The sequence below is a fragment of the Symphalangus syndactylus genome, chromosome 22, assembly GCF_028878055.3.
Source record: "Symphalangus syndactylus isolate Jambi chromosome 22, NHGRI_mSymSyn1-v2.1_pri, whole genome shotgun sequence".
Taxonomy (NCBI): Eukaryota; Metazoa; Chordata; class Mammalia; order Primates; family Hylobatidae; genus Symphalangus; species Symphalangus syndactylus.
In genome coordinates this window covers 14,939,522-15,006,756 of record NC_072444.2, presented here as the reverse complement: position 1 = coordinate 15,006,756, position 67,235 = coordinate 14,939,522, and the positions used below count along the sequence as shown (strand labels likewise).

Genomic DNA, 67,235 nt, shown 5'->3' with positions numbered 1-67,235 from the left:
CGAGGAGGGGCACAGTGCCTTCCAGAAAGCTTGGGGAGGGGGAGGCGGGGACTGGAGAGGTGGTAGGGGCCAGACCCCGCCCCTCTCTCCCTGCACTTGCAGGTGTGATAAAGATTTGGGTCTTTATCCAGAGAGAGTGATGGAAAGCTCTGGAAAAGCTCCAATCAGGTCAGAGGAGGGGAGGGCAGGGGCAGGGCTGATCATGACCTTGTGCACTGAATGCCTTCCTGGCTGCAGTGTGGCTAGCGGCTGGAAGGGGCCAGAGGGTGTGCACAGAGGCCAGGGATGTGGCCACCAGGAATGCGGCCACTGTAGCTGTCCCCGTGAGAGGTGAGGGAGGCTTAGAGCAGGCTGATGGCGGTGGAGATGGAGAAGCATGGACACACTCCAGACACGTCCAGGTGGTATCAGCAACAGGACTCTGCTGTCCTGGCCACGTGGCTGCTGGAGAAGGAGGCTCAGGGACAAAGCGCAGTTTCCTGACTTGTGCAACCGGGTGGCCCGTGGTGCTGGGAGAGGCCCAGGGCGTCATCAGGGGCAGGGGCAGGTGGTGTTTGAAGGGCTGTGGAGGTGACAATGGGCTGTGCAGGGACTGTGATGGAGGTGACAATGGGCTATGCAGGGACTGGGAGATGAGCGGAGTGGAGCGGAGACCAGGAGAGAAGGAAATGGGAGGCCGTGAGAACAGCAGTTTGCTGGAAGGGGAGGAGAGAGGGAGAAGGCAGGGGAGTGAGGGAGGCTTTCATTCTGGTTTGTTAGGACAGGACAGACTTGAACATGAAGGATGGAGCAGCCCAGACCTCTGAGGCCCCTCCCCATCCTGTCATCTTTCCACTCCACTCTGCTGCTTGCTTAGTGGTTCCAAACTGTGGACGTGATTGATTATGTGTAAACAGCAGGAAGCAATTAGTCTGTGCATGCCTGGCCATTAATAAGCCTCTTATGTATTTAGAACAACACCTCCCTTACCCTTCAACCCGAGAACAAATGTCTGGAGAACCGCCAGGAATAAGCAGAAGAGACTTCTGGGCAGCCACACCATCCGCCCTAACCTCACACTCTACCCATGGGGCAGTTGCTCGCTTACAGCCCATTGACTCTTACTCTGCAAACAATTCTAACAAACATTCCTTTTTATTTTCAAAGTCCACAAGAGATTACAAACCACAATGCAGGAGGCAGTTAGAAACTGTCAGAGGCAGGAGACCTGGGGCAGACAGAAAAGGTAGCTGACAGCCTGAGGGAGAAGGAAGAGACAGAAACTCGTTCAAGCCTGGGCGTTTCATGCCAGGGCAAATAAGTCCACCCAGCCCTGTGGCCCTGAAGGCACCTCTGTCTCATACTCCACAAGCAGGGGCTTGGACGAACTCATCTCTAGGTCTTTTTCCACATCAAGATTCAGTGATTCTTGGTTCATAATGATGACTCTCAACCGCTAAGAATAGGCTAAATCACATTCAGTACTTGACACTTAAAAAGGACTTTTTTGGGCCGGGCACGGTGGCTCACGCCTGTAATCCCAGCACTTTGGGAGGCCAAGGCAGGTGGATCACTTGCAGTCAGGAGTTCGAGACCAGCCTGGCCAACGTGGTGAAGCCCCATCTCTGCCAAAAATATAAAAAGGTAGCCGGGTATGGTGGCACACACCTATAATCCCAACTACTCAGGAGGCTGAGGCAGGAGAATTGTTTAAACCCGGGGGGGGGTGGGGGTGGAGGTTGCAGTGAGCCCAGATCGTGCCACTGCACTTCAGCCTGGGTGACAAGAACAAAACTCTGTCTCAAAAAAAAAAAAAGGACTTTTTTGGAGATAATATTTTAAATTGTACATTTTAAGTTTTGGTGCCTTACAGTTTCTGAAGCATTCCCTTATGTGGAAGGGGGTTTTGTAATTGCCTATTTAATTATTCTGTTAGATGGAAACACTGTGAGAACAAGGCCTGTGTCTGTTTGGCTCGCTGTCTTCTTCCAGCACCTGGCACGGTGCTACAGGGGGTGCCCAGTGCACATTTGTTGAATGAATGAATTTAGTAATAAATTAATATTACATACCAGGCACCACTCAATCAACAAATGTATTCTTACATCTAATTTCACCTATTTCTTTTTACTTTTTTTTTTTTTTGTGATGGAGTCTCACTCTTATCACCCAGGCTGGAGTGCGGTGGCACGATCTTGGCTCTCTGCAACCTCTGTCTCCTGGGTTCAAGTGATTCTCCTGCCTCAGCCTCCCGAGTAGCTGGGATTACAGATGCCCATTACCACGCCTGGCTAATTTTTGTATTTTTAGTAGAGATGGGGTTTCACCATGTTGGCCAGGCTGATCTTGAACTCCTGACCCCAGGTGATCCGCCTGCCTCGGCCTCCCAAAGTGCTGGGATTACAGGTGTGAGCCACCGTGCCCGGCCTTCTTTTTACTTTTTAAGGTGATGCTAAACACATTTTAAATTACATATGTGGCACACACCACTGTCTTTCCATCAGACGGGGCAGTCTTAGACCCTTCTGCTCTGACTCTAGAGGCAAAGTACAAAGTTTAAACACATTCCCCGTGGTCTGCGTGAAACTCTCCCACGCAACATAAGCTACTTCCTCACTTGTTTCTGGCTGGGACACTTCAAGGGCAAGGTCAGCTCTTACTACCAGGGAACCCCAGCAGCAGCCCGGTGGAGTGCCAGCGCCAAGCTCCATTCCCCTTGTAACTCCGGAAAACAGCTGGAGGAGGCACCTTACAGGTGGAAAAACAGAGGCCCTAAGTGGGAAAGCAACATGGGCCTCGTGTTAGGAATAGGACTCTTCCAAGATCGCCAGTGATTCCACCTTCCAGCCAGAGGAGAGGGAGAGATTTAGATGCAAGTGTCCGGAAAGCCCTGTCCCCTTTGAGACCCCTCACAAAGTGAACCAAGCCTGCTCTGAGATGTGGGGTGGGAGTTTTGAGACAGCGTGGGTGGGCAATAAGAGATCCAGGCCGGGGGCAGGGTGGCTCAGGATGGGTGAAGATTTAACCACTCGCCACTGCCCCGACTTGACCCCTCACACTCCTACACATCTGTGTTCTGCCAGAACATCTTTTCTACCTGGGCCTAAAATGGCACCCGGCCTAGTTCGCCTGCAGAGCGCAGAGCCTCTGGGCTTCAGTCCCCTCCTCTAGCATGTAACCGTGCCTTCCAATCTTAGATCTCGTTATAGGTTTCCAAGCACGTTTGCATCTGTGAACTCACTTACGCTCCACAGCAACCCTGTGAGTTGTTGGCATTATCCTCATTTTGTAACTGGAGAAACTGAGGCTCAGAAAGGTGAAGTGAGGAGAGATACATCTGGGAGGGTCCACGCATAGGCGAGGCTTGTCTGATATTCTTTGCAATTACTCTTCCCCCTCCCAGAAGGAAAAGACATGGGTCAGGGAGGAGTCTGAAAGTGGGGAAGGACTGATTCAGAGACTGCCCAGCTCTGCCAAGCCCAGCTCTGCCCGCTGCTGCCCCCAGCTTGCCTGTTTTGTAGAACGAGGTCCCGATGTGCTGATGGGAGAGGGAGTGCACTGTTCAGATTCACCTCTAGGGTCCAGGCCAAGCCCACTTGGCAGGTACAGCTAGCACACCTGAACAGCTATCCAACTGTCCTGTAACTCTAGCCACGCTCACCTGGCATACTTGGCCTGCGGAGTGTGGCCCTCTTGGACACCTGCCCATTCAGTCATTCAGCAAACGCTCCCGGTGCATCTACAGTGCACCAGGAGGACCCAGCAGGACCCAGCCGGGACCCTGCCATGGACTCTGCCCTCAAGCAGTTCAGAATCCAGTTGGGGAGAGGAGACAAAAGAAGCCACAAGCATCAGGGATTCCGCCCATGCACCTCACAAGGCTCCCTGTCCGTCAGTCCTCTCAAATCTCATTGCGCTTCTCTTTAAAATGGGTGAAATCTCTGCATTGTGGGGATTCAATGAGAAAAGGCATGCTGAGTCCAGCCTGGATGGTGTTCGCAGTGCTGTGGCGGAGCTGGGGAAGATTTGCCCCAGCAGGGAGCCTGCCCCAGTCCCCCTCTGAGGCTCTCCCCACAGCCCTGTACTGCTTGACCCTTCAGGGAGGATGGAAGGTCAAGTCAACAGATGCAAGGTCAACTGTCTTCCTATGGAACTGTCATGTCCCCAAGAGCCTGGTGAGATCACCTGCCCCTCTAGGAGTTTCTTCTTTCCCATTGGCAGATGGGCAAGTTGCCCCTTTGAAACCCAGAACAGCAAAGGGGAGGGGTGGGAGGGAGAGATCCCCGGGGAGAGGGCACACCTGGGCTGGGGCATCCTGGGAGTTTCACAGGGGGCAGGGAGACAGCTGAAAGCATGCTGCTCTTAGCATTCCACGGAACATTGGCAAAATGAATTCCTTATTTTGCTAAAGAGCTTTGGAATGTAGAGCAGACTCCTGACTCAGAACCATCCCTCATGCCCACCAAGTCCTTCAAGGACTCCCCACGTCTAGAAAACTTGGCTTTCTTCAGTTTCCTCACCTACAAAATGGGCAAAACCCAGGTTTGGTTGGCTTCACATACACGTAGGGATGCAGATCCCCAACCCCCAGCAAAACCTCTCTCCACCAACAAATCTTTCTGTGAGCCTGGGTTGGAGTAGGGGATGCCCAGGAGTGCTTGTGACTGTGTTCTGCATACTGTCTGCATTTCTTTTTTCTTTCTCTTTTCTTTTTCGAGATAGGGTCTTGCTCTGTCTCCCCAGTGGGAATACAATGGCACAATCACAGCTTACTAATGATTCGCTGCAGCCTCAGCCTACCAAGCAATCCTTCTGCTTCAGCCTCCTGAGTAGTTGGGGCCACAGGTGTGTACCACCACACCCAGCTAATTTTTTAAAAATTTTTTGTTGAGAGGAGGTCTTGCCACGTTGCTCAGATTGGTCTCAAATTCCTAGGCTCAAGCGATCCTCCTGCTTCTGCCTCCCAAAGTGCTGGGATTATAGGCATGAGCCACCGTGTCTCACCTTGTCTGCGTTTTTCTGCCTCCCATCTGCCCACTTCTCTGACACCCCAGGAGTGAGTTCCCAGCCATGGATTCTTCCATCTGATGAACCTTGAAGCACAGCCCGGAGGCCTATGGGCTACGGCCACTCTACTCACAGGTCTGCCTACCCTGTGGTGTTATTAAAATGTTTACATTAGCTGCCAACCTTAAAAATCAAGAGGTATCACATATAAGTTCCAGATAGACAACTTTTTCTTGAAAATGCAGAAAACTGGGCATACATCTCCACCAGCAATGTTGGCTGGATCTGGGTACACGCTCCTAGCAGGATCTATAAGGGTGCTGGCCTATCTCATGTAGGTATTTGAGTTTGCCACTCTGGTTCTAGTCCAATCTACTTTGTACTCACCTCCCCTCTTACAGCATCTCTGAACAATTTCTAGCTAGTATCTGCTTAAATGCCTCTGGTCACAGGTGGCTCACTACATGAGTGAGGCAGTCCACCTGAGCTGTGAGGAAGGGGCTCCTATGGAACTGTCTTCCCCCTTTCTGTAAGAAAAAAAAGACACAGATGAAAGAAATGGGTGTTGGAGTCAAGCAGCTGTGGATCTGAGTACCTCTCTAGCATTCAACCAGCTGTGTGATCTAAGGCAAATGACGGCCTTTCTGAGCTTCTGTTTCCTTAGGTGTGCCACCCCTGCAGGGCTGTGTGAGGCTTAAACTGGAGCGAGTTTATAAAGCCCCTAGAGCAGGGTCTGACTCAGGACACATGTTCCCCAAATGGCCTTTCTCATCCTATGTAACTTGCAGCCATGGCTCCAACTCCCCCCACCACCGCCCCCTCCCCGCCAGGGACCATGGGAGCTGGGAGCGAAGGAAGAGGGGACTGGACGATGGTCTGTGCCAGACGGCAGTGGGAAGTGATTAGGCACTTGCTCCTGTGGGCATCCACCCTCTCAGGAGGCTGCAGGTCTCTTGCATTCTTCCCGGACTGCTTGGCCCACCAGATGTGTGAGGGACTTGAGGGTGGCAGAGCAGGCCCCAGGATGCAGCCCTATATCCCTGTCCTCCCCTCACAGCCCAAAGCCATCCCTGGATGAGACACCTAGTCCTGGGGGATGGAACTGGAGACAGGGAAGGTCAGGGGAGGGAAAAGCAGGGAATGATAGTCCCCCTCACTGGAGAACAGCTGCCATGACCGACCACCTGGCTGTGTGCCCGGCCGGCTGCCAGGAGTTCCACCTGGGCCCTTTCACGCCACCCTAGGATATCGATACTGGTATTCTTGTTTTACAGACATGAAGTTTTAGACTCAGAGAGGTTAAGAAACTTGCCTAAGGCCACACAGCAGGACACTTGTCTTCCTGGTCCCTGAGCCTGCCCTTCTGACCACTGCAATCTAAGGCCTCCCTAAAATCCCGTGGTCCCTAAATGCCAAGTTGTTGGGGTGGGGAAAAGGAGAGAGTTTTGGTTTTGGTGTTTTTTTGTTTTTTCACCTAAAAGTGCCTCTGAGTTTGCCGCTGAGCCTACCTCTGAGCCTCTGCCCATGAACTAGTGTGCATCCATCGGAGTGTGTCACCACGCGAAGCACTCGGTGTTGGGGTCATGCATGCAGGAGCGAGCGTGCGGTGGATGTGCGGCCCGCGCGTGTGTCCACAGAGGGAATCCCTGGGTGGGTCTGGTCCTGGTGTCGCCGGGACGTCCCGATGGTGGCTTCGCACACTGGGGCCCTGAGTCCAAGTGCGCAGCGCGGGGCGCGCCCCCGAAGGTGCCCGCCGGGGGAGTGTGGGCGTGCGCACGTGCGGCGGCGGTGGCCGCGGGCCGGGTGGCCGCGGTGCGGGCTCCGTGTCCACCACCCCCCCGCCTCGGTGCTGATTGGCTCGGCGCCGTGACGGGCCGGCCCCCGCCCGGGGCGGCGGCGGCGGCGGCGGGCGCGGGTGCCCGCGTGTGCGCTGGGAGCCGCGTGTGCGCCGGGAGCCGCGTGTGCGCCGGGGTGTGCGCCCGGCCGGGTGTGCGGAGAGCGAGGGAGCGCGCTCCCTCCCGACGCGCGGGCCGCCGCGGCCGAGCCCGAGGGTGCGCGGCGCCCCCGCCCGCCCGACCCGGCCATGGCCCCCGCCCGGGGCCTCCTGCCCCCTGCGCTCTGGGTCGTCACGGCCGCGGCGGCGGCGGCCACCTGCGTGTCCGCGGCGCGCGGCGAAGGTGAGCGGCGGCAGCAGCGGCGGCGGCGGCGGGGCGGGGGCGGCCGAGGGGCGCTGGGCGCGGCGCGCGCTGCCTGCGGCTCAACTTCCTTTGCATCGACCCTGAGCTCCAAGGCGGCCGGGATCCCTCGGCCCGGGGGGCGGGGTGGCACCGCGGAAGAGACCCGGGATTAAGGGACAGAGCGGTGGAGATGGGAACCCGCGAGCTTGAGGAAGACGGACAGGTACCGGGGACTGGGGGACAGTGGGAAAGGACAGGAGACAGGACTGAGGGATGTGCAGCTGGGGACAGAAAACTGAGGGTCGGACGCCAGGGACAAGGGGACAGGACTGGACAGAAGAGAAGAGGTAAGGAGGAGAGGGTACAGTGAGGTAGGGCAAGGAACAAGGTTGGGGACAGAGGACAGGGGGGTAGGCACTGGGGATGGAGGGACAGGAGAATGGGGGAGGAGGTTCAGAGGGCAGAAGGAAAAGGGGGTGGGGACGGCATTGAGAGATAGAAGCCAGGCGCTGAGAAACGGGACCCCGGAGAGCAGGACTGGCTTTGAGGGGAGGCAGGAAGGAGGGGTGCGGAATGAAAGTCTGGGAGAGGTGTCAGGGCCCGAGGGCCACAGTCTGGCGACGGAATGGGGAGAAGCGAGGGCAGGGGAGTTCCAGCTGGAGGAGAGGCAGCTTCGTGGGCAGCGGGAACGGCTTGGGGAGGAGAGGGCTGGGGGATGGGGAGGCCACAGAGAGATTGAGGCAGGCAGGCCCCGGAGGGCAAAGTCTTGCCAGAGAAGGCTGGGATGGCAGGGTCACTCTGGGGCCCCGTGTGGGAGGAAGGATTGGGGTGGGGAGGTGCACTGAGTCGTTGGGACCAAAAAGGTCTGGGAAATGACTTCTGGTGGTGGGGGCACAAGAAGAGCTGAGAGGGAGCACCGAAGCCTCCTATCCACACACCCCTTAGCTCACACACCCCTTAGCTCCCTGGAGACCCCAGCTCCATCCAGCTCAGGAGGTTTCCCTGGGTCCCACTCCCCACACCCCAACCCCTGCCCTGACCCTCCTCTGTTCCTACAGCTCTGCCCCAAGGAAGCCAGAGCGTCTCCATGCAGGTTCCCCGGCTGATGTCCAGGGACCAGAGCTGGGTCCTCACCCTGCCAGGATGAACTTCCAGGTGTGAGCGAACTCCAGAGCCGGTCCTGCTCTTCCACACCCAGACAGACCACACATCTGCCCTTCACACGCAGCTCACCGAGGTCCCACCCTACACACAAGCACACACACAGGCTACTTGGGATTCACACTTGTGACCCAGGCCTGTAGAGACTGACGTGTGGTCAGTCTCCCCACCCCACATAACCCACAGCCACACGCACAGAAATGAAGCCAGTACACATGAGCACAAACACACATGTACATGCATGTACAGATGCATGCACATGAAAATACGCAACTCTGTGTCTACATATATATACATCACACCGCATATGTAAGGAGCCTGTCGTTTGCATCCATGCCCACGGAAATGCATGTGCACCAAGAAACACACACAGACACAGATAAAATCAGTCTCCCATGAGCCCAGGGCCCAGCATGGAGGAGGGGCACGGCAGGGTGACCGAGAGGTGAGGTACCAGCAGAGCAGGGCTGGGTGGGTATAACAAGGCACAGGTTCCCGGGGCACTGGGAGAGGTCTGGGGTTGGGGAGTGCTGGGGAGTAGGAAAGGGGGCAGGATTGGAATCTAAGAGGCCTTGGGGCCCTGGGAGCTGCACCTGAGAAGACGGCTTTCCGAGGGTGGGTGGAGGGAAGGGGACAGTTCGTTTGCCCAGCAGTCTCCGAGGACCCCTCCATTGAGGCACTGGGAGTCAGGTGGTGCACCCCCAACCCCCTGCCTCAACTCTCTTCTCTGGGAAGGAGCCAGCACTCTCTGGAATCACAGGCTGGTAGCCCCAGAGACCCTCGAAGAGGGGGCTTGGACCAGGCTCATGTGCTGAGGACAAACCATGGGTCTGGGGAGGGGACCTGTGCAGTGGGTGGGGGCCAGCAGCTGAGGAAGAGGCAGGGTCTAGAGAGAGAGGCAGGTGGGGAAGTCTGTGTCCAGGGTGAAGGGAGCCATGGCCCAAGAGCGAGAGTCCACCCCCTCTCCGATCAATGCAGCAGGGTACCCACAGCCAGGCACAGGTTATCCACGCGAGTCAGACAGCCATGGGGTGGAGACCTGGGACCTGAGTTCCATGTGGCGCATCTGGGAGTCCTCTACAGCACTGTCCCTGGGCTGGTCTAGAACAACCAGAGCCAGCCGAGGAGACTGTTAGAACTCAGGGAGGGGGCTCTGCTCCCAGCTGGGTCTAGCAAAGGTGACAGGACCTTAGCCTGGCCAAATACCCCTACACCAGGCTACTCTCAGAGCCTTTGCTGGGGCGCCCGTGGGCCCAGGAAGGGCCCTGCACCTGCAGAGACACCCTCCGACCCCTGCCAGGCCCACGGCCCCTTATTGCTCTCTGGTGTGGCTTATCCTCCACTTTGAGGTGATGTCCAAGGCATTCAGAATCCTGGCTGACGTCCCCTGGCCACCCCGAATTCTCCAGCCTCACCATCATGCGCTGAGTCCTCAGGGAATGTAAATCAATTTAAGTATTAGTCTCAGCGAAATGGAATGGGGGAAGGCGACGGTGCTGGAGAAAAAAAGAAATCGCATAATGCCTTCCACAGTCGAACAGAAACGGCTTAGGAGTTATCTGTGCTTCCCAGAGCAGGAGAGGGACCCGTTTGATCCCCCCAGAACAGCCCAGGCAGATGGGCCTAGGAGGGATGCCTATGGACATCTTTCAGATAAGGAAACTGAGGCGGGGGTTAAGTGCTTCGCTTCACTGAAGGGCCCTGGGAGACCATGGAGTCCAATCCCCGCGTTTTGTAAGCGGCGAGATGGGCCCACAGAGGAGAATTGGATTCACAGTCCGGCAGCGCAAGAGGCAGCAGAGAGGCCAGCTGCGGTGACCAGAGGGTCTGAACTCCCAAGGGGACCCAGGCCCAGGCTGGGTGGGCCTAATGCTGGCGTTCTCTTCAGTGCTGATCAAACCTCCTATGGACTTGGGGCTTCCTTCAAGGGACACTCTGCGTTCTCACCCATTCAAGGGGACATGGATGGGGAAGGTGGAGATGGGGACAGAGGAAGGGGGGGGGAGGGACAGAGAAGGGTCTGGAATGAATTGGAACAAACAGCCCTGGAATCCTGTAGCCCTTCCTGAGTCCGACAGAATCGACTTTTGACTTATCTTTGGATTATCTGATCCCCTGGCTGGTTGATCAAGAATCAGCTGCAGATAAGGTGGGGCTTCCCCCAGGAGGGCAGGGCCTGGAGAGTGGTGTCTGCAGGCCCTGAAGCCCGCACGCTCCAGGGGGAGAATCCTAAGCGGTGCACATCCACTCGGGTGGCTCTGGGGTAGGCACAGGTCTGGGCTGCCTCCAGGCCAGGTCACAGAAGGGGTCCCGTCACCCCGAGACCTGTGTCTGGGACGTGGGGTGGGGCGGGGGGACCCATACGTGTCCTTCCCTCACCATCTCACCAAACTCGCCTTTACTGGTCTGGGGGAAACTGCAGTGCGGCCCCCTCCCCCTCCCACCAGCCAGCAGGAGGAGAGAGCTTGCCTGACCCAGTTTTCTCTACATTGCCTGAGAGGGAGGGACGGAGGGAGGCGGGAAGCCTTCTCTCTGCCTCTGCCCCTGGTGTGGGGCCGGCTTGGGGAGGGGGAGGTCCCTCTGCAGACATTCGCTGTGTCCCCTGATCCCAGGTGGCCCCTGGGGACCCGGGGAGGAATGCAGGGAGGAGCATGGAGACTCCCTCCCTAGTTCTGCCAGCCCCACTCCAGCCAGCCTCCTCCAGGGTCCCTGACGGTGGGGTGGGGAGGGTGAAAGGCAGGAGAAAATCAGCAAATAAGAGCATCCTCACTCCAGTACTTCCTGAGGACACTTGTCTCCATCTTTGAGGGGCAGGCTTAGAGCTATGCAAATCTCAGGCAGAAGGACACCCATCCTCCCCGCGGGAAAGTTCCAGGAGAGCCCCTACCTTTAACCCCTGTCACCTGCCCAAGCCCACTGATTGGGGTGGTTAAAAGCCCATGGCTGTTGGCTGGTAGAGGAGGTTCATGGCAGGCAGAGTGAAAGGGAAAGCTGTGGGACTCTGGAGCCAAAAGCCCTCTCATACAGCGATCACCAGCTAGATCAAAAGGGAGCAGAGAGGTGAAGGGACTTAACCAAGGACACACAGCAGTTAGAGACGGCTGAAGCCGGAGCCCTGATTTCTAAACAGTGTAATGCATCTGTATCACCTTAAGTGAGGGCGTGACCACAAGGGACATGGAGAGAGGTGGGGGGCGGGGGACTTAGAGAAGGGGAACTAGTGTTGGTAAGGACCAGCCCTGGCTCCAGGCTTCACATACCTTCCTGACCCTCATCCCACCCTTAGGTACTATGAACCCATTTTACAGATGAGAAAATTGAGGGTCACCTGCTAATAAGTAGCTGCCTTGAGACATGGGCCCAGGAATGTCTGACCCCCAAGATGGGCTCTTTTCCCTACCATGTTGAGCCTGCAGGGTCCCCTTTGCAGAGGGCCTGACTTAGAGTGACTTGCCCTTTGGACCAGTGCTCCTTCCCCGCCGTGGAGACTACCCAGAGGTTCTGCTTCTCGGGCCTGAGCATCCAGGGATGGTGGATGGCCTGCAGTTGCTACAGCAAGTGCTCTGAATGCCAGCCCCGCCAGCTACACCTGTGGGGCTCTTGGCACATTCCCAGACCTCCCTGAGGCTCGGTTCTTTTATCTGTAAAATGGAGGTAATAATGCCCGCCTCTTAGGTTTTTGTGCGGGGCCCAGATGAGGCATCTCAAGCTCCCCTTGCAGATATTGGCACATAGTAGGTGCTCACTAAGAGGCAGCTCTTACCCCCCTAAGCCCCTCCACACCAGATGTGCACAGAGGACATGCTAGATGCCAGGCACCGTGCTGGGGGAACAGGGTAATTATGAAGCTGGGGCCAGTCCTCAGATGGGAGGTATGACTTTGCAGCATACCTTGAATGCCATCATGGCTCTTACAGGAGACAAGGGTGGGGTCATCGTCACAAAAGCCCTGTGGGACCGGAATCGTTATCACCCCATTTTACAGAGGAGGAAGCTGAGCCTCAGGGAGGCGAGGGGGCTGGCCCAGGGACACACAGCTCCTAAGTGGCACAACTGGGATTCTGAGGCCTGCCAGCTTCGAGCCCACCTCTTAACTATCCCACTGTACCACCAACCAAGGATGTCTAGCACTTGGAACAGCTTGTGTTCTGGGAGTTCAGAATATTACTTTTTGGCCAAGAGGGTGAGGGGAAGGCTTCGGGGAAGAGAAAGAACTTAAACTGGGCCTTCAAGGAGAGAGGAAGAGAGAAAGGGCATTCAGGCAGAGGGACCCGTGTGAGCTGTGTGCTGGGGGCTGAGTGTGGACCAGTGTAGCTGGGTCAGGCTGCTCTTGAGGAGCTGGGGAGAAGTCACAGGGGCCTGATGCCCTCTTGTCTCCTGTTTTACAGTGAATTTGCTGGACACATCAACCATCCACGGGGACTGGGGCTGGCTCACCTATCCGGCTCATGGGGTGAGTGATGGGCACTGGGGATAACGTCATCCCTCTGTGAGCAGAGAGAGGCTGCCACTCACAGAGTCTGCATGAGATAGATCAAAAGGAAGCAGAGGCCCAGAGAGGTCAAGGGACTTACCCAAGGGCACACAGCAGTTAGTGCTGCTGATCTCTTAACAATTTAGTGCATGCAGACCCTTGAGATTACAGAACCAACCCTGACACCAGATCCCTGATTCTTCAAGTCTGAAGCCCTAGGTCCGGGAATCCCCATGGCTGCATCCTACAGATTCATGAGGTGCCAGGCCAGGACTAAAGAAGGCCATTCAGGCTTTCCTGCCTTCTGGGTTGCTCCCTCCCTCCCAGCTGCCCTGGCCTCACCAGTCCTCTGACCTCTGGAGTCTCTGCTTGTCTCTCTCCCAGTGTGGCCAAGCTCCTGGGCCTGGCCACAGACTCTGGGCTCAGCCTTCAGGCTGCTGTGGGTCATGTGCTCACAGGCCGTGCCCCCATCCTCCTGGGGAGGGGCTACAGTGAGCAGGCTGCACTGCCCCATCCCTCTGCTTCTCTTCTCTTAATCCTGCGGGGGCAGGGCAGTAGAGTAGGAGTGAGCCCGCGAGCCTGGTGAGATCCCGGCTCTGCCCTTGACAAGCGGGTGGCCTTGGGTCGCCATTTCACCTCTCTGAGTCTCAGTTTCCCCATCTATAGAAAGGGACAAGTCTGTGATGACCTCCCAGGTCTGCACCAGGGTGAGAGCAGATGACACAGTCTTGGCACCGAGTCTGGCACAGGGTGAGCCGTCGATGAACGTAGGCTTAAATGATCATTAACATTGTTATGTGTATTATCTCACATGGTTACTGTCACACGAACTTCCTCTCACCAGCGTGCTCAGAAACACACACATGCACACACACACGCACGCGTGTGTACACACACATGCACACATCCCTGCCACAGGCACGAGCATATCATCCATACCTGAGTTCTTTCATGTACACGTTCAGCTTCTATGGCTCTGAGGACAGAGGACTAATAATATTAATAATGATGATGATAATGACACCAAAAGTTACCATTTATGAAGGGCCTTTCTTGACTTCGGGTAGAGTTTTCATCTGGGCCTTTTGTTGGGGGCCTGTGGTTGGAAGTCTCGACATGGCCCCGCTCCCCTGTCTCTGGGGGTCTGATCACCAGGCAGCAGTGAGCTGAGCCTGTTATCAGCCCTCATGCACCGGGCTCCCGGGAGCTGGGGGCAGGCCATATGGCCCTGGCTCTCCAGGTCCCCGAGCCTGGAGGAAGCCCTCGTCACCTGACCCAGCACCACTGCCTGAGGACGGACGCCGGGTTCTTGAGGTGTCCCTTTACCTCCTGGCGCGTCCGTTCCCCACTCTGTAAAACACTCCTTGGTGTGGCTGTCTTCCCCGCATGAGCGTGGTGTGGAAGGGCTTTGGTGCAGTGAGCTGCCCCCCACCCCCCGTGGCAGGGTTCCACCCATGAAGAGGTGGGTCCTGGTCCCTCCCTCGCTGCATGGCGGTTGGCTGAGATGGCATTCCCCTGAGTCGCAGCAGCTAGGAGGGCACGCCTGGGCCCTGGCTGGCTCCGGGGTGTCTTTATCCCACTCAGAGCATTGGACTTGGTGTTTAGGGCAGCGAGGAATTGTCAGAGTTTTCAGCAGGTGGGGAGCGTGGCTGGCCTCGTGTTTTGGACGCTCACAATGGCAGTCTCAGGTGGGTTTCCGTGCAGGGCGCTATAAAGCATAGCTCAGCGTTCTGGCATTGCATTCGCGAGTTAGAACAAATCAGGCAACTTAGATTCGCTGAGTTCTGAGCAGGTCACAGGCATGATCTCATCACTCCCCACAACCAATCCTTGAGGTGGGTGCAGCCACCGCACTTCACAGGTGAGGAAGCTGAGGCTCAGGGCAGTGAGGACTAATTTGCCCATCATCAAGCAGGTTCCAGCTGATGGCAAGCTGGGACTCAAACTTGGGTCTCTCTGGGCCCAGAGCCTGCAGTGAGTCCCTTACGCCACCTTCGAACTGCAGGCAGTAAGGCCCACTCTGTGACCGTTTCATGAGATGGGGAGGCAAGCCTGCACTCTCTGCTGAGGCAGGGTCCACCTGCCATCTTCAGGGAACCTGGAGACTGGGGTTTCTCGGAGAGGAGGAAAGGCCGGAATGAGATGCCTGATTCCCAAACTCTAGACCTTGAACCTGTGCCAGGCTAGCAGGTGAAGCATGCAGAGTCCCACATCCAGGAGGTCCGCAGAGAGGCCTGGGAATCTTCTGTTTAATTAGCTTTCCAGGGAGCCAGGCATGGTGGCTCACACCTGTAATCGTAGCATTTTAGGAGGCTTGCTTGCGACCAGGAGTTCGAGACCAGCCTGGGCAACATAGTGAGACCCTTTCTCTACAAAAAAAAATAAAATTAGCTGGGCGTGGTGGTGCATGCTTGTGGTCCCAGCTACTCAGGAGGCTGAGGTAGGAGGATCGCTTGAGCCTGGGAGGTCAAGGCTGCAGTGAGCCACTATACTCCAGCCTGGGTGACAGAGATCTTGTCTCAGAAAATAAAAATAAAAAATAATAAGCCTTCCAGGTGATTCTCCTGCCCATCTGGGAGGGGGAACCTCTGGAGATGGTCCACCCCTCTGACTCTGGAGTCCATTCAGTAGCTTGAGGACAAGGGTCACCCAGGGCAGTCTCCAGTCTCAGAAACGTTACCCGATTATCAGACAGGTGCACAGCCTGAAGGGCCAGGGCACTGGGTCCTGATGAACGGGGGCTCCGCCTCCTGTGATCAGTGTGATTCAGGCAGATCACTTACCTCGCCTCCACCTCCTCATTTATAACGTGGGGACAATCTTAGAACTGCTCCGTGCAGTGCCATCAATGGGCTTATACATGAAAAGGCCATTTTACCAACGAGAAACCGAAAGCTCTCAGAGGCGAAGCAATTCTACCAAGACTGGGGGAGGTCTGGCCCAGACCCCCTGCTCTTCATCAGGCTGCGTCCTTCCTTCTGCTCCCAGGAACTTCCGCACGCTGGGACGTGCTCCCTGCCTGCTCTGGCTAATTAACATGGACTAACAAATGCTGCTTTAGGTAAGTGGGCAGGTTAATTTTCATTGTCTCACTGGATTCTCACCACCTCCTGGAGTAGATGGAAGGAGCAGGCGTTCGCTACCCCATTTTACAGAAGAGAAGCCCAAGCCCCAGAGAAGGGATGTGCCTTGCCAAGCGCTGCACAGCTGGTTCGCTGCGTTCTGATCTGGGAGGACAGAGTTGGGGGAGCAGCATGCCAGAGTCAGTTTTTGGGCTTGAGAAGCAGCGGAGATGAGAGTGGCACCCATCGTGGGGTGGGGGTGCCCTAGGCAGAGAACAGGGCTGATTCTGCCCTTGCACCAGACCTCCAGGAGTCTGTGCCACTCTGGGCATCAGCAGCTCCTGGGGCTGGCAGGGCCAGGCCAGACCATTGGCCCCGACGGGGCAGCTGGAGTAGACTCGGATTGAGCTGATTAATTTATCCGGGTCCCTGGCAGGAAACAGACAGGGAGCAGCTGGCTGGCTCTTTGGTGCTCCATTAATTGTGACAATGACTTTAACCCCAGATGTGATGCTGCGCTGCTTGGAGCCTCTGACAGCAAAGCGGGGTGTGGAGCAGGGGTCCTTCTTGGGTCAGGGAGACTCGGAAGCCTAAACTCTTTCAGGTGAGGCTGGCACTCCCTGGGGCCCCTTTGGAAGCAGGAAATCTTCCCACATGGTCCCTGGAAGCAGGCGCGGTGGGTTGTGAAGACGCTGCCAGTTCAGTATCATATTAGGGCCATTCGTCAAGGGCCTTCCTGTGCCAGGCCTGAGCTAAGCATTTTGCAGAAATTTTCGCACTGCATCCTCTCAGATCTCGCTGAAGTGGGGCCTGTTTGAGTCTCATTTTACAGATGTGGGCACTGAGGATCAAGACGAGATTAGATGGAGGGACTTGGGATGGGCAGAAAAAGACTTGAGATGCCCATGACCTTCTCTCTAGCACTTGTGGAATAAGCCCAGAACTCCACAGGTTCTCAGAGCATCTGGTCATGAAGCCCCCCTCCCCCTTTAAGCAATAGGATCTCTAGTTCAAGGACAATTGAAGAAGGTCAAGGTGTTGCATGTGTGGAGGAACCAGGACAGGGGCCCAGAGACCAACCCCTCCCTCTGCCCTCGTCCGCCAGCTCCTCCTCAGAGCCCTCATGAGTCCCTGAAGTCAGCTCAACAAGGACTGCTCCTGGCCAGCCGGTGCTCAGCAGCCGAGGAAGCTGGGGCTGTCCCCTCCCCTGTCTTCTGCAGACCTCCACCCTTGCAAGAGGGTCCTGCTTCATTGCAGTGCCAGGTTGACAGGTAAACTACAGATGCCCACACCCAGGAGGGCTGGGGAGGGGCCTGGGAGTCTTGCCCACCTGGATTCCCTCAGCTCATCACCCCGCACTGCCTAGTCTGGTGGGCCCGGGGCACTTGAAGACAGGGAGTGTTTTTGGCATCTTTCGTTTTTTGAGACGGAGTCTCACTCTGTCGCCCAGGCTGGAGTGCAGTGGCAGGAACTCGGCTCACTGCAAGCTCCGTCTCCCGAGTTCATGACATTCTCCAGCCTCAGCCTCCTGAGTAGCTGGGACTACAGGCGCCCCCCCCCCCCCCACCACACCCGGCTAATTTTTTTGTATTTTTAGTAGAGACGGGGTTTCACCATGTTAGCCAGGATGGTCTCGATCTCCTGACCTTGTGATCCGCCCGCCTTGGCCTCCCAAAGTGCTGGGATTACAGGCGTGAGCCACCGCGCCCGACCAGGCATCTTTCTTTCTTTCTTGTTTATTCTGGTGAAATACACATAATGTAAAGTTTACCGTCTTAACCCTTTTTAAGTGCACATCTCAGTGACATGTAGTGCATTCACACTGCTGTGTGGCCATAACCACCACCACTGCCAGAATTCCATTCATCCTGCAAAACGGAAACTCCATACCCTTAAACAGTAACTGCCCTCTCCCTGCCAGCCCCTGGCAGCCAGCATTCTACTTTCTGTCTCTAAATCTGACTACTCTAGGTACTGCGTATACGTGGAATCCTAACAATATTTGTTTTTTGTTTCTAGCTTATTTCATTTGGCATGTCTTTAAGGTGTATCAGAATTTCCTTCCCTTTTAAGGCTAATACTCCATTGTAGGAATATGCTACATTTTGCTTATCTACTGGTTCATTGACGTACAGTTAGGTTCCTTCTACATTGTGGCCATTGTGAATAATGCTGCTATGAATAGGGGTGTACAAATATCTTTTTGAGACCCTGCTTTCAATTCTTTGGGATAGATACCTAGAAATGGGATTGCTAGATCATATGGTAATTCTATTTTAAACACTTTGAGAAGCTGCCATACTGTTTTCCACAGCAGCTGCACTATTTTACAATCCCACCCATAATGCACAGGGTTCTAACTTCTCCACATCCTTGCCAACACTTATTATTATCATTTTTTTTTTTTTTTGAGAGGGAGTCTCGCTCTGTTGCCCAAGCTGGAGTACAGTAGCGCGATCTTGGCCCACTGCAACCCCTGCCTCCCAGGTTCAACTGATTCTCCTGCTGTAGCCTCCCGAGTAGCTGGGATTGTAGGCACACGCCACTGCATCTGGCTAATTTTTGTATTTTTAGTAGAGACAGGGTTTTGCCATGTTGGCCAGGCTGGTCTTGAACTCCTGACTTCAGGTGATCCACCTGCTTCGGCCTCTCAAAGTGCTGGGAATACAGGCATGAGCCACCACATCCGGCCTTATTATTATTATTTTTAATAACAGCCATCCTATTGGGTATGAAGTGGTATCTCATTGTGGTTTTGATTTGTATTTCCCTAATGATTAGGGATGTCGAGCATCTTTTCATGTACCATTTGGCCATCTGAATATTTTCTTTAGAGAAATGTCTGTTCAGGTCCTTTGCCCATTTTCTAATCAGACTGTTTCTTTTCTATTGTTGTTGAGTTGTGGGAATTCTTTATGTATTCTGAATATTAATCCCTTATCAGCTACATGATTTGCACATAGCTTCCCCCATTTCATGGGTTACCTTTTCACTCTGTTGAGAGTGTCTGGTTTATTTCGGAATCACTGATGCCCAGCCAGCAGGCAGCACAGAAGCAATTAACACTCAACTTTCTCACATCCTGGGATTCCCTTGAGTGGGACCCAGGCCAGGCCAGGGGAACAGCAAGAAGAGCAGGGTGGAGGGAGTCTGTGGATCAGGCAGTCACTCAACAAGCAGCAGTGCAGGAGAGGCTGCTGAAGGATTTGAGGTGGAGGCAAGGCATAGTCTGGTTCATATATTAGAAAGATTCCTCTGGCAGCTGATACGGAAACTGGACTTGCTGACTTCCCCAGGCAAGTCCTCCTACTCTAAGAAAGATAGGAGGAGCCATAGAGAAATGAGGGCAGAGCTTTGGCATTAGACAGGCCCGATTCCCGTCCAGCCATTGCTTGATAACGACATGACCTCAGACGTGTGGCTCACAGGTCAGAGCCTCTACTTCCTCATCTCAAGAGTTAGTAAATAACACTTCCCCTGAAGATCGTGGCCCTGTGCGAGATCATGTCCGCAGGGGGCCTGGCATCTAGTAGCTATGACAGTCCACCAGGAGGCCAGCTCCTTTGTCTTTTTTTGCCAGCATCCTCGGCACAGAACACAGGGTCATTGGCAAAAGAGGGTGAGGTGCTGGCCCTGCTATAGTGGCTGTGTTCTCTCTGCCCACAGTGGGACTCCATCAACGAGGTGGACGAGTCCTTCCAGCCCATCCACACATACCAGGTGTGCAATGTCATGAGCCCCAACCAGAACAACTGGCTGCGCACAAGCTGGATCCCCCGCGACGGCGCCCGGCGCGTCTATGCTGAGATCAAGTTTACCCTGCGCGACTGCAACAGCATGCCCGGCGTGCTGGGCACCTGCAAGGAGACCTTCAACCTCTACTACCTGGAGTCGGACCGCGACCTGGGGGCCAGCACACAAGAAAGCCAGTTCCTCAAAATCGACACCATTGCGGCCGACGAGAGCTTCACAGGTGCCGACCTTGGTGTGCGGCGTCTCAAGCTCAACACAGAGGTGCGCGGTGTGGGTCCCCTCAGCAAGCGCGGCTTCTACCTGGCCTTCCAGGACATAGGTGCCTGCCTAGCCATCCTCTCTCTCCGCATCTACTATAAGAAGTGCCCCGCCATGGTGCGCAATCTGGCTGCCTTCTCCGAGGCAGTGACGGGGGCTGACTCATCCTCACTGGTGGAGGTTCGGGGCCAGTGCGTACGGCACTCAGAGGAGCGGGACACACCCAAGATGTACTGCAGCGCGGAGGGCGAGTGGCTCGTGCCCATTGGCAAATGCGTGTGCAGTGCCGGCTACGAGGAGCGGCGGGATGCCTGTGTGGGTGAGCGCGCCATGGCCTGGGCATGGGTCAGCCGGCAGCGGCACTTGGTCTGGGCAGGGCTGCCAGGGTGTAAGGGGGGACGTCAGAGCCCACAGGCACCTGGGTGGCCCACACAGCCCCTGGGAAGATGGATAAACCTCCAGGGTTCCTACATCAGCAAATAGCCAGGCCACCTGTGTCCGTGTGTTGGGGAAGGACATGGAAGCAAGATGGGGGAGGGGAGAGGGAGGGAAAGAGACTCCAGCCAGGTGGTGCCTTCTGTGGGGGGTACAGCTAAAGGCACCTGTGCAATTGGGTATGCTATGAGATTCCTACCCGGATTAGGGAATGATACCACTGGCTAACTCCTAACTCAGGTCAGACGTAGTTCTAAGCACTTTGCGAGTATTAACTCATTGAATCCTGGCCACTACACTATGACATAGGAACTACTATTCTTGTGGTTTTATAGATGAGACACAGTGAGGCAAAGCCACTTGCCCAAGGTCATGCAGCTGGGGATGGCAGAGCTGGGATTTCAACTCAGAAGTCTGGCTCCAGAGTTGGTGCTCGAAACCACTGAACTTCTAACCTGTAGGGTAGAGGGGAGTGGGACCGGGGCCCTGGGTGAATGAGCACAGTGAGGGGTATGAAGCCAGGGGCACCCAGGGAGTACAGTCTGGGTTGGATCTGTCCCTGGGGCCCTGAACAGGCTGCTTCTGTTCAGGGGGAGCTTATCAGGGACCTGTGCGAGAAGACAGGCAAGGGCCTTGTGGAGGAGGACAGTGAGCAGAGAGCCCCTGGGCCATGACTTAGGGTGGCAGCTGTACCCATAGGTGTGCTGCTGGGTTCCTGTGTCGGAGCAGGAGCAGGGCATGCAGACGAGGGAGCCTAGGCCCAGGTGGTGTGCATGAGTGTATGTGTGCATGTGTGTGTGCATGTGTGCGTGAGTGTATGTATGCATGTGTGTGCATGTGTGTGTGTATGTGTGCATGTGTACGTGAGTGTATGTGTGCATGTGTGCGTATGTATGCATATGTGTATGCTTGTGTGCATGAGTATGTGTGCACGTGTGTGTATGTATGTGTGCATGAGTGTATGTGTGCATGTGTGCACATGTGTGCGTGAGTGTATGTGTGCGTTTGTGTGCATGTGTGCATGAGTGTACCAATTGTGCATGTGGGCATGTGTGCATGTGTGTGCATGTGTGCATGTGTATGTGTGTGTGCATGTGTGCATGAGTGTATGTGTGCATGTGTGTGCGCATGTGTGCGTGAGTGTATGTGTGCGTTTGTGTGCATGTGTGCGTGAGTGTACCAATTGTGCATGTGTGCATGATTGCATGTGTGTGCATGAGTGTGTGTACGTGTGTGTGCATGTGTGCGTGAGTGTATGTATGCATGTGTGTGCATATGTGTGCATGTGTATGTATGCATGTGTATGTGCTTGAGTGTATGCATGTGTGTGCATATGTGTGTGCCTGTGTGTGAGTGTATGTGTACGTTTGTGTGCATGAGTGCATGTGTGTGTGTGCATGTGTGCGTGAGTGTATGTGTGCATGTGTATATGAGTGAATGTATGCATGTGTGTGCATGTATATGCCTGTGGCGTATGTATGCATGTGTGTGTATGCGTGTATGTGTGCATGTGTGCATGAGTGTATGTATGCATGTGTGTGCATGTGTATGCCTGTGGCATATGTATGCATGTGTATGCATGTGTGTGCATGCATGTGTGCATGTGTGCGTGAGTGCGAGTGTATGTATGCATGCCTGTGTGCATGTGTGCGTGTGTGTACATGTGTGTGCATGAGTGAGTGTACATATGCATGTATGAGTGAGTGTGTACGTGTGTGCATGTGTGCATATGTGTGCATGTGTGCGTGAGTGTATGTATACCTGTGTGCATGAGTGCATGTGTACATGTGCGAGTCTATGCCTGTGTGCATGAGTGTATGTATGCATGTGTATGCATGTGTGCATGAGTGTATGCATGTGTGTGCATGTGTGCATTCTTGAGTATATGCAAATACGCATGAGTGTGTGCATGTGTGTAGTGTGTGTATGTGTGTGTGCATGAGTGTATGTATGCATGTGTGTGCATGTGCATGAGTGTATGTGTACGTGTGTGCATGTGTGCCTGAGTGTATGCGTGTGTGTGCATGTGTGCATTAGTGTATGTGTGCATGTGTGCGTGAGTACATATGTGTGCATGTGTGCGTGAGTGCACATTTGTGTGTGCATGTGTGCGTTAGTGTGTGCATGTGTGCGTGAGTGTATGCGTGCATGTGTATATGCATGTGTGCATATGTGCAAGAGTTTATGTATGCATGTGTGTGCATGTGTGCATGAATGTATGTGTACGTGTGTACGTGTGTATGTATGCATGTGTGTGCATGTGAGTGTATACATGTGCGTGCATGTGTGTGAGTGTATATATGCATATGTGCATGCATGTGTGCGTGAGTGTATATATGCATGTGTGTGCATGAGTGTATGTGTGCATGTGTGCACATGCGTGTGCATGTGTGCATGAGTGTATGCTTGTGTGTGTGAGTGTATGTGTGCATGTGTTTGCATGTGTGCATGAGTGTATGTGTGCATGTGTGCGTGCATGTATACGTGAGTGTTTGCATGGTGTGCGTGTGTGTGTGTGCCTGTGGGGGAGTCTGTGCAACCAGGCACCCCAAGAGTGGGAAACACTAAGCAAGCTTGTGTGGACAAACAGCAGGTGCCCAGCTGTTCCTGGTCTTGGCCCGGCTACTCTCTGTTGTTTTCTTTGGTCTCACGAGTGGCTGGGCACATGGTGGCTCAGCCCCCCGGGCACAGTGAAGCCTGGCTGTTGAGATCTTTGGATCCCCTGGACAGAGGAGGTGAAAGGGAGGAGGATTTCCTGTGCAGGGATCAGAGAGACAAGAGCCTGTCCCCAGATACCCTTAGTGAAAACTGGAACGGAGCTCTTGTCAGCCGCTGGGAATATGCTCCTAGCCTTTTGCTGCTACTACACAGGCCCTGGGGCCACAGTGAGAGGGACCTTTAGTCCTGATCACCCATCCCTCTGCCCCCAGCAGGCAGGCAGGAAAGGCCCCTGAGCGCCAACAGGACTGGGCATGACATAGGCTGACAGCCTCAGGTGATAACAGGTGGGGACGGAGTCCAGCTGGCTCCACTTAGGAGCCGTCTTGCCCAGAGATCTCTGGGGCCGGGATCTTCCCCGCAGCCACTAGGCCCTTTGAAGCCCTTCCCAGAGGCTGTCTGGTTTTCTTTCTTTCTCTTTTTTTTTTTTCTTTTGGAGACGGAGTTTTCACTTTTGTTGCCCAGGCTGGAGTGCAGTGGGGTGATCTCAGCTCTCTGCAACCTCAGCCTCCTGGGTTCAAGAGGTTCTCCTGCCTCAGCCTCCCGAGTAGCTAGGATTACAGGTGCCCGCCACCATGCCCAGCTAATTTTTGTATTTTTAGTAGAGACGAGATTTCACCATGTTGGCCAGGCTGGTCTCAAACTCCTGACCTCAAGTGATCCACCTGCCTCGGCCTCCCAAAGTGCTGGAATTACAGGCGTGAGCCACCACGTCCAACCCGCTCTCTGGTTTTCTTAAGAAATCTTGTTTCACATCCCCAATTTCTGAGACTTCTCCTGTCCTGAGCTCTAAACCCCAAAGCACCTTCTGTGGCATTTGCCCATTTCTGGATTTGTTCTGCCCTCTGCAGCCTGGTTTGCCAGGCTCCCCAGGCTACAAGCCTCTCATGGTTACTATCACAGACAGCCCTGTATGTCTCAGCTTTGCACTGGGGAAGAAAAACAACCAACACCCCTATTGCCTTCACAGCTTATAGTGGGGTGCATCCCATACCAGCTCATTTGTTCATTGCAGCAAGGCACGTATCACAATTCCATATTACAGATGGGGAAGCTGAAGTGTAAGAGGTAGTGTACCTGCTTAGGTCTTACAGCTAGTGATAGCTCGGGGCCTGAAGACAGGTCTGTATTGCTCAGAGCCAGGTACAGGCTTTTAGCGTCTCTCTGGCCTGCCCCGGGCTGCTTTGTCCGCCAGAGCTGCTCCAAACCTTCCCTCATTCAGGTGGGGATAATGAAGGACCTTGGTGATGATTTTTCGTCTTTGATGTTGTAATAGTTATCCATTCTGCTGAGCATCTGCTGTGTCCCGGCATTGGGGATACAGGTACGGGGACTCCCTGCCTCTGGGGACTTAGCAGTGTCTTATCCTTACAACAGTCCTCTAAGCTAAGTATTACAGTCCCATTTTACAGATAAGAAAACTGAGGTCCCTCAACTTAAGTAGCAGAGTAGTGATCTGATCCCAGGTTGCCTGAATCCAGCACCTTCAATTGCTTTCTCTGTGCACAAAGCCCTCTGCAAAGCCCCACTTCCCTCCTCCCTGGGGTAGCATTCGGATGGACGGTTAGCAACTGGTACAGCATAAGTCATAACAATCTGGCTGGTTGGCCCCTGCACACGTACTCAGGGTCAGCCACCGTCCCCAACTCTGGATTTAGCCAGCGAGTACAAATACGCCAATCATTTGTCCCTGGTGAACTGAGCCACATTTGTCTGTAGGAAGGAGACCTGCCCTCCTGTCTTTGGGGTCAAGACCTCGCTTGGAGGTCTCAGGTAATGCTGCAGTCTCCTTGTGTGGCAGAAGAGGGAAGCGGAGCCCAGAGAGGGAATGTGTCTTGCCCAATTTTCACAGCACATCGGGGCGGGACTCTGAGTGGAAACCCCAGGGCCTGAGTGGCAGGACCTCACAGGGGCTGGAAGAGGCCAAGGCCACTCCTATTTCCTGGCACTGCTGCCACATTAATAACAAATAAAAAGAAATGCCAAAGCGGGGTTAGGGAATTGCAGCATGTTTTGAATTTTACATTTAAATCATAATACAATATAATTATGCCAGTTGCAAGATAATTACAGGTTTTATAAAAAATATTAATTCATAGTGCACTGCAGGCAGTGAGATTTGGGAATGGAAAGCCCGTTTTAAGTCGCACGAGGAAAGACATTTCTCAGCCCCGTTGGTGGCTTCTGTGGCTGTGTAAGCTCATTTGGGAAGGTCAGCACGGGTCCCAAACTAAGGGCCTTCACAAATGGGAGCCAGGTCCAAGAGCCCTGCCTTGTCCCCCTTTCTACCCCCTGGAGAAGCCCTTGACCTCTTTGGAGCTGCCCGGCTCCTTGGTGGATGGCCTGGGGCAAAGGAAGGGCTGGGAACAGAGTGGGGTACCTTTCCTGGGATACTTGAGATGTCTTCTGCAAGCTGGGGCTGCCCCTGCCCAGCCTGAGGGAGTCTTCAGGAGACCTGCTGAGGTCCATGGGGCCCCTGCCTGGTTTGAGGGCATCCTGATCCCTTTTGGGCAATTCTCTCAGCAAACAGTTAAGGAGAGGAAGGGTGTTGAGTCAGGGGGTCTCAGCTCTCCCAGTCCTGAGCCCTTGTCCTTCTAGTGACAGGAGCAGGGGTTGAAAGCCTGAGACCCACAGCAGGGGCCAGGCCTCGTTCGACAGCTGCCCTCCCTGCCTCGGGTTTTGCCCTTAGAGGTACCCTCAGAAGGTGGCCATGGCTCTTTAGAGGGCTTGCTTAGATTGCACTCAGACCTTAGAGACCCATGGAAAAATGTCAGAGCCATGTGGGGCTCGTCCAGTTTACCACTGGGGAATTGGAGGCCCAGAGAAGTGAAGTGACTAGCCCAAGGGCACACAGCGAGGGGTGGTTGATAGAATCTCACATCTCCCAACTCCTTGCCCAGAAGAAGCTCCCCACACTCCACAACTCCGGATTCAATGACCTCCCCACACCGGGCTGCACTTCCCAGCACCGCCCCCCGCACCCTGGTTCACCCCAGAAAGGAGAAGGGCCTCTCAGCGCATCACCCAACGGAGCACCAGCTCAGAGCCTGAAGTCCTGGTTGCTGTCCTTCCTGTCACCTGGACGCAGAATATAAATCACCCGTTGCGGCCCTAATCATCTTTCTATAAATATCAGAGAGTCTCATTTCGGAGGGGGAGCAGGAACAGCGAGCTCTTTTGCCTTCCTGACTGTGTTTAAAATCAGATTTAGAATTAATTTCCTTTGGTTGTCCACCAGTGGACACCTTATTTGTCAAATCTCCGGCTCTTTGCGGGGGAGAGCAGAGAGGTGGCCAGGGCCACAGGCAGCTGCTGGCCTGACAGGCGGCCTGGGCAAGGTGCCCTCGGCAGGGGCAGGAGCCCTTCCTGGCTCGCGGCCCAACACCCGGGCATGTGCGGGCTCCAGAAGCACCCTGGGTCGACAGGCAGGGCCGGGCCCCAGCCTAGAGCCGCTCCATCTGTCTCAGCCATTAATTCCCGGCACAGCCTCCAGGTCTCTGGGCTCCCTGAGGCCTGGTGATTAGTATTCTTATTAAAGATTATTTTATTTTCATTGCGTGGATTAATCTGGCCTTGACATGTTATAGCCATATGGGTATTAGCCGAGCGTGTGAGAACTGCCGACTGGTGAGCCACAGCAGCGCAGCCATCTCTCAGCTCTGGGACCGTGCTGGGAGGACAGGGTGTCGGGGGAAAGGCCATAGCTCCAGAGGCTCCCCCGCCTGGCTGCACGTTCTGGCTCTGCTGGGAACCTGGGGCAAGGCACTCAGGCTCTCTGAGCCTCTGTTTCCTCTTCTGTCGAACAATTGTAAGAATTCCAACTACATCAAACTGTTATAACAACAAGTGCCAGGCACTGCCCTGGCATGAATTTATGTGTCTTTACTCATGTCATCCTTGCCATCTCCCTCTAAGGTGGGTAGATTTACAATCTCCACCTTACAGACGAGGAAACTGACTTCCAGCAACTTGCCTGATGTCACCGAGCGCAGATAAAGGGGATTAGACGAGGACAGGAACCCAGGTGCTACACCCGAGCTTCGACTCAGGCCTGACAAGGACCAGGTGGGCCCTGGAAAGGGTCAGAGACTTGCAGGGCCAGCCGTGGTGCTGGCTTCCCTCAGGCCCTGCATCACGCCATGAGGCTTTGCCTGTCCATCTCCCAATGCCCTGGAAGCTCCCTAAGAGCAGGCCCAGCTCTTACTTCTCTTGGGTCCATAGTAGAAGCTCAGTAAATATTGGGGAAAGGAATAAATGAGGGAGGGAAGAAGCAAACGGTCTCTGAGATGCTAATCATTGTGGATTGCATCATTACAGTGAGGATTACTGTCATTCAGCTCAATAACAGGTTCAACAAATATTTGCTGACAAAACGCAAAGCCCTCTTCTGATGATGCCACCCCCAGCGGCCCCCGGGGCTCAGAAGGAGCCTGTGCCCGAGGCTGTGCCCCAGGACTGAGCCTCCCGGGGGGCTTCTGGGAAGAGGAGGCAAGATCACAGTGTGTCAATCAAGACTCCCCACGACTCCGAGCTCCTAGACCTGAGCTCAGCCCCCAGGCAGACCAGAGCCCTCTTGGGATCCTCTGGAGGGGAGGGAAAGATGTTGCAACACTGGGGAGTAGTTTCCCCCATCCTGCAACTTACAAGCTCTTTCTCTTCTAGAGTATGAAGCAACTTCAGGGCATTACCATTTCGCCTGACTCCAGGTTTTCTCTCAAGTTTGTAGAATTTTACAAATGAACCTGGTTTTAGCTTTTATAATAAAGAGATACAATCAACGTCCAGAGGAGAAATGCTCTGCCGTGGTGTGATGTCTTTGTAATTGAAGCTTCTCTCAGGCACTGAGTTTTCCAGAACAGGATTTAGTGGAGAGAGAACCACAGTGAGCTTCCCGGTGGTCCCTGTTGCAAAGGACTTCAGTTCCATGGACGGAGCCGGGAGCTGCCTGGCTGGGTGGCATTTGGTCCACCTGAACCTCTGGGGTCTCTGCCCGGAGCAGATAATGGTGGGATCCATTCAATTTGAAAACTCCTTCCTGGAGTTGAACAGCATCTGCCCAGGGCTAGCACTGGACCAGGTTCTGGGACACTGAGATGAATAAAGGAGTCCTACTCTGTTTGCAAGGATCTGCCCCCAGGGGCCTCGCAGTCTAGAAGGAGAGTCAGACACTGACAAGCGAGTACAGCCACAGCGTTGCAGGTGGTGAGGCCAAGCAGGGGCTGCAGGAGCAGGGCGGGGAATGGTCGTTTCTCTCTCTGTGTGTGTGTGTGTGTGTGTGTGTGTGTGTGTCTAGAGTTCCAGAAGGGACATTCAAAATTAATCTTAAAGAGGAGCTCAGTAGGTGGACAAAGGAGAAAAGGCATCCCAGGAAGAGGGCACAGCGCGTGCAAAGGCCCCAAGGCAGGAATCAGACTGCTGGGTGTGGGGATCGGCCAGTGCTTTAGTTTGGCCTAAGGATGGGGGTGAGGGGCAGCACTAAAGGAGGTTCCAAGTGGGTTTTGGCTAGGCAGGGAGGGATTTGAACACCAGGTTTCATTGTCTAAGCCCTGGGGAGCCTGTGAGGCATGAAACAGGCAGTGACTGAGTGAGATGTGCAATTTGGAGACTCCCTCAACCTAGGGTATCCCCCTCCCTGCACAGTGGACTCGTTCTTATTCTTTAGGCCACAACTCAAATATCATCTCCTCCTCTGGGAAGTAGCTCCTCCCACCATTTACCCTTCCATCACCTTAGCCCCCTTGTTCTCTCCCTCCGTCCTAGCAGTGATCACACTGAGAGCCAGTGGCTCTGGTTCACAGCCCTCCAAGGCCCAAACAGGCCTGGTCCAGAGTTGTGCTCATGGACAGTGGTTGACTGAATGCATGATCATGCAGGCAGCTGGGTGGGGGGAGGCAGGGCTGGAAGCCAAGTCTGAAGGCTGCTGTGGGTGAGAGATGAGGTAGGGTGTGGCAGTGGCTGGAGAGAGGGTCAGTCCCAGCCACAGTGACAGTGACAGTGACAGTGTGGGCCTGGGAGGGGAGGAGCCTGCGCTTCTTGGATAGTCACCCTCCCAGGGAGGCTTGTAAAACAGACCCCAGGTACCGGCCCTGGCTCTTCTAACTCAGCTGTCTGTGGTGGCGCCAGGAATCTGTATTTTTATGGAGGTGGCTCCATGTCTGACCGTGTTTGGGAGCGATGGGTCTTACCACGTGTCCCCCCCTTTCTAGTCGCATTCCCAGCACCCCCATCCCTGGCCTGCTTCCTCATCCCACCCAAGTCACTTCCAGGGCATTAGATCCTCAGCCCCATGGCCCTGGCCCCTAGGCTGGCGTCCCGTGTAAGGATCAGTGTCCCATAAAGGAGAGAAGGACAGCATCTCCACCCCTAAAGCTGGAGACAGGGCCTGGGGGAGGGATCAGTTAGAGGAGAGCTGGGGAATTTGGAGACGCTGAGGGATGGGGCTGACTTTGAGGCTGGGACTCCCATGTCAGGGTCTTAACCTCAGCTCTGCCCTGACTGGCTGTGGAACCCTGTGGAAGACACAGGCCCCCTCTACGCTTCAGTTTTGCCCCTTGCAAATGAGGGCAGCACTGGGCAGTGTGAAGGTCTGCACTTCCGTCCCTCTGGGGGACCCCCCAGGAAGCTGTGGGCCACAGTGAGAGCTGTCCCTGAGGCCTGCCAGGGTGGCCCTGCTGGCTGACGTGCAGCCACCTTCTCCTCCACAGCCTGTGAGCTGGGCTTCTACAAGTCAGCCCCTGGGGACCAGCTGTGTGCCCGCTGCCCTCCCCACAGCCACTCCGCAGCTCCAGCCGCCCAAGCCTGCCACTGTGACCTCAGCTACTACCGCGCAGCCCTGGACCCGCCGTCCTCAGCCTGCACCCGTGAGTACCACCCCGAGATGCTAGCACCCTTGAGCCCAAGACTGGGCCAGGCCCCTGTGTTTGGTCCTCCAGGCCTCAGAGAGCCAGTTCTCTGCTGGTGGTGCAGGGGCAGATGGCTCTCTTGAGCCAGAGGTCAGTCTGGGGTGGGGGGGGGGGGCGGTGACTCTGACCCCTCCACGGTGACCTAGACCTCTCTGGGCTCCCAGCCTCTGTCCTGTGTCACCTACACTGGAGGGCAGAATGGAGCTGGCCTCACTTCTTTCTCCACACTGGGCAGTTTTTGTCATCTTCTGATCTAGCGGCAATGCCGATGTCTTGGGGGCCAGGTGGGCAAGCCAGGGTGCTCGCCTGTGCAGAGAGGGTGCGGGTTAGGGCAGCAACCCCTCCATCACCATCATCTTTGATGAACTTGTTGGAACTGCGGAATGCTGAGAGCTGTATGTATGTATGGTGTGTGTAGTGTGTGTGTGGTGTGTGTGTGTGTGTGTGTGTGTGTGTAGAATTTTACAAATGAACCTGGTTTTAGCTTTTATAATAAAGAAATAACGATCAACATCCAGAGAAGAAATGCTGGGGAAAGGAATAAATGAGGAGTTCGCATGTCTGATTCTGTGTGTGCCCTGGGACCCCTGCAGTGATTGTGTAGTTGCATGTGTCTGTGTGGGCAGCTGCTCTTACAGACGACGCCTGTATTGTGTTTGGATGCCTGCGTGTAAATGTGTGATGTGTAGTTGAGCTCACGTATATAAAGGATTCGTCACATATATTAAGGATTCTTAGGAGGAGTTGTGTGTGTGTAGGTGTGTGTACATCTGGGTACCTGAAGGGGACTCAGAAGTCCTTGTAAAGCTTGAATGAAGGTGTCTTGTGAGCTCAGCACGTGTGTATGCTCATGTGCACACCTGGCCCTGCAAGGGTGCATGTGCCTGGAGAGGGTGTGGCTGCATGTGCACGTGCCCTGTGGACCTGAAGGTGTGGGAGGGATTCTGTGCCCATGCCTGCAGGGCCGCGTGACTGTCCTACCTTCTGCTGATGCAGCGCCTGGATTCTCTCCTCTCATCTGTCCTGACGGGCCACTCATACTCCCATTCCAGGTGTGGGGAGGGACCACAGCCTGCCCAGCCCAGCCCGGTTGCCAACCCTAGGCTCTTGTGGTAGGGCAAGAGGCACTTCAGACTGTTCTGATTTTACTCTGAATCTGCCCAAGCATCGACCCGCATCTCCCCCTCCCATACATTCATCACCACCCAGCCCCAGCCTCCTGGCACATGGCAGGCGAGGGCCCAGGTGCATTCATGCCCACATGCTTGTGCACATACACACAGACACACACGTCCACCCTCCCACCACTGCCTTGCCCAGATCTGTGCATTTTCCCCACGTGGGACCTGTTGGGGCAGAAAAGGTGGCCGGGTGACATGGTGACAACGTGGGCTCCTCGGGCAAGGCGAGTCCAGCCCCAGGTCATGGACACTTGCGCGAAGCTGGCTGGACTCTGGTTTCTTTCCAAACCCACAGTTCAGTGCCTTTAGGTTCTGGAAAACTTAAGACCATAAAGGCTGAGCTTTTAGTATTCTATACCCTTCAGATGTTAAAATTCTCTTCAGATTGTAAGATTCTGATTCCAAGATCTTACAATTCCATTTTCTGAAGATCTAAGATTCTCTGCCTGGGATTCTGAGAACTGGAATTCTGAGGCCAGGAGTCCCCACAGACCCCCATGCCCTCTTGGCTCAAACCCCCACCCCAGCCCCTCAGGCGCCCAGCCCCACGTCCTGGTCTCCTCAACCAAGGGGTCACCCCTCTCTCTCTCCAAAGTCTTTGTGCTGCCCAGACAGAGGCTCCCATGCCCGGGGTTGGGGAGTGGCTGCTTGATGCACACAGCCGTGCGGATACACGGTGGGCTGCCGGGGCCTCCACTTCATTCCACAGTGCGTGCTCAGTGGCATTTTGTATCAGATCCAGCACAGGAAGGTCAAGGAATAGATGTGGCTGCAAATGCCTGGGTCACTTACACACGGGGTGGCAGCTGTGAGCACCCCCAGGACTGTGCGGTCTCTCTCCTGCTCTGGGTGAGCACTGGGACGCCCAGACCCTGGGATCATGATGGTCCTGATGGGCGGGGGAGATGGGGTCCCAGGGTTCTGCGCCCAGACTCTGACATTGTGGTCCTAGGCTGATGGCAGAGACACAAACTCTGCCCTTAGGGAGGCTCCAGAGGATGGAGTAGATGTGACCTTATCCTTAAGGAGCCCTAAATATGATGGGGAGCCCTTCCCTTGGGGAGCCCCAGGTCTGATAAGAAGACAGGGCAGCCCAAATAAATAACCGCCGCCCCATCTGTCATCCTCTGCCCTCAGGGCCACCCTCGGCACCAGTGAACCTGATCTCCAGTGTGAATGGGACATCGGTGACTCTGGAGTGGGCCCCTCCCCTGGACCCAGGTGGCCGCAGTGACATCACCTACAACGCTGTGTGCCGCCGCTGCCCCTGGGCACTGAGCCGCTGCGAGGCATGTGGGAGCGGCACCCGCTTTGTGCCCCAGCAGACAAGCCTGGTGCAGGCCAGCCTGCTGGTGGCCAACCTGCTGGCCCACATGAACTACTCCTTCTGGATCGAGGCCGTCAATGGCGTGTCCGACCTGAGCCCGGAGCCCCGCCGGGCCGCCGTGGTCAACATCACCACGAACCAGGCAGGTAGGCGGAGAAACTCTGTCCCGCAGATTCCCGGTCCCCCAGCTTCCCCTGCTCCAGGCCCATCCAGGGGTCAGAGCTCTGCCGGGGACGTGCTGTGGGCCTTTAGGCAAATGCCTCTCTGGCCCTGCCCTTCTCACCAGGACCCAGAGCTGGAGGCTCTTCATTGCCTTTAGAAAAGTGGAACACGTTCTATAAGTAAGAGAAATCCCAAAAGCTCAGAGGCAGGCTAGTGTGGCCGTCGAAAGCCTAGGTTCCAGAACTTTCCCTTTCCCTCTCTGTGCCTCTGTTTCCTCCCTGGTGCAATGGGAATAATAGTACCTACCTGAGGTCCTCTCAGGAGGCTTAAATGAGAGGAATGAAATTGCTTTGCCCAGCACCTGGCCCGTGGTAAATGCTCAATAAATGTCATTAAAAAATAAAATCACTCTGATGATCATTTTCCAGAACAGCTGCTACAGCTGCCCCTGGGATAGACTTGGCTGCACTGGTTGGACCACAGTCGTTTATCTATCAGTTTCTGGCCAGTTGGTGGGCTGAATTCATCCCCGGAACCTCTTTCTTCCCAAACTCTGGAGGATCCTGCCTGTCAAGTGACAGCCTGACTCAAGAGCCCTCCTAGGGCAGCTTCCTATTAACAGCCACCCTCACCTGTGCCCAGGACCCTCAGGCCCCCACCCACCATCTCCTCCCCAAACCACGCAGCCCTGGCCCCGCAGACACTATGCCCACCACGTCACAGAGGAAGAAACTGAGGCCTGGAGAGCACCCAGGGCCACCTGACATGGGAAGTGGCAGAGGCAGGGCTCAAACCCAGGTCTGTGTCACTCCCAAGTGAGGCAGGTCCCCCTAACTCTGAATCCAGGGCATGCTGCTCTCTGGCGCCAGGGCCTCAGCCCTTCAGAAGATTCCCTCATTCAACAGCCCTCGTGGAACACCCACTAAATGCCAAGCGTGGTGCCAGGTGCCGGCAACACAGAGAGAGAGTGAGCTATGTGCCCCGTGGTAGAGCCCAGCCCTGACCCACCTGTCTGTAGGCACCTGAGGCCCCTGGCAGGCTGGTCCCAAGTGGAGGGGAGAGCAAGAGAAGCCCACAGCATTCAGGCAGCATCCGGGATGCCCCAACATTAAAGAGGAAACTAGACCCTGCCTTGAACCTGCCTTCCCCTCCGGCCACCAGACCGTTTCTCTTCCCATATGACCCTCTCTGTCTGTGCCTGGCGTATCTACTTCCTCCTCTCCCCTGCGGGGCTTCTCCACGTCTTTCCTCACCTCTCCACAGAAATCAGCAGCCCCCTGTGGCCACATCCATGGGCACCTCTCCCCTTTTCATTTCCTCCTCCTGGAAACACTTTTCTCTTGCTCCTGTGTCCCAGCCCATCCCCATTTTCCATCGACCTGTGTGGCCTGTCCCTCTCTGTCTTCGTAGCCCCACCTCCTTTAAATGGCCTCTAAAGGCCCTGGGTCCCCAGGCATGTCCTGGGCCCTCCTGTCTTTCCTATGTGCCCAGATCCATCTTTTCTGGGTGGCTGTTTCAGGGCCCATGACTTTGAATTCCACCTTCGTGCTAACAACCCCCAACTCACAGTCACCAGTGCAGCCCTCTCCCCTGGGACCCAGCTGCCCACTCCCGTCTCCATTCGGTTGTGTGAAAAACAAACAACCCTGCCACACCTGCACCTGCCCCGCCCTAGGACGTGGCACCCCCAAACTCAAGCTGTCATCCTTGACTCTCATGCATGTCACATCCATCCCCCCTAAAGCCCCAGGGGCCTCCCTTCAAAATGACCAACTGACTTCCACCCCCAACGAGTCCATGCCTGGACCACCACAGGAGACCCCTCTTGCCTCACCCCTACAAGATATTCTCCACACCAGTCCTGAGTGAGCTTTAAAAATAGAAGTGAGGGCTGGGCATGGTGGCTCATGCTTGTAATCCCAGCATTTTGGGAGGCCAAGACAGGAGGATCACTTGAGGCCAGGAGTTTGAGACCAGCCTGGGCAACATGGCAAGACCCTATCTCTACAAAAAACTTTTTTTGAGACAATATCTCAATCTGTCGCCCATGCTGGAGTGTAGTGGCACAATCACAGCTCACTGCATTCTTGATCTCCGGAGCCCAAGTGATCCTCCCACCTCAGCCTCCCAAGTAGCTGACCAAGGGCACACACCACCATGCCCAGGGATTTTTTTTTTTTTTTTGTAGAGATGGGGTCTCCCTATATTTTCCAGGCTGATCTGAAATTCCTGGGCTCAAGTGATCCTCCTGCCTTAGCCTCCCACAGTGCCGGGATTACAGGCATGAGCCACTGTGCCCAGTCCCCCCAAGTTTTTTAAATGAAAATAACGTGAGATCAAGCTGTCCTCAAAGCCCTTCACAGCCCAGGCTGAGCGCACATGCAATTCAGACATTCTCATGGCCTGCGGACCCACATGGCTTCGCCCCTGCCTGCCTCTCCAGAGCACCTCTTTCCCTGGTTCACTCTCTTCTGGCCACAATGGCCTCCGGTGCCCCTCCTTGAACACGCTGGGTCTTTCCCTGCTGCTAGGCCGTGGCCTGGCTTCTCCTTCAGAATGACTCGCTCTTCCCCTGACATTCCCATGCCTGGCGCCTCTGTCCTGGAAGCTCCCCCGACCACCTCAGCTGAAACGTCCCAGTGCCCTTCCGGGCCCTGCAGAGGTCTTCTCCATCACAGCACCCCTTCCTACTTTCCCAGCACCAAAAGAACCCCCATTCTCCTGTTTATTGGACTCCCTGTCTCCTTTCCTGGGACAGAAGCTCCTTGAGGGGTATCTTGGGCACTGCAGAGTTCCCGGCTCCTAGCCCCGTGCCCAGCATGTGATAGGCACTCAGGAGTCCTAGAGGATCAAGTGACAGCTCTAAGCAAATGTGGAGGCCTGTGCTCAAAGACCACCTGCCCCTCCTGCCTCACCATCGCCACTTCTCTACAACCAACTCCTCCCTGGAGCCCTCTCGGACGCGAGCCCCACTCCCCTCCCGCTCTGGGCCCTGGTCTCACTCTGTCCGCCCCCATCCCACAGCACTTCCTGCCTTGGTTTTTAAGAGACACACCCTGTGTGTCCCTTGCAAACAGTGGCCTCATCGAATCCTCCCCTCCCCCGGCAGGTGGTGCTCACTAGCTTCACTTTATAGAAGGGGACCTGGTGTCCACAGACAGCAAGTGACTCACCCAGGGTCCCAGCTAGCAAGAGAGGGAGCCGAGTCCCAAACCCATGCCTGGCTCCCAGACTGGTGGGCTTTCCCCTGGACCACACCCTTCCAGTGCAACTCTGGAGCTGCTTCTTAATTTCTCATGCCAGAATCAGCAGCAGCATTTATTGGGCACCTACTGTGTGCAGTCCCTGCCCTCAGGGAGCTCCCAGTTGTGCTGGGGATGCCCAGACATGAGGGAAGACTTAGTCACGTAGGGCAGAGAGTCAGAACTCGGGGTGAGCAGAGGTGAGGAGGAGGCCTGAGGGTTGGAGGGGCAGGGAGGACAGGGCGGTTCCCTCTGTTTGGCTGTGGCTGTAGCTGTGTCTGACACCTCCTAGCAGCCTCCAAACAGGGCTGACCGCACCTGAGCCAGGAGGGAGAGATGCATGAAGAAAGGCATGGGTGACTCCGTCAAGGAGGGAGGGGTGGGTGGGCAACCAAGTGTGACTGGGAGAATACTTGGGGCTCAGCTCACCCCCTTCCCTCAGCATCCAGAGCTGTCCCAGCTACACCCTCCAAACCCAGGCAGTGAGGAGCCAGTTCCTCCATTCTTTCTACACTTCTTTCTCCTGACCTTTTCCCCTTCCTCAAGCACTCCCAAGCAGCTGGTCCATGCCGGGCCCTGGCCTGGGGAGGGGGGCTCAGACCTCTTCTTGTCCAAGCCAACCCCAGCATCCCAGACTATGCCAGGCCACACCAACCCCAGGGGACTGACCCCAAGTGGCCACCAGCGATTTATTGGAAGAACTGGAGGGTGCTGGCTGTCCTGGGGCTGGAACAGGACCGTCAGGAAGCTGAGCAGGGCTGGAACCAGGATCCCCAGGTGCAGCTTGGGAAGGGGTGGGAGAGAGGCCACCCCTTGTCTCCCGTCCTCCCATCTGACGGGATTGGCCGCCCCAGCCCCGTCCCAGGTGGTGGTGATCCGGCAAGAGCGGGCGGGGCAGACCAGCGTCTCGCTGCTGTGGCAGGAGCCCGAGCAGCCGAACGGCATCATCCTGGAGTATGAGATCAAGTACTACGAGAAGGTACCACGGGCAGGACAGAGTGGGAGGGGCTGGGCCAGCAGGGCAGGGCCCACTGACCACCGTCCCGTGGCAGGACAAGGAGATGCAGAGCTACTCCACCCTCAAGGCTGTCACCACCAGAGCCACCGTCTCCGGCCTCAAACCGGGCACACGCTACGTGTTCCAGGTCCGAGCCCGCACCTCAGCAGGCTGTGGCCGCTTCAGCCAGGCCATGGAGGTGGAGACCGGGAAACCCCGTGAGTGCAGGGAGGGGGCGGGCGTGGGCGCGGAGCAGCCCAGGCGCCAGGACCCTGGGGTTGGGGGAGTGGGCCAGGAGAGAGCTAGTGCGGGCTGAGCTGGTGCCAATGCAGGATTTCTGCTCTCCTGGCCCTACCAAGTGGGGTTGTTGGAGTTTTTTATTTAATTGAGACAGAGTTTCACTCTGCCACCCAGGCTGGAGTGCAGTGGCGCAATCTCGGCTCATTGCAGCCTCCACCTCCCGAGTAAGTTCAAGGGATTCTTCTGCCTCAGCCTCCACAGTAGCTGGAATTACAGGTTTGAGCCACCACACCCGACTAATTTTTTTTTTTTTTTAGATGGAGTCTTGCTCTGTCGCCCAGGCTAGAGTGCAGTGGTGCGATCTCGGCTCACTGCAACCTCCACCTCCCAGGTTCAAGCAATTCTCCTGCCCGGGCCTCCCAAGTAGCTGGGAGTACAGGCGCCCACCACCACACCTGGCTAATTTTTGTATTTTTTGTAGAGACGGGGTTTCACCATCTTGGCCAGGCTGGTCTGGAACGCCTGACCTTGTGATCGGCCTCCCAAAGTGCTGGGATTACAGGCATGAGCCACCGCTGCCAGACTAATTTTTTGTGTATTTAATAGAAATGGGGTTTCACCATGTTGACCAGGCTGGTCTTGACCTCCTGAACTCAGGTGATCTGCCTGCCTTGGCCTCCCAAAGTGCTGGGATTACAGGCATGAGCCACTGCACCCGGCCTCTGTTGGCATTTGCACAGATGAAAAACAGGCTAAGAGAAGGACAATTGCTTGCCTAAGGCATCTTGCCATCAGCAGAGATGGTGACAGCCCCGCAACACACAATGGCTGGTACTGAGATGAGTGTCAGGGTCTGGGACCAGCGGCATTGGTCTCACCTGGGGACTTACCAAAAATGCGAATTCCCAGTCCTCACCCCAGGCACTGTCACATTTGGGACCCTCTGACTTTGAGGCTGTCCCTTTCACTCTCCCCGTGCCCCAATCTCCAGCCTGAGTCAGGGTCTCCTGTATGTGCACCCACCACGTGGTAGAGCTAGGACAGGGCTAGTGACCGCCCACCTGGTGCTCCCTAGTGCGTCTGAGTGCCTCCGGTGCTCGTAGGCCTGGCACTCCCTCGAGACCACCTGGATGGGAATCCTGAGCCCTCCATCCCATGTACTGTGTGGCCTCGGGTCAATTCCTCGAGTTCTCTGAGCCTCTTTCCATCTGAAAACTGAAGATAGTGCTGGGGTCACCCTGGAAGGGACATGGGGAGGGTTTACTGGGGCTTGAAGGTACAGCTCTCAGCACACTCCGTGTTGTCACTGTCGGGGTAACAGGAAGGACAGGCGTTTATTGGCTCAGAGGACATGCGACTCTTTTCCGGTCCCACAGCCCCAAGAGGCAGCGGCACCAGCATTAGGAAGCCGGGCATCCAGGTCTCAGGAGCTTGAAGAGGAAGCTTAGTAGAGGGTGGGGTGGGAACAGAGGAAGAGCTGGCCTGCGCCCTGACTCTGAGCTGGCTCATGGCTAAGGAGGCTCCCCACTGGCTCCAGGGTCCCAGCCAGGCAGGCTCAGAGGACTGCCAGACCCCTGGGCCCAAGGCCAGGGCTGAGAGCCTGGTCCCCCAACCCTGGCTTTCCCCTGCAGGGCCCCGCTATGACACCAGGACCATTGTCTGGATCTGCCTGACGCTCATCACGGGCCTGGTGGTTCTTCTGCTCCTGCTCATCTGCAAGAAGAGGTGGGTGGTCTGGCCCAGCCACACTCAGCCCCTCCTCTCAAGCGCTGTACCTCCTGCCTGCCCCCAGCCCCACCGAGCCGGTGGTCCCCGTGTGCCTGGGGCTGGCTTACTTACAAATACACCACCTCATTTAACCTAATGACATGCCAGTGATGTAGAGATTCTGACCTCACTTTGCAGGTGAGTAAATTGGGGATCAGAGAGGTTAGGCTTCTTGCCAGAATCACACAGTTGATAAATGCCAGAGCTAGGACATGAGCCTAGATCTGTCAAACTCAAGCCCATACTCTCGGTTACTTTGTCCTCTCCCGCTCCATTTTGGGGAGAGGTGGAGAGAGGATAGTGTGTGGGCTTGGGGTCCCAGACAATGAGAACTGTAAGGGTCATCTAACTGATGGAGAAATGCTGACCCAGGGAAGGGAAGGGGCTGGCCAAGGTCACCCAGTGTAGTTGGCCACAGAAGCCTCATCTCCCAATGCCCCCACCAAGGGTGGTTTCATATAACATGGGGCTAACAGCATCGTAGACTTTGCCAAGAGGGTCAGGTGGACTGGAGGACATGTTGAGGATCCCACAGTGCTTGTGACCATCATGGCTGTCACGGTTTAGCTGGGTTGAGAGCCTGGAGTCAGGGACTCTCCCCTGCAGACTTTGTAAGGAGCAGGAGCTGACCTGTCAGGGGAAGGGGCATGAAGAGAGAAGCCATGAACTCGTCCCCTGGTTGGGGTCAGCTCCTGGGCTAGGGATGGCCTGGCCTCAGGCAGGGCGGTGCCCTCCTCTGCAGGCACTGTGGCTACAGCAAGGCCTTCCAGGACTCAGACGAGGAGAAGATGCACTATCAGAATGGACAGGGTGAGTGCAGAGGCCCAGAGGTCTGGGGCAGAGGGAAGGCCACAGGGGACCCAGTGCTGGACTGGGGATGGCACAGATGGGAAGGAGGAAGGTGCCCAGTGAAAAAACCAGAGCCCAAGAGACAGATTCCAGGGTGTCACAGAGACCTGGTGCCCCAGAGGGCAGCACCGTTCATGCCTCCTGGACTCTCAGATTCCATTCGGGATGCTAGAGATCCTCTCCCCAGGGAAGGGCACGCATTTGTATATGATTTCGGGGTGGGAGTGCATATACTCTTGGACAAGAACCCCTACTACGGAGAGATTTTCAGGATCCTGTAGAGATCCCAGACAACAAGGTTGAATCTGGAGATCCCTCCCTCCACGCCTTGCTCCTGTGCCCATGGCAGACATTAGCATCAAGCATGGTGCTGATTCCCACTGGGCCTGGGTGCAGCCTCAGACTCCTCCTTAACTACTTTTTATTTTTATTTTATTTTATTTATTTTATTTTTTTCTGAGACGGAGTCTCTCTCTGTTGCCAAGGCTGGAGTGCAATGGCTCAATCTCACCTCACTGCAACCTCTGCCTCCAGAGGTGAAGCGATTCTCCTGCCTCAGCCTCCCAAGTAGCTCAGATTACAAGCATTCACCATACACTGCTAATTTTTGTATTTTTAGTAGAAACAAGGTTTCACCATGTTGTCCAGGCTGGTCTCGAACTCTTGACCTCAAGTGATCCGCCCGCCTTGGCCTCCTAAAAAGCTGGGATTACAGGCATGAGCCATCACGCCCGGCCAGAAACTATTTTCAATGAATCAAAGTTGACCCTTGTGGCAAAAACTTATTTTTGCTACATTCTACTCCAGAACAATTTAGAAAGATCTCAAGGACTGTAAAAGTGACCCCAGAAAATGACAGACATGCCCAGAACTCACCGGAGACTCCACAGCCCCATAGAAACCCCAGAGCGACTCCAGAGACCCCACTTTCACTTGGAAAGTACTTATGGGGTGCGTGTTGTTTGCTACCACATCCAGAGATTCCCAGAGACACCCCTCACCCCACCCCAGACCCATCCCAGGCCCAGGGAATGCCGGGAGAGAGCAATCCCTCCTGGGCCCCCCTGAAGGCCCTCCTCCTGCCCCTCAGCACCCCCACCTGTCTTCCTGCCTCTGCACCACCCCCCGGGAAAGCTCCCAGAGCCCCAGTTCTATGCGGAACCCCACACCTACGAGGAGCCGGGCCGGGCGGGCCGCAGTTTCACTCGGGAGATCGAGGCCTCTAGGATCCACATAGAGAAAATCATCGGCTCTGGTGAGTCTCAGGGGTTGTGAGGGCGGGGCCAGCACGGGGCAAGGTAGGGGCACCCAGGGCAGAGGGAGCGTGTGACCTAGGCCTCTGGCAGGCCCAGGGGGTACAAGGGCCTGGGAGGCTGGGGGAGTCTGAGGGTCCCACTGCCCTCCCTCCCCACCTGCCCCTCTCGGGGCTTGCAGGAGAGTCCGGGGAAGTCTGCTACGGGAGGCTGCGGGTGCCAGGGCAGCGGGATGTGCCCGTGGCCATCAAGGCCCTCAAAGCCGGCTACACAGAGAGACAGAGGCGGGACTTCCTGAGTGAGGCGTCCATCATGGGGCAGTTCGACCATCCCAACATCATCCGCCTCGAGGGTGTCGTCACCCGTGGTAGGTGCCAGGCAAGGACAGCCTCCCCCTGCAGTGCCCCTCCTTCCTGGAGAGGCCTCTGGGTCCATCCCTTCATCCATCCTGCTCTGCCCCACCTGACCCTGTCTTCTTGGTTCAGGTCCCCGAATGACTCGGGGTGCCCAGAGCGTGGGACCCCAGTGGAAACCCAAGGCACCCTGGGGCTTCCATTGCTGGCACAGGTCCTGGGATGGTGGTGTGCTCCTGGGGTCTCTGATCAGCAGTCCTGAGCCCCAAACCAAGAGCCACCCTCTCCCCACTGCCCGCCCAGGCCGCCTGGCAATGATCGTGACCGAGTACATGGAGAACGGCTCTCTGGACACCTTCCTGAGGGTGCGTGTCCCACCCCTGCCTCTCGCATGGGCTTGGGGAGGGAGGTTCAGTCTGGGTGTTGGGAGATAGTGCAAAGCCCTCTAAGCCCCCTCCCTGGCTTGGACACCACAGGCCGGGGGGCGGGAGGCAGGTATAGGGAGGAGGTCTTCGAGGTCATCCAGTCGAACTGCCTTTCGGCCCCCATTGCATGAAAATGCTTCTGCTCCATGGGATCCTGCTGCCCTGCACACAGGCTGAGGGGGGTGCCTCTGTGGGAATCCAGGCCCCACCCAGCTGGGGGGCATGCTGGCTGTGGTGGAGATGGCTGGATTCCCAGCTCCTGCCCACAGTTTCTTTGCTGGATGCTCTTAGGCACAGAGCTTAACCTTTCTGGGCCTCCATCTCTCGTTACACAAAATGGGTAAGCAGTCATTGCTGCCCCACCTACCTCGCAGGGTTGCTGTGAGGGTAAAGGAGACCAGGAGAATAACCCTTAACTGCAAGATGCTTCAGAAGTAGTGACGCACTTGGTAAATTGCAAAGCGCCGTCTCAACTCGAGAGCATCCTGCAGATGGGAGGGGTTCCTGTTCACGGACCAGGCGCCTCACTGGGCTTTCCTGAAGCCCAAGCCGTGTCCCCCTGCAGACCCACGACGGGCAGTTCACCATCATGCAGCTGCTGGGCATGCTGAGAGGAGTGGGTGCCGGCATGCGCTACCTCTCAGACCTGGGCTACGTCCACCGAGACCTGGCTGCCCGCAACGTCCTGGTTGACAGCAACCTGGTCTGCAAAGTGTCTGACTTCGGGCTCTCACGGGTGCTGGAGGACGACCCGGATGCTGCCTACACCACCACGGTGCGTCGCCCACACTCCTTCCGGCTAGACTGGGGAGTGGGGAGGTGGCGCCGGTGGCACCCAGGGCCCAACAATTCTTCTGCAAGTAGCTGAATGAAGTTGGCAGTTTCGGGGTGGCCCTCAACCTGGGGCACATCCTGCTTCTCCTCTTCACGCCAGTGCCTTCCTCTGGGAAATGGGAACAGCCTTGCCTGCCTTTCCTCTGTCACCAGGTGGCCAGGGGAGACCCCAGGGCTGGTCCCCACGGTCACTCACTCACTCACTCACCAGGAGACTTCAGGAGGGTTGGAATCTCCCCGAATTGTACCCAGACTCCATATCTGTCTCTAAAGTTTGCCTAAAACCCAGCTGTTTTCAAACACGTTCCATGGGGATTTGGACCTCTCTAGAGGTGCCTTAGGGGCAGCCTTAAAGGCAGGAGCTGAGTGCACAGGGGCCAGTTTCCACCCTGGCCCCAATAGGAGCCCTCCCTTAGCCTCTGTCCCACAGCCTCTGAGTAAGGTTTCGCGTGGAGAAAGGATCCTGTGACAACAAAAGAAAGAAGGAAGGAAAGGAAGGAGGGAGTGGAGAGAGGGAGGGAGGGAGGGAGGGAGGGAGGAGGGAAGGAAGGAAGGGAGGGAGGAAGGGAAGGAAGGAAGGGAGGGAGGAAGGGAAGGAAGGAAAGGAGGGAGGGAGGGAGGAGGGAAAGTGGGAGGGAAGGAGGGAAAGAAGGGAGAGAGGAAGGGAGGAAGGGGGAGGGAAAAGAAAGGAGGGAAGGAAGGAAGGAGAAAAAGAAGAAAGGAAGGGAAGGGGAGGGAAGAGGAGGGGAGGGGAGGGAAAGGATGAAGGGAAGGAAGGATGGAGGGAAGGAGGGAGGGAGGGAAGGAAGGAGGGAGGAAGGGAGGGAAGGAGAGATGGAGTAGGGGAGGAAGGAAGGAAGGAGGGAAGGAGGAAGAAAGGAGGGAAGGAAAGGAGAGAGGGAGGGAGGAAAGAGGAGGGAAATGAGGGAAGGAAGGAAGGTGGAAAGGAAGGAAGAAGGGAAGGGGAGAGAAGGGGAGAGGGAAGGGAGGAAGGGAGGGAAGGAGAGAAGGAATGAGGGAGGGAGTGGGGGAGGAAGGAAGGGAAGGAGGAAGGGAGGAAGGAAGGACAAGAAGGAGAGAAGGAGGAAAGGAGGGATGGAGGGAAGGAAGGAGGGGAGGGAGAGAAAGAGGGAGGGAGTGGGGGAGGAAGGAAGGAAGGGAGAGAGGGAGGGAGGAAGGAAGGGAGGGAGGGAGGAAGGAGAGAAGGAGGGAGGAAGGAAGGAAGGGAGGGAGGGAGGGAGGAAGGAGAGAAGGAGGAAGGGAGGGAGGGAGGAAGGAGAGAAGAAGAAGGAAGGAGGGAAGGAGAGAAGGAAGGAGGGAGGGTGGGAGGGAAGGGAGAGAAGGAGGGAGGGAGTGGGGGAGGAAGGAAGGAAGGAAGGGAGAGAGGGAGGGAGGAAGGAAGGGAGGAAGGAGAGAAGGAGGAAGGAAGGAGGGAAGGAGAGAAGGAAGGAAGGAGGAGGGAGGGAGGGAAGGAGGAGGAGGGAGAGAAGGAGGGAGGCAGGCAGGAAGGAAAGAAGGACGGAAGGAAAGGAGGGAGGGAGGAAGGTGGGAGGGAAAGAAGAAAGGAGGGAAGGAAGGACAGAAAGAGGGAGGAAGGAAGAAGGGAAGGAAGGAAAGGAGGAGGAAAGGAAGGAAGGGAGGAGGAAAAAAAGGGAGAAAGGAAGAAGGGAAGGGAGGAAGGGAGGAGAAAGGAGAAGGAAGTGGGGGAAGAGAAGGAAGAGCAAGAGTTAGAAAATGACTAGGCTGTGGCCCCTGAGCCCCCTTGGCTTGTGACGGGTATTGGCTGAGCACCTGTTTGTACCAGGCGTCTCAATCCTTCCTTCATCTTCACGGCGGCTCTTGTGGGGCCTCCCTCGGGACAGGTGCTCTGGGAAGGTGGGGGCTGTGTTGTCCCCCTGGACTGGGAAACAGGACCCCAGTGTTTAGCTCTGTGATTCAGATGGCTCGGGGGACACCCTGCCAGGCCTGGGCAGCCCCTCGACTCTTGTGTGTCTGTCGCAGGGCGGGAAGATCCCCATCCGTTGGACGGCCCCAGAGGCCATCGCCTTCCGCACCTTCTCCTCAGCCAGCGACGTGTGGAGCTTCGGCGTGGTCATGTGGGAGGTGCTGGCCTACGGGGAGCGGCCCTACTGGAACATGACCAATCGGGATGTGAGTGCCCGGCCCTGGCAGGGCCGCGGGCGGTGGAGCCTCGGGGTGCAGGGAGGGACGGCTGAGCCCAGCGCTGATCCCCTGCAGGTCATCAGCTCCGTGGAGGAGGGGTACCGCCTGCCCGCGCCCATGGGCTGCCCTCGAGCCCTGCACCAGCTCATGCTCGACTGCTGGCACAAGGACCGGGCGCAGCGGCCTCGCTTCTCCCAGATTGTCAGTGTCCTCGATGCGCTGATCCGCAGCCCCGAGAGTCTCAGGGCCACCGCCACTGTCAGCAGGTGCCTTGTGCCCACCCCAGCTCCTTGAGGCCCAGCTGCCTCCCAGTATTGCCCCAGATCTGTCCCTGGGACAGTTTGACCCTGACACTAGGACCAGGCCCAGCCTGGGCCCCTGGCCCCTGCCCTGCCTAACCCTTTCCTCAGCCTGCTTCTTTTGGGGGTCCAGCCTCCCGAACCCTCTGGCCACTTACCAAGAGCCCCTGTGCCTCAGGTGCCCACCCCCTGCCTTCGCCCGGAGCTGCTTTGACCTCCGAGGGGGCAGCGGTGGCGGTGGGGGCCTCACCGTGGGGGACTGGCTGGACTCCATCCGCATGGGCCGGTACCGAGACCACTTCGCTGCGGGCGGCTACTCCTCTCTGGGCATGGTGCTACGCATGAACGCCCAGTGAGTGACGGGTGGGGCTGGGGGCCCATGCGTGTGGGGGCAGGGGCGGGGACCCAGAGGCAGGGCCTCCAGGGAGGCTATAGGACCAGATCCATGGCCCTGGCTGCGTGCGGGGCTCCCAGCCTCCCAGGCCCAGCTGGCCAGCAGCACCCTTCCTTCACAGGGACGTGCGTGCCCTGGGCATCACCCTCATGGGCCACCAGAAGAAGATCCTGGGCAGCATTCAGACCATGCGGGCCCAGCTGACCAGCACCCAGGGGCCCCGCCGGCACCTCTGATGCACAGCCAGCAGGGCCCAGGAGGCCACCAAGCCCACCCCAGGTCATGCCAGTGGCAGAGGACATGAGGGGCTGGCAGCAGGCAGGGCGGCCCCAGGCCTCTGCCCTCCTCTTGGGCACTAGAGGGGCTGAAGGCTTCGCCACAGGACCTGGAGTTATCAGGGGTCAGGTGCCTGGGAAGGGGCCTTTGGTGGCCGCCCTGGCCAGGACACCTGTCCCCCAGGGCAGGCACCTTCTCTTTTCCAGAGCCTGGGGCCTCCACGCCCCAGAGTCCAACAGGGACATCACTCGCCTGCCTCTGTGTGCGTGCATGTCTGTGTGTGGTGGGGGGTGTTCTCACAAGGTCATGGGATCCCATGTGAACAGTGTGTGATCAAGTGTGTCCACCCCTTCGGGTCTCAGCATGGACGTGTGCACGTTATGAGTGTGTGCTGATCCGTTAAGGCTGGAGGCACATGTGGGTGATGGTGGATGGTGTGTCATGAATGAGGAGGTGTGTGAGCAGGGAACTCAGTGTGACACCGCCAGGTCCAGCACCCACGGGGGCAGGGGAGAGGCTCACCCCTATGTCCCCCCACACCTGGAGGCTGGAGCCAGGGGCCACTTCTGAACTGCACCAGCACCAGGCCCACCCTCGTCTCTGCCTGGGTGAGCCCACCCTGGCTGTATCTCAGGTCTGGGTCCTCCCTCTAGCCGAGGAGGCCACTTGCAGCCTCCACCCGGCTCTCACCGCTGCTTCAACAGGAAAACAGGGTTCCCGGCCAGTCCCGCTGGCCGCCTTCATGGAGGCATCACGGCAGAGCACATGAGATGCCCTCAGCTGGGCTTGGCTGCCTGGCCAGGGCCAGGGGCTCAGCAGCCCCCTCTAGCCTCTGATGCCTTCCCTCCACGGCCCAGGTCTCCTCACTCAAAGTCCCTTCGCCAACCTTTCAATGCCCAGCCCTGACGCCTGCCCTTTGTCCCCCAGGCCTAGGATCAGGGACCAGAGGATCCTATCTTCTCAGTCCCCAACCCACCCCTTCCTGTAGCATATGGGGAGACTGAGGCCTGGAGAGAGGGGTGATGCCCCGTCCCAGGTCGCACCGCAACCAAGCGCCAGAGTCGGGGCTCCGGCCTCCCGCCAAGGCTCTCGTCCCCATACACCGTCCCACATGGGCGCTGGGGGTGAAAGTGCCCTGGAAGCCCCTCCCCTGTCACACTGACCTCCCCCTTACGGCCCACCAGGGTATGTAAATATCTCTTTTCTACCATGTCAGAATATTTTTTCCTCACTCCTGACAATGCAAAAATGGTCTTCAAAGCACATAAAAAGCACCCAGGGTGAGAAAGCCACATCCCGGGGGCCATTGGCAGGCAGGGAAGCAGGAACCCCACTGTGTGCCCCCTGCCAGCCCCAGAGGGAGCGGCGAGCCCAGCTGCCCAGCCCTGTCCCCCCTCCCCATAGCCAGCACAGCTATCCCGCAGGGACACCAGCACTGAGCCCCCTCTCCCTTCTGCAATAATTCGGGGAGTCTCAGCCCCATCCAGGTGCCGCGGCCAGCTCTCTACACCTCTATATATTATATTACTATATAGCCGAGCTGTTCTTCCTTCCTATGGAAGTCGGAAACATGGTCAGAACACGATCTGGGGGGGGATCGTGTCTTCCTCCCCACCCCACCCCACTCTTACCCGGTTTCTGGGCTCTGGATCCTCACAGTCATGGAGGCGCCGTGGGCCTGGCACTTGCAAAAGTGTGGCCCCTCACTCTAGTGTGGGGTCCATCTCAGGGTCCCAGGGATCTGCCTTTCTGTGGTCTCCATCCTGACTCTTGAACTTACCCACAAGAAGAATAAATTCTGCCTCATCTTTGCCTGTGTCCCCCATTTTTTCCCCATCGCTACAAGCTTGACATCTCCTGTTGGGGAAGGGCCAGCCTCATACTGAGCGCCTACTGTTTGCATCCCATCCATTTTTCTCCCCTCTGGTTTTCTCATCTGTCTGGGGAGGTGGGATTAGTGCATGGATTGTACATACGGGGAAGCTGAGTCCTGGTTCAGCCAACCTGCCTAAAGCCAAGGACAGACCGGGGGATGAATCAGAACCTAGAATTGTCACACCCCAAATCCCAGGCTCAGCTAGGAAGCACCCCACAGCCCCAAATTCTCTCTTCCAAGGGATGCACATGGTACTTAACCATAGAGTCCAGTCCCAGCTGGGCATTGCCCTTGAGTTCTCTTGGGGGAGAAAGATGCCCCCCTGGAAGAGGAGTACACAGGGAAAGGACATTTCCTGGGAACAACTTCCTCAGGATCAAGGGGGGCCACTGGGAGACCTGGGTGCTGGGAGGCAGAACGGGAAAGACAGGATCCGAGCATCTTCCAGAGTTACGTCAGGGAGCTGAGGACCCCCTCTGCTCATGGGGAAAGGGAACAGCAGCAGGGGTTCTGGGCAGGAGACAGAGGCAGAGGCAGAGCACATAACAACAGCATCCATTTGTGCCAGTGGCTCAGACATTTGGAAAAGGTGCTCCAGGGTCTTTGAGATGAGGGAGTGGATGATCTCCAACTGAGAGAAGGGCTTCACTCCTGAACCTCCCTCAAACTGGGGAAGTGGGAACAGGCAGAAAACACCTACGCTGCATTTCCTACATGTCTCACTCAGAATCACAATAGCCCTATGAGATTGAGAATATCATCCCCCACTTACACATGGGCAAAAGCTTGCTCGGAGAGGCCAATGTCCCACATGGCAGAGCCACCATGTAAAGCTAAATCTGTCCGATTTCAAGCCAGCTATGCTTCCCCTGAGACTCCAAACTAAGCGCCAGGCCCTTCCCCACAAAACCAGTTGTTTCCTATGAGGAAGAATCTGTTACTACAGACTTCTCTTCCCTTAAGGAGAAGAGACCCTAACATCCTATTGGACGATAGGATCCAATCATCAGATCCTAATCAACACCTGCTCTGTGCTGGGCGCCACTGGGGGTACGAGACAATGAGATGCAGCCCTTCTTCTCAGAAGCTCAGAGACTAGGTGGAGCTGCAGACTGAACAAAAGAGGTTCCCTCAATCACACCCAATGTGCTAAGTGTCCAAAAAATGGAGCACACAGAAGTGTTCTAGAGGGTCAGAGAGAACCTTGACAGGCAGGTCTGACATGGAGGACTTAACAGAGGAGGAATCATTTCAGTTGGGCACTGAAAAATGAGAAGGGTTTGGAGGTTGATTTCTGAGGCAGTCCTTTGTGTAAGGTATGGAATGCAAAGGAGAGGAAGAATACAGCCAGAGCAGAAACAAACCATGTTCATGGATGGCGAGCCTCACCACCACAACGCTGGCTATGCCCTTCCAATTTAATCTATACATTTTATTTCCAATAACAATTGCAGTGGGGTTTTCCCGGCAACTTGACAGAGTCATCCCCAAATGTACATGGAATAATAAAGAACCCAGAATAGCCAAGACAATTTTGAAAAAGAAAGAGGAAGAGGAAGGGAATCTCACCCTAGCAGGTATCAATAGGCACTATGGAGCTCTAATAATTAAAATAGTGTGATTTGGTCCCAGGAATAGACCAACAGATAATAAAACAGAGAATAATGCCTAGGGGCAGATCAAAATATATAGGAGAGTGTGAAACACGACAAAGGATAAAATGGTCTTGTTAACAGATGATGTTGAACAATTGAATACCCCTACTGGAAAACATAAAATTGGATCCCTGCTCACAACATTCACAAAATAAGTTCCAGGTTGGTTAAAGTCCTAAATGTGAAGAGCACACTATAAAACGTTTTAAAAGAAAACAGAGGAAAGTAACTTTATGATCTTAGAGTAGAAACGAAACAAAACACAAAAAGCATAAATGATTTTTAAAGTGATAAATCTTATTACAATTAAGAACTTCTCTTTGGCAAAAGATGAATAGATTTGTTAAGGCCACTGGCTGGGAGAAGATATTTGCAGCCCATATAAGCAAGAGAAAATTAGTTTCCAAAAGAATTTTTTTAAAAGACTCCAGAGAATCAATCTACCAAAACATTCCAGAGCAGTAGGAAAATGGGCAAAAAATGTGAATAAATACCAGAGGAAGAAATTTGAAAGGCCAAACAAGATATAAAAGAGTCTCAACATCACTAGTAAACATGGAAATGCAAACTGAAACAATAACGAGATGGCTTATTACACCAATCCGATTGGCAAAATTAGTGTCTAACGGGAGTATTGATGAAGAGATGGGGGAAATACCAATGTTTATAAACTGATGGGAATTTAAATTTGCACAACTACTTTGGAGAGCTATTTGAAAATGCTTGATAAACTTTAAGACGAGCAAATCTATGATCCAGTCAACTTCACCACTGATGTGTGATTCTTAGGTTAAGTTTCCTAATCGGGGCCTGAGTCAGGGATTCTTGTGCAGTGATTTATTGAAGCAGAGCTCTTAGGTGAAAGGGAGATGGGATGGCAGATAGGGTGGAAGCGCTAGGCAGTGATATGTTCTCGGTTGGAGATTAGCTTCAATCTGATCCCATGGGAGCTCTGGGGCATGAGTGACAACACAGAGTCGGTCTACCTCGAGGCAAGGGAGCCAAGATTTTCTACCCCCATGTCACTCAGTCATCAGCTATGGCCACCCCATGGGGAGGATGGGGAAGTAGAGCAACTGTGGGCAAGGGAGTTCCCAAGAAGCGAGTAGCTCTGAGCCCTTAGCATCAACACTCACAGCTAGGGGGTGGGAACACCTACAGGTAAAAGGCATCCGAGTGGGACACCAGCAGAGTTTTCCACCATGTCCCAGAGAAGCACACTCATATGCAGAAGCATACATGTCCACAGGTATTTATTGCACCTTAGTGTGTAATAGAAAGACAAAGAGGAGCCTAACTGCCTCTCAGCAGGAAAACAAAAAATAAACTGCTTTATAAGTACAATAAAATAATCAACCACAGTTCAAATGAACAAACTAGATCAACATCCATCAATAGGGATAAGTCTCCAAACATAACATGGAATGAAAAAAATAAATAACAAAAGTACCTCCACAGGTTTACACCATCTATGTAAACTTTAAAAAAAATGTAAGAATTGAATACACAGGTTTTCAATGCATAACTAGGTAATGACAGCATAAAAATATTCACGAGACAGATAAACACCAGGTCAGCACAACAGTATCTGTCTTTCATTGATAGCTCTTTTGTAAAAATAGAGGAGTCTAAAGCAAGTATGGCAAAATGTGAATATCCATTTAATCTCGATGTGTGCCTGTTACATTCTTTCTCGATTTTCTCATATGTTGAAATGGCCTATAATTTTAAATAAGAGTGTTTAAAAAACACAAAGGGGACGGGGCTATATGAGAAGTCTCCGTACTTCCTGGTCAATGTTGCTGTGAACCTAAAACTGCTCTAAAAAATAAAGTTTATTATTTTTAAACACCCACAAGGGAGGGAGGGGTTCTACAGGCTGCCCTCAGGAAACTTGGGGTCTCAGAATTGGGGGTGGGGAAGTGGGGGGATGGTGGGGTGGGGAGGTTCGAAGAACTGGCTCTTCTGGGCTGTGGGGAGGACTGACGCTGTCCAGGGTCCTGGACCCCGGTGGCGGGGGCTGGTTGCGCTGCAACAGACCAGCAGATCTGGTTAGCTCTCTCCCCAAAATGTATACGGAGCCTAATCATCTCCTCCTGCCCCTGGTTCTGCTGCCACCTCCCCTTCCCTTAGCGACTGCGGAAGCCTCATCAGTAGCCTCCCCTCTTCCTCTCTGGCCCCCATAATCCATTCTCCACAAGCAGCCAAAGGGATCTTTTAAAAACATAAACCAGATCATGCTACATTCTGGGTTACAATCCTGCAAAAGCTTCCTATCATGTTTACAATAACATCGAAAATCCTCCCCCGACCTGCAACGCCCCCCGTCGTCTGCTGCTGCTGGCCTCTCCAATCTCTCTGCAACTATCCTCCCCTCTCTAGTGCCCTTCTTTTCTTTCATTTATTTATTTAAAGACAAGGTCTTGCTCTGTCACCCAGGGTAGCATGATCTCGACTCCCTGCAGTCTGGATGGACCTCCCGAGCTCAATCAATCTTTCCTCCTCAGCCTCTCAAGTAGCTGGGACCATAGGCGCGTGCCACCACACCTGGCTAATTTTGTTTTTTGTTTTGTTTGTTTGTTTGTTTTGTAGAGACGGGGTTTTGCTATGTTGCCCAGGCTGTCCTCAAACTCCTGAGCTCAAGTGATCTGCCCACCTTAGCCTCCCAAAGTGCTGGGATTACAGGCATGAGCCATGGTGCCTGGCCCCAGCATACCTTTATTTTTTGTTTATTATTTTTTTTTTTCTTAATCTGGCTCCGTCCATATCTCTGGCTTTGCCTCCTGTCCTTACTCTCCAGCAAGCCCACAGGAAACCTCCAGCCAGGAGGAAACATCTGCAGGCCCGTCAATACTCTCACCTCTCTCCCATGGCTGTGGTGTGTGTTTTCCACCAGAGGAATGTCCTTCCTGTCCCTTCTGCCCCTGGCCAATTTCAACTCACACTGAAGATCTCAACCTCTGGCTCCCTTCTCCTAATTCGAGGTTAGATGCCTCTCTTCTCTGAGATCCCACAGATTCTGGGGCTGCCCCCATTGAAGCACTTATGTTCCACTGTCATCAATCTCTCACTTTCGTCGTGAATGGATTAAGGGCAGAACTGTCTCCATTTGGTCAGAGAACCCCAGTGCCTAGCCCAGGGGGAGGGGGACATGGTAAGAATTCAGTGAATGATAAATGCACAGGCAAATCGTCCTTACTGGGGCCCTGAGGATCTGCCCTAAAGCAGGGCCAGTTTACTCATCCTTCCCTTTCATGTGACCTTGAGGAAGTCACTTCTCTTTGAGCCCTGTTTCATCCTCTGTAACATGGAGCCACCGCTTTCATCTACTCCACAGGCTCGCCATGAGGATTGAAGGGTAATGTGAGGATAGCATGCAGGGGACAGTGTTTGTCACTGTTGCTGTGGGGGGGGGATTGGGTGTCTCTATGAAGGGGCCGAGAGCAAAGCTGCTGGCAAGCATGGATGAGTCTTTGGGAATAGGAGCGGGGGCAGCCCACGTAGTCGGGTCCTGGCCCCACTGTTGCTCTTCTGTCGCTCACTCCACCTGGGGCTGGTGGCCTGGACCCAAGGCTGGCTGCCCCTCTTACTCCATCCCCAAAGCCCAAGAACCTCTGTATGACCCTCCAGCTCCCCCGCGCTGGGCAGCTGTGGAAGGGTCAGCTGCTGGACGGAATTTGCAGTCCTCAGAGGGTTTGCATTTCCATGTCTCCCGTGTTGGGGATGGTGGAAGGTGATGAATAAAAGATGGGGATGGGGGGAGCTCCTGTGGCTTTAAGAGAAATGTGATGAGCATTCAGAGTGGGGAGATTAGCGCAAAACTTCTCCCTGAATACCAAGAACGCAGGTTTCAGCATCCAGTGCAAAATCAGCCAAAATCAACCAGAAAGCCACCTTTCTGCTGTGAAGTGGTAGAACCCAAGGAAGGAGAAGGCACCCGGGGCCTTTGGTGGGGAGCAGGAGGGGCCGGGGGGGTCACAGACTCAGGTGAAGGAAGCCTGAGGAGAGAAGTTCATGGATGCATGGCCAAGGTGACCCATGGGTGGGGCCAGGGTGGAGAGCGGAGGGGCGTCCTGGTGCAGCCCTTTCCCTCCCAGATTGGACGCCCTCTTCAGATGCTAAAAGTAATAATCCCCACACGCACTCACATGAGAGGGGCTGTGGAGGGAAGGCTGTCTGTACGGCCTCTGACAGGAGCCTCTGTGGGTGGCTGATTGTCATGATTGTCACTAATGATGGGGAGTCGCTATTTACCGAGCTTTTATCCGGCGCCGCACACAGTGCCGAGTGCTTTCTGCGCACTATGCTTTTCAGTTCTCACAGCAACTTTAGCAGGGTGTTGCTATTACCACCCCTTTCTCACCAGTAAGAAAACTGAGGCACAGAAAGGTTATGTAACTTGCTCCATGTCACACAGCAGGGGAGTGAGAATCAGGATCCAAACACAGGTCAGGCTGACTCCCTCGGGGAGGGGCAGTGTTGGTGTGTGTTGGGGCTGGGAGGAGGGTTGAGAATGTAGGCCCTGTATGAAGTTTGGGAGTCACCCAGCCAGCCAGCAGGTCACACCTGAATCTGTCTTCCAATTTCTCCTGGGGGAGAGCATCCCAGGCCCACTGGCCAGGGATAATGAGTGATGAGTAGAGGGATGCTTGCTTTCTCTCTCTCTCTCTTTCTTTCTTTCTTTCTTTCTTTCTTTCTTTCTTTCTTTCTTTCTTCTTCCTTTCTTTATTTATTGCTTGCTTGCTTTCCTCTCTCTCTTTCTTTCTTTCTTTCTCTCTTTTTCTTTCTTTGTTTTTCCTTCCTTCCTTCCTTCCTTCCTTCCTTCCTTCCTTCCTTCCCTCCTTCCCTCCCTCCCTCCTTCCTTCCTTCCTCCCTCCCTCTCTTCTTTCTTTCTTTCTTTCTTTCTTTCTTTCTTTCTTTCTCTCTTTCTTTCTCCTTCTTTCTTTCTTCTTTTTCCTTCCTTCCTTGCTTCCTTCCCTCCTTCCTTCCTTCCCTCCTTCCCTCCCTCCCTCCTTCCTTCCTTCTTTCCTCCCTCCCTCTCTTCTTTCTTTCTTTCTTTTTTTTTTTTCAGACAGCATCTTGCTCTGTCACTCAGGCTGAAGTGCAGTGGCACCCTCACAGCTCACCGCAGCCTCAAACTCCTGGGCTCAAGCGATCCTCTCACCTCAGCTTCCCAAGTAACCAAGACTACAGGGACTCACTACCATGCCTGGCTAATTTTTTAAATTACTTTTTGTATAGACTGGTTCTCACCACATTGTCCAGGCTGGCCTCAAACTCCTGGCCTCAAGTGATCCTCCCTCGTCAGCCTCCCAAAGTGCTGGGATTACAGGTGTGAGTCACCGAACCCCACCTCCACTGCTATGGATTTGTGCTTAGATGTGAGTAGATGACTAGCAGGGGTTGTGACATAGTTGTGCATGTCGTGGTGTGTGACTGTGCAAAGGGTATGTGTGGCATTATCTCCACGTGTGTATATGACTCTTGGAGTACTACTGTGTATGTGTGTATCCATATGAGTATGGCTCTGATGGGTAAGTATATGCTATGAGCATGAGACTGGCTGATCATGGGTATGTCTTTGTGTGTAAAATCCAGTGACTAAAATACATAAAATACACAAATGGGTTTGATGCAGTGGCATGTGCTTGTAATCCCAGCCACTTAGGAGGCTGAGGCAAGAAGGTCACTTGAGCCCAGGAGTTCAAAACCAGCCTGGACCACATGGTGAGACCCAGTCTCTACAAAAAAATAATTTTAAAAATGACCAGTTTGGGCGATAACCTGCCTCAAAAAAAAGAAAAAAAAACGTGTACGTGTGTGTGTGTGTGTGTGTGTGACACTGGTGTAGGTATAGTCTTATATACACAATTGTATGTGTGTGTGCTTGGTGTACATGTGTTTCCATGACTGTGACATGGGCCAGGCTGTGACTGGGTGTGAATTGTGTGCCTATGTGTACAGAGAGCTGTGTGTGTCTGTGCACATGCCAAGCCAGGAAAGTCACCTCTAATTCCTCTCTCCCCACCCCCATCTTGCCCCCAGGAGAATTTTATGTCTGTTGAGACGCTCAGAATAGGAATCATTTTGCCTCCAAGCAAGGATCCTTGCAGGGACAGCCTGGACATGGAATGTTCAACTGCAGATACTCAGCAGAGCCCCCAGAGTCCTGCTTAACATGTTTCCCTCAAGATCCTCCCAGTGTCCCTCCCAGCCAGGCAGACACTCCTGGCTGTATCCTCAAGAAAGGCCAAATCTCAGAAGGATTATGCACCAGGACGTTATATATACTATATACTGTATATCTTTCTCCCCATTTCACAGCTGGGGAAACTGAGGCTCGGACAAGTTAAGACTTTGCCTTCAACTTCAAGTCCAATTGCTTTCTCTGAAGGTTCCCTAATTTTCTGAGAAAGCAATTTAGCAATGGCTGAAACCAAGACATTCAATTAGTCACTCATTTATCAGTTAGTCAGCACTGCCATCCTGTGACCACACAACCTGGGCTGCCAGCTCATCACCAAGTCTCTGAGGATGCAGCCACCACCTTCCTCGGCCTCCCTCAGCCTCCAACTCAGCAGGACACACATAGATCCACAGCATGGCTGAGCTGTCCTTGGTGCTGAAGCGGCATCCGCTGGCTCGCACCTCTCTAGGTCCTGGGCTGGGATGGGCTACTTCTTGACTTCGAGAGGCTGCAAACGTTGTTCCCAAGAAGTCCCCAGGACCTGGGGCTGGATTATTGGGAGCAGAAACTCACGATTTTCCCACTGTGTTCTATGCTGGCCTAGCACATCTAGAGCCTTGCCTCTCTTGTAGCCTGAACACCCCTTACACAGCTTCTCAGGGGCAGGGTGAGGCTGATGCAACCCAGGAATTGGCTGCGATACTTGCTGGCCTGAGCTGAAGGGAAAGAACAGGGCCTTGGGTGTGTCCAGGGGATGGAACCGTGGTGGAGGGGGGTCTGGAAGCCACGGCATGGGGAGATGGTGGCAAGACCCTGGTGAGGATGCGGGAGCATCACCAAACGCTGTCTGTCTTCAGGTCCCTTGGAATCTCTCCTGGGAAAGGAACCCAGGCTAGGTCTTTGCAGAACCAGATGGTGGATGCTTCAGGAAGACAGATTTCAGCTCCACTTAAGAAACCCTTTCTTACTGTCAGAGTTTCTCAACAAGGAATCATTTTTGCCTCCAAAAGAAGTGAGCTTCCCAACAATGACAAAGATAAAACATTTTTCTGGGATTCTCATGGCAGCAGACCAGCTCTTAGGCACAATGGCTGCCTTTTATTAAACACGTATTATGTGCCGGCCACAACCCAGAGGTATATGTATTATTAGCCCTATCATACAAATGAGGAAACTGAGGCTCAGAGAAGAAAGGCAACTTGTTCAAGGTCACACAGCTAGGAAGTAATTGGGCTGGGGTCACACTCAGGTGTGTCTCACTCCAAGCCTGTGCTGTTAACCTCTGTGCTACGAAGACTCCCTGAACCAATCCGGAAGGCAGAGCATTTCTACCCCTCCCCCACGCCCTGCAGCCTTCTCTCAGCTCTCTCCCCCCTTTTTCCCCTTGGGTTGAGTTTTAAGGAAGAAATAAATGAAAAATGGATGAGGCACCCAGCCCAGGGTGTGGGGCCTGATCCGATTAACACTGATGTTTCTTTCATGAGGGATGGGACGGTGCCTCTCACCTGCAGCAGCCCAGGGCTTGGAATAAGCCGCCTGTAAGTCACTAAGGCCACCTGCCTCCTAGCTCTGTGGGTTCTATGGCCTGCCCCGCCCACCATCTGCCACCACCTTCCCCTCCTCCCTCCCACCCCACGGCCCAGCCACAGCTCTCAGAAGCCCCGCTAAGCTCCTGCACCATCTCTGAGACAGCCTGGGGCAGCATAATGAGCCCAGGCTTTAGAATCAGACTGGAGTCTAGATCCCGGCTCTGCCTCTCACCAAGAGACTTGAGAGAAGCCAGGGAGGCTTCAGCTTCCAATCCAGTAAAATGGGGCAGATGCCTGCCTCACGGAGTCACTGTGAGGTGTGAGCTAATGTGTCTTGGGCTTGGAACACAGTTTACCTCTTCCTGGGTAACACTCAATAAATGACCATTACTGCTCCTGCCGCTCCCACCGCTGCTATCGTTATCTTGACGAATGGAAGTATTTCTTGTCCTGAGTTTTGATGACTCACAACCAAAGAGAGAAATGGATGAAAATCAAGGTGATTGGTGCTGAGGCCCCATTTACTCCTCAGGGAGGCCCCAAATTCCTCCCCTCCTGTCACATTGGTGTCAGGGATGGGGGGCAGTCGGCAACAGGGAGTCGAGTGACCAGAGCTCCAGCTGTCGGGGGTTTGCCTTACCTGACTTTGTGACCAGATAAGAGACAGATGGCAGTTCCCGACGGATACCAGAAGTACTTGGATCACTGAAGAAGCTGATGCTGTCAACGTGGCTTCTCTTTGAGAGCTAGTAGGTTTCCTAAAGGGAATTCTAGGGTCTGGCACAGTCACTGCCCTACCAAAGTACATTGGACTTAGCAGCTACATCAGCTATGGAAGAGCAGAGCACAAGTGAGCTTCCTGTGAGCAGCCCGGCCCCCATACAGAAAGATTCCACCCCCCGATGCTGAAAGTCCTTGGCCCAACTGCCTCCTTTCCCTGAGCCTCAGTTTGCTGCTCTGTTAAATGGGGGCAATAACAGAATCTACCACACAGTGTGGCGGCCAGGGTCAGATGGAACAGATGAATGAGGCAGAGGAATGGGGCAGCGGCACAGCAGGCTCCCTTTAGGACTTCCCAACCCCCCAAGTCCATGTCCCCAGGGCTAAGACCCAGAACTGGGTCTGAGACCCCACAGAAAACTGGGCCCACATAGGGGTCCAGGCAGTGCCTCCACTGCCCAACCATGGAGCAGACGTCACGGCTGCTCTGAGCCTCCTTGCCTTGCGTGCCAGATCTTGCATGTGGCTGTGAGGGAGAGGAGGAGGAGGGGGAAGAAGCCGGGAAGCCTGGGGCCCAGGGGAGCACCCCGCACGCCAGTCTCGTCATGCAAGGGGCTTAACACGAAATATGAAGCCATCTGCCAGGTCTCCTCCCACTAAACTATCTAGGGAGGGCTCAGCGATTCCAGCCTCTATCCCCAGCTCCAGGCTCCAGTCCCTGTTGCCTGGTGTCAGCCCATGCAATGGTCCGCTCAATGGACAGCCTGGCCGTCTGCCTCTCCCTGTACCTGCTGCTTAGACTGTCCCTGGGCCCGTCTGTCTGCCTGTGATTCTGTTGGTCTACCCGTGGGTTGTCAGGCTTCTTGTGGGTCAGGCTGGCTGTCCATCTGTCATTCTGTTTGCCTGTCTGTTTTACTCTATCTGGCAGTCAGTCCCTCTAGCTGCCTGTCTGCCTGTCCATCCACTTCTTGCCCCCTCTGTCTCTCTGTCCCCACTCTTGGCCCTTGCTATCCCCAGCTCTCTGCCCATTTCTCTCATGTATGGCACTGAGTTCTTTCATCACCAAGGTCACTCCTCTAGGCCATGGGCCAGGGCTGGCTGCCTCCAGTGAGGTAGAACAGGCCCACTCCTACCCTCAAGCCCCTGCCCCAGTTTACACTCCCCAGCCTCCATGGCCAAGCCTCCCCCTTCTTCCAGCCCGCATCCCCATGCTCCTCTCTCCAGCCCTTGAGTGTTAGAGAAAGATTTAGCTGAAGGTATTTGGGTGAGACTAGGTTTGAATTAATGGTAAAAATCAGGTTTTCTGATTCCATTTCAGTTTTATCCCTCGACTGATTTTCTCCATTACCATTGAGCAGCAGTTGAGAACGGCTGTTCTCTGCAGTATTTATGGTAATGCAGGTTAATGTCTGAGTTCGAGGAGCTCAATTAGCAAATTCATGGACAAGGGGGTCCGTTCGCGCTTCTCTTGTGAAGCTCGATGATTCATTAGCCACAGGGAGACTCCGGGTTTCATGTCCGCATACAAAACGCCAGCCACTGCTCTCCAGGCATGGTGCCTGGCTTAGCGCTGGTGCTCAGGAAGCCCATGACTCTGCTCCCTGTGCCCATCGTAGTGCTTGGCACAGAGTAAGGCCTCCATATTTCTTTTTTCTTTTTTGTTTGAGATGGAGTCTCACTGTCGCTGGGCTGGAGTGTGGTGGCATGATCTCCGCTCACTGCAAGCTCCGCCTCCCGGGTTCAAGAGACTCTCCTGCCTCAGCCTCCCAAGTAGCTGGGACTACAGACATGCACCACCACGCCCAGCTAATTTCTGTATTTTTAGTACAGACGGAGTTTCACCATGTTGGCCAAGATGGTCTCGATCTCCTGACCTCGTGGTCCGCCCATCTCGGCCTCCCAAAGTGCTGGGATTACAGGCATGAGCCACCACACCCAGCCACCTCCATATTTCTTTGACACTCACCACAGGGCACATGGTGGGTGCCTGTAAACATTTAATAAATCAATTAATCACTTCATCCCCAGTTCCAGGTATGGGACCCCAGAACAGAGGAGATGCTCAGTGTTTGCTGAAGAAATTGACACACCCCAATAACCTGTGCTTAGCATGGCATTGCCACCTGGTAAATGCTAGGTGAGTGTTTGTTGACTGACCAACTGATTGACGATGGATGAATGAATGAATGAACGAAAGCTGGTCTTCTCCAGCTGCAAGGCTACTCTGATCCCCAGAATCCCACCTGGAGGGTGACTGGAAGAAACAGGATCTCAAGGAAGGGGTCTTAGTCCAGAGGCATAGGGCTGGAGAAGACGTGCAGAGTTCCTACCTCCACCTCAGGTGAGCACCAGACTTCAAAAGGTGGAGCGGCCATTTTCAGGTTTGTAGCTTTGGGTATGCTGGACTGGGGCTCACAGGCTGGGGAGAAGCCACAGGTCACACCCTACTCCTCTACTAGGTGCCCAGCTGTGATTCTCAGGGGAGGGGAGCTAGGCAGGCAGAGGAACCCATTCTCCTGGTGACTTTCCAAGACTGGCCTCATTGGAGACTTGCTTCTCGGTGATGCGAGGCAGGGTGATGAGTCTCCTTTTGCAAATGTGGAAACTGAAGGCCAGAGAGAGGATGTGCCTTGCCCAAGGTCACACAGCATGTTAGCAATTGAGACAGGCTTTGAATACAGGTCTTCTGTGTTCTTTCTACTGTGGCCTCATCACATTCTTTGTCTTCCTTGGGCCTCTGATTTCCAGCAGCCTCCCCTTCCAGCCCCCCATTCCTTCTGCACTAGAATGTCAGCTCTACAAAGGCAAGGAGCCCAGTCTCTTTGTTCACAGCTGTCTCCCCAGTGCCTACAACTGGTCTGGCAAACTATAGTAAGTGTGCAAAGCCGCTTTATTGCATAAGTGAATGACTGACTGACTGAATGACTCTCTTGCCCACCTGAGGAGGGGGAGACACAACACAATGAATAGCATCTCCCATTCATTAGGCTGCTATTCTGTGTATCTCCAACTGCCATTGTTCCAGTTTTCCCAGCTGCCCTGTTGAGAAAGCATTTACCCTGGGCACGTTTTCAGCTTAAGAACCTTCCTCTAGAGAGGCGACTTAACTTGCCCCAGGTCGCACAGTGAGCCAGAGTCAGGCTTCCAAACCAGTTCATTCTGCATCTGAGCCCTGAGCCCATGCCCACCAGGCACCTGCCCTCTGCACTGCTAGCTGGAGGCTGGCCCCCAGCCTGCCTGCTCACCAGCTCCCTCTAAGTCCAGCCCTGAGACTGACAGCTTCCCAGCCAGGCAGGCGACCCAAGCAACCTGCGGGGTCACCTCCCCAGGCTGGAGCCAGAGCTGTGACAGTGAGACCAAGAAAGGCCGAGCCCAGTGGGGGCAAGGCCGAACCCTGAGCCGCTCACTGCCTGCCCCGCCCGCCGGGGGTCTCATCAGTGTCAGCAGTGGCCTCTGGGCAAGATGAGGCTGACATTTCCTGTACATCCTGCCGGAGGCTGCCTGTCTTTCCTGGGAAGGGGCTCTGGTGGGAGGGGCTGTGGGATGACAACTGTGATGTGACAGGCAGGCCTGGGAGAACAGTCCAGGGTGCTCTCCTACTCCAAGAATTTGATGAAGGAAACAGATGAGGCTCCTGCCCCACGCTGAAGGCTCGCAGGAGTGGCTCCTGGCATTGATGGAGGGCTGTGAGCTGAGCGCCTCACCTGTGTCCTCTCCCTCACCCTCATGGCTATGCCTGGGGAGGCACGAGGAACAGCCCCATTTTACAGTTATGGAAACTGAGGCTCGGGAATGTGAAATCAATTGCATGCAGTCACGTGAGCGGAGTGGCAGATGCAGGACCGAGTTCTGTCTGACCTCCGAGACTTCACCCTTAAACTCCACTCCCAAAGGTCTCTATGGAAAAATGTAAGTTACATAAAGGTGGCCCCTGCTTTCTGGAAACTTCCTTCTGCAGCTTAATGAGGCAGGAGAAGAGGCCCCTGGCTGGGGAGGCAGAAGACACAGATTCAATAATCTTGCTTCTACCAAGGACTCCCTTGCTGTGTGACCCTAGGCTGCTCACTTAACGGCTCTGACCCTCAGCTGTGACATCCTCGCAATGGAGATTTCACACATCCATTTCTGAAAGGGGCCATCCTGCTTGCTGATCCCTGGAGGCCCCTCCACCTCCCTGCTCTGATTTTCTGGGTTTGAGTCTTGGGGGCAGCAAACAGCACGGCCTGTGAGAAAGTCCCACAGTGTGGTGTAAGGCGGAGCCCACTGAACCCTCATCAGGGGATCCAACAAGCAGAGGGTCAGAGAGCGCAGTGACTTGCCCGAGGTCACATGGCACATTAGCATCTGCAAAAGCATTCCCCGTCTAGCGCCTTCCGCCATGCAGCAGTTGCAGCCATAAAAATGTTCAAAGAAATGTAAGAGTTTTACCTTTGGCTCTTGTTTTTTTGTGTGTGTGTTTTTTTGTTTTGCTTTAAATCTTTATTCCCTTTTCTTTGAAGAGAGATAGCACATTGGGTTTCATAGAAACTCTTTTTTTTTTTTTTTTTTTTTTGTCCTTTTAAGCAAAAAATAAGCAAACTCAGTCTAGAAGACCCTGAAGACAGAAATGGCATCTCGGCTTCTTCCCATTATCCCCCCGGAGGCCCGGTGGCTGTCTCCCCGAGTCCCCAGCGGCCGGCACCGTCATGGAAAGGCCCGGCGGGGGGACTTGCCGGACCAGCTGCTGCATAAACAGCGAGCAACTTCAGACAGACTGGAAAATCAGGCGTCACTTCAAAGGCACAGTGACAGGCGGCAACGCTGGTGGGAGCATGGAGGTGGCCTCTCCTGACAACCAGCCGGGAGCGGGAGGCTGGACTGGCTGCGGTGTTCTCACTGAGAAACAGCAGACCGAAGGACAGCCATCGCCTCCCCCACCAACAGGAAGCTGTTACAATATTTGTCAACCTGTGAGCTCCAGGTGGGCAGAGGAGCCCGCTTGGGAGAGCCAAGGGAGGACAAATGAGCACTGGCTGGGGTTTGCGACATGCAGGCTGATGCTTCCCAAAGCCAGGCTTCACCTGCACAGCCAAGGGCCTTGGGCAGGGGACCGGGTGGCCAGAGTCCAGCATGGCCCTGCCCAGCTCCCAGCCCACATGCCAAGCCCCATTTCTGTGCCAGGCAGTATGTGGGGCATAACAAACCTTGAAGGCAGGTGAGGAGAAGCTGAACACACTGGCCCCCATGAGGCAGCAGGAAGCCCTCTGCAAAGTTTGGAATGGAGCAAAAGTGTTGAAGTGTGTGTGCGCGTGTGCACTGTGTGCATGTGTGTGTGCACCCACATGGTGGTGTTTTTAGCAGCACCTATTTCATGCTCACACCTTGCTAGGTTCACTCATTCCGCCTCGGGCCCTGTCTCACCCCCAGCTCTTTCTGTAAGTCACTAAGGCCACCTGCCTCCATGGGTTCTCCGGCCCGCCCCACCCATCATCTCTGTCCTCCCGCTCTTCCTCCTTCTCCTATCACAGGGACGTTGGAGTGAGGCAACTCCAGATGTGGCCCATCACTTCCGGGCGGTGTGGCCTTAGACAAAGGACTGCACCTCTTTGAGCCTCAGCTTCCCCGTCTGTAAAATGGGACGCATGGCTCCACCTTCATGGAGAGGTGGAGATACGCAGAGCTTCAAGCTCATGCCTGGCGCACATGAGCCCTCCACATACACAAGCCCTTCCCTCCCACTTTCCCCACCACCCTCCATCCTCTTTTCCCTTCTCCTCACCTTTGTTCCTTCCCAGCATCTCTCTGTGCCTCTGTTTTTCCATCTGTAAAATGGAAACAATGCTTCCTATCTTCAAGGCTGGTGGTGGAGATTAGGGAAGAGATGTTTAAGCAGGGCCTGTGGTTTCATCACTCACTGGCCGTGTGATCCTCGTCATCCTGATGTCTCCATGCCTGGCACATAAACGGAAGTGGTTATTACTGAATGGGGAGGGCTGCTGCGTGTGTGTGTAACTGTTTGCATTCATCTTAAGTGTACCTTTGGCTCTTGCGTCAAATGGCTTATGATGCAGGTGTACGCCCATGAAACCACCACCTGAATAAAAAATGTAGAGCATCTCTAGCACCCCAGAACATTCCCTGTCCCAGTCACTACCTCCCCTCCACCAGCAGAGGTAACTACTATCCTGATCAACGATACAGCCAAAGTTGCAGGGAAAAGAATAGACGGAATGGGCAAAGGGCAGCCAGAGGACCAGGGCTGGGGTATTCAAGGCAGGGAAGCTATGGTGGACATTTGGGGGTGGTGGGATGATGATAAGCTTGAGGTCTCAGGGGACTCCTTCTCCAGGAGCCTCCTGCTGCCAGAGGGAGAGGCAGAAGGCTACCCTGTGGCTCATGGTCACACGCATCTGGGGCCTCTGGGCCGGACTGGCCCAGCAGAGCCGAGACTTGGGCAGCTGCCGCCCCCGGCCCTTTGATGTGACAGAGATGGAGACACATGCACGCCCGGCAATTAATTAATTGTGACTTTCACCGCACAGCGGCTGCTTCCTATTGATCTCCGCTCGTCTGGAGTGACAGAGACAATTAGGAGGGAGTGCAGCAGCGGCAGCTAATTACCCACTGAATAAAAACCGCGCCTTTCAATTTATTCAACTTTTATCACAAAAATAACCTAGTCACTCCCTCCTGCCGAGAAGCAAAGGAGGGTGCTCTGGAGTGGCGCCCCCAGTTAGCCCCTCACGGATGCTGAGAGCCTCAGGAAGTCACGGCCGCTACCTCATTGCCAAGGAAGGTGCCCACACACACCTGGGTTCTGGGAAATGGGGCTGGGGGACCAAGGGCCGCTATGTCATCAAAAACAGCCCTCAGGTAAAATCAGGCAACAGACGAAATGAAGTGAGACAGAGGGCTCCAAGGAAACCGGAGGCTTAGATGAAGGCCTGGGAGTGTCCAAGTCAAGCTGCAAAGACTCCTGAAGGTCCTATTGTCCAATCCCCACCCACAGGGGCAGCCTGGTGTGCAGCAGGGGAAGGTGTGACAGCCCTTGGTTCAAACCTCAGCGAGGCTTCCTTGGATTTTTATTTTATTTTATTTTATTTTATTTTATTTTATTTTATTATGATGATTATTATTATTTGAGACAGAGTCTTGTTCTGTTGTCCAGGCTGGAGTGCAGTGGTGCAATCTCAGCTCACTGCAACCTCTGCCTCCCAGGTTCAAGAGATTCTTCTGCCTCAGCCTCCCGAGTAACTGGGATTACAGGCGTGCACCACCACACCAAGCTAATTTTTGTATTTTTAGTAGAGACAGGGTTTCGCCATGTTGGTCAGGCTGGTCTTGAACTCCTAACCTCAGGTGATCCACCCCCCTCAGCCTCCAGAAGTGCTGCGATTACAGGTGTGAGCCACTGCACCCGGCTCTTCCTTGGATTTTCATTGTCCACCAATACTTAGTACCTTCAAGGGAGAGAGTGTCACTCCCATTTTACAGATGTGAAAACTGGTGCTCAGAGAGGCAACGGTGCCAGCTCAAGGCCACACAGCTCATGTGCTAATGCCTAGGGCAAGCAATGTCACCTAATCAGGAATGAGATCTTTACCATGCAGGGAAGTTGTGAACATTTAGATACAATTAAAAAAAAAAAAAAACTGCCGGGCGCAGTGGCTCACGCTTGTAATCCCAGCACTTTGGGAGGCCAAGGCGGGCGGATCACGAGGTCAGGAGATCGAGACCACGGTGAAACCCCGTCTCTACTAAAAAATACAAAAAATTAGCCGGGCGTGGTGGCGGGCGCCTGTAGTCCCAGCTACTCTGGAGGCTGAGGCAGGAGAATGGCGTGAACCCGGGAGGCGGAGCTTGCAGTGAGCCGAGATTGCGCCACTGCACTCCAGCCTGGGCGACAGAGCGAGACTCCGTCTCAAAAAAAAAAAAAAAAAAAAAAAAAAAACTGCCTGGCCCTGCACGGCGCCACCCATGATGGGGAAACTGAGGCTCCAAGATGGGGTTGCTCACCCAAGGCAAGCACATGGGCTACAGAGGGGCAGAGGGAGAAGAGGACTCCCAGCCAGCCCTCTTCCTGCTCCATAAACATCTCTCTCTATGTTCAGACCTGCTCCATTGTCTGCTGGATGGTAGGGGGGACGCTTGAGTGAGTCACCCACTGGCAGGACTTTGATGCCCTTAGATTTACCTGGGTTTGGGGAAGGCTCTTCACAAGGATCTTTTTTTTTTTTTTTTTTTTGAGACAGAGTCTTCCTCTGTCGCCCAGGCTGGAGTGCAGTGGTGCGATCTCAGCTCACTGCAACCTCTACCTCCCAAGTTCAAGCGATTCTCCTGCCTCAGCCTCCCAAGTAACTGGGATTACAGGCACTCGCCACCACACCCAGCTAATTTTTGTATTTTTAGTAGAGACGGTGTTAGTAGAGGTCAGGCTGTTCTTGAACTCCTGACCTCAAGTGATCGGCCCACCTTGGCCTCCCAAAGTGCTGGGATTGCAGGTGTGAGCCATGGCACCTGGCCTCGAGCATCTTCTTAGAAGCATCGCCCCACAACCCCATGGGGCAGGCAGGATAGTACCTGCTAGAGACAAAGCTATTGAACCCTGAGAAGGAAGGAGGAGGCTGAGGCAGCACAGGCTCCGCTGGGCCTAGAACCTGGCTATCCAGGGTCCCAGTGCCCACTCCAGGTGCCTGGGCAGAACTGCTGACCGTGGCCTGGCTCCAAGAGTGACTTGGCACTTATGCCCATCACCCCAAGCTGGCCCTAGAGTCCACCCCATGGGCCTTTGCCTCCTTTCCTTCCTGCCAGGGTCAACCCAGCCTTCAGAAATCTGCCTGCAGCCTCAGTTACTGTGGAGAGTGGGGGATGAGGGGAGGATGGTTTATTCCACAGCTGCTGCCCAGATGTGCCAACTCCCACCTGGCTCTCCCAGCAACTGCCTGTCTGCCTGGAGAAAGCCAGGGAGTGGGGGCTCCCGAGAAGGTTGCTCAGAAGTCCCTCTCCCTGAGGAGGAAAGAGCTGGGTCAAGGACCCTTTGCCATGTTTGCCCTATGCCTCCAACCCAAGCCCCACACTAATGCCCAGAACAGCCTTGCAGTGTGGGCAGCCAGCATCATGTTACCCACTCAGCGGAGGGAGGCTGAGCAGCTCTCTCCAGAACCCGGGCACCTGCTTACTTTGGATACAAACTCCCTCTTGGGTCTCACTCTTCCCATTAATTTGGCAAAGATTCCCTGAGCCTGCACTATGTATTCCTTTAATAAATCATGTCTAGTATTTGGTGAACGCTCACTATACACTTGGCACTGTTCCGAAGACATTACCCTATTGACTCCATCAATTGTTGTCACAATCATGTGAGGTAGATTATATTACTATGTCCATTTCATAGATGGACATACTGAGGTGCCAAGAAATAAAGTAACTTGCTTGGTACCCCACAGCCAGGAAGGGGCAGGGCCAGGATTTGAACCCAGTCTGTCTAGGATGCTTCTCTGGCAAGTGACTGTCTTATCTAACTTGGAAAAGAAAGTGTAGCAAGACTCAGGAAGCCAGATTACCTCTAATTCATTGGACTGGCACAAGGGACCAGCTTTAT

General features: G+C 54.7%; 1 protein-coding gene across 1 annotated transcript; it reads left to right on the top strand.

Moving 5' to 3' along the window:
* Positions 1-6,981: 6,981 nt before the first annotated feature.
* Positions 6,982-47,498, top strand: EPHA8 (EPH receptor A8). The gene is made up of 17 exons (XM_055262130.2): positions 6,982-7,163; positions 12,713-12,777; positions 19,527-20,190; positions 29,729-29,884; positions 32,245-32,580; positions 36,693-36,817; positions 36,891-37,053; positions 38,707-38,800; positions 39,585-39,652; positions 40,782-40,946; positions 41,126-41,311; positions 41,601-41,662; positions 42,288-42,497; positions 44,558-44,707; positions 44,795-44,985; positions 45,197-45,370; positions 45,534-47,498. Exons 1-17 carry the CDS (start codon positions 7,070-7,072, stop codon positions 45,646-45,648), a joined length of 3,018 nt encoding a protein of 1,005 aa, XP_055118105.1. The 5' UTR covers positions 6,982-7,069; the 3' UTR covers positions 45,649-47,498.
* The last annotated feature ends 19,737 nt before the right edge of the window (positions 47,499-67,235 follow it).

What these genes read in the sequence shown, in the direction of transcription:
- EPHA8 (XM_055262130.2), top strand. Translation starts at nt 7,070, where the DNA reads ATGGCCCCCGCCCGGGGCCTCCTGCCCCCTGCGCTCTGGGTCGTCACG. An exon ending in TCACCTATCCGGCTCATGGG is followed by an intron (nt 12,778 to 19,526) that starts GTGAGTGATGGG and finishes CTCTGCCCACAG; the next exon opens with TGGGACTCCATCAACGAGGT. An exon ending in GTGCTACGCATGAACGCCCA is followed by an intron (nt 45,371 to 45,533) that starts GTGAGTGACGGG and finishes CTTCCTTCACAG; the next exon opens with GGACGTGCGTGCCCTGGGCA.